Source organism: Ipomoea nil, unplaced genomic scaffold, assembly GCF_001879475.1.
Source record: "Ipomoea nil cultivar Tokyo-kokei standard unplaced genomic scaffold, Asagao_1.1 scaffold0480, whole genome shotgun sequence".
NCBI classification, from domain to species: Eukaryota; Viridiplantae; Streptophyta; class Magnoliopsida; order Solanales; family Convolvulaceae; genus Ipomoea; species Ipomoea nil.
In genome coordinates, this window is record NW_017616908.1 from 3,238,444 (window position 1) to 3,310,532 (window position 72,089).

Here is a 72,089-nt window from a genome sequence, read left to right on the forward strand (position 1 = left end):
CATAGCAAGCACATACAACCCACATAACACGTTGGGAAGGGGATAAACGTATAAATAAACCTATGCGTGAACCATCACCAACTAAGAACAGTCCTAAGGGGTTCATACTTCTTTCACCTAGGTCGACGGGATACCAATTCAACTAGCATGCAATATAAACGACTCATAAACCTATGAACGGTACCCGAGATACCAAACAAGACATAGGCATGACAAACGGGGTCCGTTGGGACACCACAGGGATCGGGGATCATCAAACGGGGAAGCCGGGGTCCCAAGTTGGGAAAATTCCAGCGGGTAGCCGGTGGGTGGGGGTCCACCCGCCGGCTGCCCGCCGGCCGTCACTGTTCCGGGCAGCGGGTGCCCGGCGGGCAGCTGCCCGCCCGCCGGCTGCCCGCTGCCAGGGCTGCCCGAATTGCCGCGGGTAGGTGGTGGGTCCCCTACCCCCCACCTACCCCCCCACTGACTATTTACACACAATTTCGCCCCGAGAACCATTGTGGAACCCGAAACCATGCTTAGACACTTTACAACGTAATTAGCGACAACACGCAGGCAATTAACGGATCAAATACGATAAACGAACGGCACATAACCTATCATGCTTTTCTAAACATAATCAACACCCAAACATGCGAATTCCCGCCCGATAATCTGAGAATAACAACATACGATAAAACCTAGGGTTCTAATCACTTTTATATCAACAAGAATACGATTCATCTTCTAATTGCAAGATTCGGTAGGAACAACACATTATCATCAAGAATACCAATTAATCATCAAGAACATCATAATCATCAAGAATACCAATTAATCATCAAGAACATCATAATCATCAAGAACAACACATAATCATCAAGAATACCAATTAATCATCAAGAACACCATAATTATCAAGAAACTCCCAACATCAAGGTTATCAAGATTCCCCATGGAATCATCAAATCAACATCAATAATAATTATCATAATTTCGCCATTCACAATAATATGGGGGAAACCCTAAGGGGAAATCATAGCTATGAAAATAGGTTTTGTTGAGACATGGGTTACCTCTTAGCCTTAATTAATTCCTTGGCTATGAAGGATCTTTCTAAGCTTTCTTGCTTTCTTGATTTCTTCTAAGGGAATTCTTGGAGCTCTCCTGGGGTGGTGGGGCGTTATTATTGTGGGAGGTTCTAGGTGCCTCCTAAGTCCCCTATTTATATATTTAGGAGTCCTAATTAGGAACTAATATTATGGGTTTGCTAATTCTATTCCTTTTGGGGTTAGTGGACCATATTAATTAATTAAAGAGAATCCTAATCATAATCTGAATAGTAAAAGACCTACTTCCTTTATTCCTAATAGATAACTAGGTCTAGGATTCCTAATCAGAATCTGAATAGTAAAAGGTTTACTTTCTTTATTCCTAACAGGCTTAAGGCTCTAATTTAGGCAAGGGCCCACGGTTCATGGTGGGCCTTAATAATTAATTAAAGGGAAACCTAACCGAATTAAATCATATTTAATTATTATTAACGGGATTAATTAAATAATTAATCTGGGATTGAAGGCCGTAACACGGGGTGTTACACTCTACCCCCCTTTACGAGAAGCTTCGTCCCCGAAGCTTGGAAATCATTGCTGGGTTAACGAGTCAAGAGAAGAACCGTGGTCCTATAGGGAAGGTATTCCACGGGGAAATTGTATACTTGCACGCCTATATGTGCTGGGTTTATGGGAACGATTAGGTTTACAGGGCTAAGAGAGTGGGTTTCAAACTTAAGGACACGGTGAATTCAGGAATTAGGATTGAGTTTTCGAGGTTGCAACTTAGGTTGTGAGGTTGCCACTTGTATGGAATCGTTAAAACGTGGGATTGAGAATGGGGTCTGAAGGGTAGAAAGGGTTTTGAAATAAGGAAGGGGCCGATTTTCCGAGGGAGGGAAAGGAATTCGGCTAGGATGGGTTAAGGTTTCTTGATCCCGAGTGAATAATCTGGTTAGATGCTTTGATCACGATGCGCCGACGAGCTGATGACCCTCCTTCCTTGGTGTTGGTGCTTGCTTGACTTTAAGATCCTTGTTAGACCTTGCTTCCCAGGCTAAGGTTTCAGCCTTCTCTTCTTTCTTTGAGGGAATTTCCCGTGGTGATTCATCACTTACTTCTTTAATGCGCCCAAGGTCTTGACCGAGTTGGGTCAACCAAGCCAATCTCTTAGGACGCACTTCCCAAATTCTTCCCAAAGTCTCTTGGGAGTCGATGGACTTTGGGTTGAATTTCTCTTCTTATTGAATTTCATCTCCTCTTTAGTGGATGAAATTCTTAGTAAGGCTTCATGTCTTACCCGAGGTTCGACATTGTTGTGCCCTGTTTGTGTTATTTTTAATGATGACGGTGTCCTTGCGTGCCCTTTTTCTTTTAAAGCGCAGACGGTTACCAAACCTCGTTGTGGGATGACTCGGCGACCTTACGAGTCACCTCATATCCTTGTGGGTCCTTAATGACCCTTGAAGTCTTGGCGCGAATGTGTTCTTCACCCTTTTGCTTAGCACCATGGGCTACGTAGTTCTTGATTCCATACAACTTGTAAGGAGTCCTCTGATTTGCTCGAACGATGTTCATGGTTTGGAGGAGTCCCAGTCCATCCTTAGCATTTTGACTTTTAAGGTTTTCGTGGGTTCTTTGTACGAGTTGCCTCCTTGGTTTGCACGATCCTTTACGCCAAACATCCCTAGTCGGTTGTATCGTAGGCTCCAACTTCAATTACTCGTGCAATGTAATTGATTGTGATTTCCCGATGGTGTCTCGTGCGTCAAGGTCTTTTACGTAAGACACTATGTTTGGGTGGTCCATGGTTCCTTACCCAAGACTCACATTCCTCAATCGAGGCACACAAGTACGCCATAAATCAATAAAATGAGGGGTTAAGAAATCAGCACATTGTACCAGTGGGCGCGAGGTGGGCGGTCGTCCGCCTGCCAAGCTCCTGCCAAGGACCCGCCAAGGTCCCGTCAAGGACCCGTTGGGGACCCGCGGGAAAGTGACTAGGAAGGGTCAATTCCTTCGGGAAGGACCCCAAAAATGCACAGATTCATGTCCTGACAAGTCCCACGCCCTTGTGTACAATAAAAGGGACTTGGATACATAGGATGACTCATCGTACAATGTTCATTGTTCCTTAAGCACGAGTTCTAGAGGTAGATATACATATATATATGTATCTATGTTTTCTTGGTCTGGGTTAAAGGGGTGTAAGAAGTGCAAGGGCTATGTTTCAAGGTCGAGGGGCGGATAGGGTCGGTGTCTCCAAGGTCGTAATACAGGAAGGGAGGTTGCTACCTTGTACGGGTTTGTTTGTAATGAGGGATCAAGAGCGAGGTTTGGAGTGATAGGATGGATTCTTTAACGAAATGGTACTTGATTGGCAAGGGGAGGGAAAGAGGCTACGGACTCTTGGTTTCGAGTGATTATGCCTGTTTGGGGCTTGGTTGTGGCGTACAGTCGAACTGGTGATCCCTTTTCCTTGGTTTCGTTTGATTCTAAGATTTTCGTTTGATCTTCTCTTCCCGTGTCGAAGTCCCCTTCGTCTCTATGGCTTCCAGGGGAATTCTCGTGATGGTTTCCGTACACGTTCCCTTCGGAGGTCCAGAAGTCTGGACCCAGTCGGTTAGTGGGTCAAATCCCTAGGTCTTGACTCCTAATCCTTGCCGAGGGTTCTTAAGGGTCAAGGGGGTTTCGGGTTAGTCTTTCTTGTTCTATTGGGTTTCATCCCTTCCTTGGAGGATGAAATTCTTAGCGAGGCTTTATGTCCTCCTGGAGGTTCGGCCCGTTGCACCTATTTGACGATGTTTTCTGTAGCGAGGGCCCCCGACATATTGAACGTATTGGTTTGCCCGCTCTTGTCAACGCATGGCGTTCTTTGGTGGCGTACATGGCGGCTATGGCTTCTCGTAAAGCCTTCACGGTTTTTCGTGCAAGGGTGGGATGATACGTATTCGTAACTTCCACCTGCTTCGCCAATTCCTATCTAACAACTTATTTCAATATTGAATCAATGAATGTCGGTTCTTCCCGCCCCTGGGCAGGGTAAGGGCCTTATGCTGCTCTACGGAGTGGAGATATGAACTTAGAGTAAGGGCGATGATTCCAATGCTTATAACAATTTAGGGTTTCCGAGGGTTTGGGTTAGGCGCAACAAAGGGTGAGCAAGATCATGACGGTTGTGCATTTGCTCTTAAGGTAATTAAGGATTCGGGGTGGGAGTTTTCAACAAATAGGGGTATCAAGATGCTGGGGTTTCAGGGCGGACGATATTTTAAACTGGGGTGGTGGGGTCGCAAGGCGTCGCAATATACTTACCTTGCACCCAAGGATTCGACTAATGGTGTCGTTCATTCGCTACTTTAATCGGTGTCCTAGTTATCCTTCCTGTTTGTTGTAGCCGCAACCCTGGTTTGCCGAGATAAAGCAACTTGTCGGAAGGTGCATGCCATTTGTCTTAATCGGGGGTTATCGTGGTTAACCCTGGGTTGGTGAGTATTGCAGTCCGTCCCTTTTAGCAGTCCTGACGTCTTGATGCAACGTCCTTGCACCGCCTCTTCTTAGTAGTTTTCCAAATCTACCTTTTCTTTGGTCACGGTCCTTGTCAAGTCTTTTGACGGGAGTTAGGACGGGGCGATTTATCGGGTAAGTGTACGTTACCCAGTTGTGGAAGTAAACTTGTCTATTCGCACCCTTACCTGGTGTGGTAAGCGTAGGGAGAGGTTCATTTAAGTTAGAGAGGGATGAAGTGAGGGGGGTCATGTGTAGGTTTCACGATCTCACTGCGCATCCTAAGATTCCTGAATCCTATGTTCCTAAGTACCTAGAGTTCAAGCCTAGTGTCCTAAAGTCCGGTCTTAAGGGTCTTATCTTAGGGTCAAACTTAGGCTCTGATACCAACTGTAACACCCCAGATTTTTTTAGACTTTTTAAAGCTTATAATAAAGGTAGAATCTTATTAAATCCCAGAATATAATACAAGTGTTCGGGGTGCTATGCCACACCTGGGCTAGAGAACCCAGATGCACAGGCTAACTAACTAATATCCTCAAAAGCATAAACGTATAAACATGGCACGCAGGCCGAAAGGGAAACTATCTATTTCTACACTCCGAGTTCTATCGCGCTTCAGTGACTTAATCTTCTGTGCCTGAAAGCCAAATATATCTGTTCAGCGAGAGATGCTGGTAACCCACTTCAACGCGTTGAAATACAATACATATAGAGATACATATAGATATACGAAAACCATTTTGAGCATGAAGATATATCCTACGAACTCTAGCTTTAAAACCGGGAAGGACTCGACAGATAAGGCCAGACACAAGCAACAGTTATAATGAGCATATGCAGTTCACAGCAGATAAGGCAGTTAAGGCAAGGCATAAGCAATAATCATGACCCAATATGAACAATCCCCAATATAAGCCCCATAGTCGCATTCCCAAGATACTCATAACAACAACTCATCCATATCTCATCACATAGCACACTTTGTTGGCGCCACAGGACCAATCGCATGCCCATACATGAGGGTCAGCGCATATAGCTCTGACACGGCCCCGCAGCACCCTGCCCCGTATCGCAACACGGAGGGGTCGATCGCAACCGACCGATGAACCGCAGCTCATCATAATGTTTAATCGCAACCAAACAGTGGACCGCAGCCCACGAGACTGTATTGTCTGACTGTAGCCAGGAATTCCCATCTGACTACAGCCAGCCTCTGAACCGCAGCTCAGGTAAGATGTCATCTGATTGTAGCCAGGAATTCCCATCTGACTACAACCAGCTTCCGGACCGCAGCCCAGGATACTGTCACCCGACTATAGCCAGGAATTCCCATCTGACTATAGCCGGCTTCTGAACCGCAGCTCAGGATAACCAATCCGATCGCAACCGAATTGGGACAACACGCACACATAACACATAGCAAGCACATACAACCCACATAACACGTTGGGAAGGGGATAAACGTATAAATAAACCTATGCGTGAACCATCACCAACTAAGAACAGTCCTAAGGGGTTCATACTTCTTTCACCTAGGTCGACGGGATACCAATTCAACTAGCATGCAATATAAACGACTCATAAACCTACGAACGGTACCCGAGATACCAAACTAGACATAGGCACGACAAACGGGGTCCGTTGGGACACCACAGGGATCGGGGATCATCAAACGGGGAAGCCGGGGTCCCAAGTTGGGAAAATTCCAGCGGGTAGCCGGTGGGTGGGGGTCCACCCGCCGGCTGCCCGCCGGCCGTCACTGTTCCGGGCAGCGGGTGCCCGGCGGGCAGCTGCCCGCCCGCCGGCTGCCCGCTGCCAGGGCTGCCCGAATTGCCGCGGGTAGGTGGTGGGTCCCCTACTCCCCACCTACCCCCCCACTGACTCTTTACACACAATTTCGCCCCGGGAACCATTGTGGAACCCGAAACCATGCTTAGACACTTTACAACGTAATTAGCGACAACACGCAGGCAATTAACGGATCAAATACGATAAACGAACGGCACATAACCTATCATGCTTTTCTAAACATAATCAACACCCAAACATGCGAATTCCCGCCCGATAATCTGAGAATAACAGCATACGATAAAACCTAGGGTTCTAATCACTTTTATATCAACAAGAATACGATTCATCTTCTAATTGCAAGATTCGGTAGGAACAACACATAATCATCAAGAATACCAATTAATCATCAAGAACATCATAATCATCAAGAATACCAATTAATCATCAAGAACATCATAATCATCAAGAACAACACATAATCATCAAGAATACCAATTAATCATCAAGAACACCATAATTATCAAGAAACTCCCAACATCAAGGTTATCAAGATTCCCCATGGAATCATCAAATCAACATCAATAATAATTATCATAATTTCGCCATTCACAATAATATGGGGGAAACCCTAAGGGGAAATCATAGCTATGAAAATAGGTTTTGTTGAGACATGGGTTACCTCTTAGCCTTAATTAATTCCTTGGCTATGAAGGATCTTTCTAAGCTTTCTTGCTTTCTTGATTTCTTCTAAGGGAATTCTTGGAGCTCTCCTGGGGTGGTGGGGCGTTATTATTGTGGGAGGTTCTAGGTGCCTCCTAAGTCCCCTATTTATATATTTAGGAGTCCTAATTAGGAACTAATATTATGGGTTTGCTAATTCTATTCCTTTTGGGGTTAGTGGACCATATTAATTAATTAAAGAGAATCCTAATCATAATCTGAATAGTAAAAGACCTACTTCCTTTATTCCTAATAGATAACTAGGTCTAGGATTCCTAATCAGAATCTGAATAGTAAAAGGTTTACTTTCTTTATTCCTAACAGGCTTAAGGCTCTAATTTAGGCAAGGGCCCACGGTTCATGGTGGGCCTTAATAATTAATTAAAGGGAAACCTAACCGAATTAAATCATATTTAATTATTATTAACGGGATTAATTAAATAATTAATCTGGGATTGAAGGCCGTAACACGGGGTGTTACACCTTCACTCAGCACGAGTTCCTTACCCCGAACTTTAGAGGTGATTTCCACCTTGTCCCCGCTTTTGGTGGGTACCATGTGGTGATAGAATTATTTCACGACCCCCGGGGTAAGTGTCGCATTTTATTTCAAGGTACACTCCTAGCAAGCCTTGGAACTTAAGCATATCGACCAATTCTTTAGAGAATTGATCGGGTTCAAGCGCTTTACCTTCTATTACCGTGTAGTCGGCGTCGTTCCATTCCGGGATTCGGGAGTTGGCGGGTCTCCTCGGTATTGTGAAAATTTTTGAAAGAGGGTTGGGTTTGATTTTCCGGTGGTGTTTCCGGCGAGGATTCCGGTGAGTTTTCTGGCGGAAGCTCCCGGCGAAGTGGACCGACGGTGGTTCGCGCGTGGCTTGGCGGTGATGCCGCGGCAGTCTCGGTGGTGGAGGGTAGTGGTGGCGGAGCTGGTGTCGCGTGGTTTCTTTGCGATGTAGTGTGGGCGGCGGTGTTGCGGTCGGGCGGCGTCTCCGCCGGCGGTTGGTGGTGGTCGGCTGGGCTGCGGGTCTTCCGGCGGGGGTTTGACGGTGGTTGGGTGGCGGAAGCTTTGGGGGGTGATGGGTGCTTGGCGGGAGTTCGGCCGAGTGGGTGTGGGGGTGAGAGAGAGAGAAAGAGTGGGAAAGAAGAAGAAGAGGGAAGGGTTTTTGATTTGGGGATTTTGGGATTTTAGGGATTGGATGAGGTTTAAGAAGGTTTTGCCCCCTTTGGTTTTCAAGAAACACTTGTGGTTTAGTGGTTAGATCTTTTTTTTTTTAGAAGTGGAAAGTCTAGGGTTTGAGTCTCACAGGTTACACTTAGCTTGTTATTGAGGTTTTTAGTTTAACTCCTTGCATTCCTCAGGATTTTTGCCATCGCTTGCCCTTGGGCGAGACTAAAACTCTGAGTCAAACCCTTTCTCTAGTCGTCGATTTAGATTTATCGCACACTACTTTCGCGGTCTCGTTGTTTGCGAGAGCGGAAATAGTTAATTAGTTAAATAACGAAGCAGGAAACCAACCCAAACGAATTCACCTACTAATTTTATTTGAAATAGGGAAAATCAAATGACTACACGAGTTTAAAGGTTTTATGACAAGGGCGGTGGGTTACAATAGCTTATCCTTTTAGCCTAAGCAATGTCCCTCTCTGAGGTCTTCTTCCAATTGATTCGTAGGGTGCTTGTCCCCGACGGCTATCACTTCGATGCCGTCTTGGCCCTCAGTTTCGATTCCGGGTCCTGTCTCGGCTTGAGTGCGACTCATGATGAACACCCTTCTTGGCGCTTCATAGCTCCCTCGGTTGTTCGTGTTGCTTTGCGGTCGTGCGGGCGGTGGCCCTGCACGTGCCGGTTGGTTACACTGGAGGGATTTATGTCCCTCTTTTCCACAGTTAAAGCAACGCAATGCGTTCCCTTGGCAATCTCTGCCTCGGTGTTCTTTACTACATCTCCTGCAAGGGGCTTGTCCTCATCCGGTCCTGGGGTTTCCTTAGGGGGCCCTTGGGTTTGTTGGGGAGCTGCCCTAGCTTTAGAGTCGGTCCTTGGTTTCTTTATGTTGGGTCCTCCGCCCCCATCGTTCTTTTTTTTCACCAACTCTCCTTGTTGCAGTAGTTGGATCCGATAGAGATCGGCTGCACTAGTGTAGGCTTCGTTGAGGGTTCTTGGTCTGTTGACTGTTAAGGCCTTCCTAGCCTCGAAATTGAGTCCGACCATGAATTTCTCCACTTTAGTGGCGCCCATAGGGACCAATACGTGAGCAAAATGCGCCAGTTCTAGGAATCTCTTGTGGTATTCCACCACTGTTGTGAATCCTTGTTTTAAGTGGAGGAATTCTTCGTACATAGTTGCTCTCATGTGCGAGGGGTAGAAGCTTTCCCGTAATTTAGTTTTAAGGGCTTCCCAGTCAAAGCCCGACTCTTACCTACAGGTTGGGCCTTCGTGAACCCACTATAGGTCGGCTTTGTGCCCAAAGTAGAAGTATGCCAACTCGATTTGGCGGTTTTCTAGGCAGCCCACCACCACGAAGATTTTATCAAATGTCCGGATCCATTCCTCGAGTATCGCGGGGTCCTCCACTCCGGCGAAGATAGGGGGCGATGATTTGACACTTGGCGAGCCACGTTGTGGTTTCCGTTGTGTGGTGGATGGTTATTGTTGTAACACCCCGAAAATTTTCAACTTTTAAGACTTATATAATAAAGGTAAATTCTCATTAAATCCCAAAGCATAATATAGTAGAGTACGGGGTGCTATGCCACACCTGAGCTAGAGAACTCAGGTGCACAGGCTAACTAACTAATATCCTCAATAATGTAAATACATAAGCATGGCACGCAGGCCGAAAGGGAAACTATCTACTCTACGCTCCAAATCTCTAGCGCGCTCCAGTGTCTACTCCTCTGTGCCTGAAAGCCAAATATATCTGTTCAGCGAGAGATGCTGGTAACCCACTCCAACGCGTTGAAATATAGTATAGATAGATATATATATATAGATATTCAAAAATCATTTCGAAGCAGGAAGATATATACTTAAGAGACACTAGTTTTAAAACCAGGAATAGACTCAGCAAATAGGGATAAGCACATCAGACAACAATAAATAGTTAAGTAGAAATAACATCATAAGGAATACGCATTTACGGTCTCAAGCCACTTCTCAATTCCAAACCACATCATCAACCAATCTTCATTCATATCACATAATCATTGATGGCGCCACGGGACCAATCGCATGCCCCGAACATGAGGGTTAATGCTTATAGCATTAACACGGCCCCGCAGCACCCTACCTCAGTACCGCGGTACGAGGGGAGTTGATCGCAACCAACCCTTTGAGAACCGCTGGCGAACTCAACGTCGGACCGCGATCCCACACATCGGTGACGCGCCCAGTCGGTGGACCGCGATCCCCTTTACAAGGGGGGACTTACGACCCTACACACCGTTGATGCGCACAATCGGTGGACCATAGCGGATCAAGCCCGACACACCGCTGAGCTAAACTCAGTCGGTGGGCAAAGATCCTCGGAGACTACGGTCTTACATACCGATGTCCCACCACTCGATGGATCGCAGCCAGCCGTAGCCCTACACACCGCCTGATTACTCAGGTCGGTGGACTACAGCCTTCCTCGGCTTGTTGGCCCTACACACCGCCTGGCGCGTCCAGGTCGATGGGTCATATCACCGAGGCCCATGTGGACCTTCAGTCCTATACATAATCTTTATATACCTGACCGGTCTCTACCAGCCTGGTTAACAGTTGGGATGGTTCTCATCCCATTCAACTGCCCGTATAGTAGACCTCAGTCCTATATCATAATAATATCCCTGGCCGATCTTAACCGGCCTGGTTAACAGTTGGGATGGTTCTCAGCCCATTCAACTGCCCGTATAGCCAAATTGATCTTAACCAAGTTGGGGTGATGCATCACGTAACACACAATAGCACATAATAACACATAATTCACATAGGGAAGGGGGAGACATAAAATTAAGCTTACATGTGATCATTCACATACTAAGAATAATTCCTAAGGGCTCATATAACTTCCACCTAGGTCCACGGGTTACCAATTCAACTAGCATGCAATTCGTAAGACTCGTTTAACTTACGAATGGTACCCGATATTCCAAACTAGACTCAGGCACGACAAACGTGGTCCGTTGGGACACCATGGGGAACGTGGAATATCAAACGGTGAAGCCGGGGACCCGGGGTGGGGTATGGACCAGCGGGTAGCCGGTGGGCGCGGGTCACCCGCCGGCTGCCCGCCGTTGGGCACTGTTCCGGGCAGCGGGTAGCCGGCGGGCAGCCGGCTGCCCACTGCCGGGCAGTGCCCTTTGGGCAGCGGGTAGGTGGTGGGTTCCCCCACCCCCACCTACCCCCCACTGACTCATTCATCACATATTCGTCCCGGGATCCTTTGTGGAACCCGAAACCATGCTTAGACACTTTTAAACGCAAATAACGACATCACATAAGCAATTAACAGATCAAAAGCAAGAATCATGTAGGACTTATCCTATTACGGCTTCTAAATATAAACAACACCCGAACACGCGAATTCCCACCCAAATATAAATCAAGAACATCCTCAATACAAATTCCCAATCCAACCTAGGGCTCTAATCCCACCCAAATCATCAAGAACATATTTTACTCTTAACATCAAGAAAATATCAAGATTCATCAAGAATCATCATATCATAATCAAGAACTTCTTTTTAACATCAAGGTCATCAAGATTCTCAAGAAAGCATATAAATCATCTTATCAATCATCAAGAACATAACATAATTATCATAGAAGAATTCAATCAAGACACAAGAGTATAGAGGGAGGCCAAGGAAAGAGATTATAGCGAAGAAAATAGGTTTTGTTGAGACATGGGTTACCTTTTAGCCTTAATTAATTTCCTTGGCTATGAAGGGTCTTTCTTTAAGATTTCTCCTTCTTGATTTCTCCTAGGGGGATTCTTGGAACTTTCTTGTGTGGTGAGGGATTATTTGTGGTGTGAATCCTAGGTGCCTCTTATGCCCCTATTTATATAATTAAGAGTCCTAATTAGGGTCTAGGTGGCATGGGTTTACTAATTCTATTTCTTATAGGACTAAAGGATTGGCTTTAGGGATAAAGGCCCACGGACCATGGTGGACCTCCTTTTAGCTAATTAGTGGATTTTAACTCCCTTTTTAGGCTGGCTAATTAATTAATTTAATTTGGGTTTAGGGGTCGTAACACGGGGTGTTACAATTGTGATTAAGAAGGTTGTCACTCAGGGCTTGGGCGATCTGAGTTAACTGATGCAAGTTCTGAGCCAACTGTTCGTTAGTCGGCGTCTCAGGGGTCCTTGCGCGGTTTCTTATTGGTGCCATCTTAAATTCTACATGGTTGACATCGGTTATAGATGTGGGTTAGGAGCAGGTACCCATACCTGGAGTCTCAGATACACGAATAAAAGCTAAACAGAGAGCAAGTACGGGAAAGTTTTAACAGAAAGAGATAAATAAACTCACAATCTCGCCGCGCGTCCTAAAAGTCTTTTTACCCTAAGTACTTAAACACCTAGAATTCAAACCTATCATCTTGAAGTCCCGTCCTAAAGGCATTATCCTAGGGTCGAACTTATGCTCTAATACCAACTGTAACACCCCCAATTTTCAGCGCAATTTAAAACCCTTAAAGCTTATGAAATAAGGCAAGACTAAAATTAATGTCCAAACCGAGCGGAAGCTAAACATTAGAGTTGGGGTGTTATGCCACATCTAAGCTAGAGAACTTAGATGCACAGGCTAGCTACCAAAGCTAAGTACAATCCATAATCAGTAACTGAATACAGGCAAGGCTCACAGGCCGACTAGACTAAAGTAATACTATCTAAGCCAGGAACCGTAGCTCCTTCTAGCACGCCCTCGATCGTCTAATCAGTACCTCAAAAACATGCGGGTATTACAACCGTTAGCGAATAATGTTAAGCAACCCACTCCCACTCGTTGAGTACAATAACTATAGATATAAGAAACCATTTTGGGACTTGGGAATACATAATATAGCCCTAACAACTCTAGCTTTAAAACTAGGAATCAAACTCAAGGCATAACAATAGACTCAACACGACACGAAGCATAAAGACACAGCTTGCAATACAAAATGAGGTAACAACAATAACAAGTCACAGCCAGGCCACACAACAAGACAAGCCCAGGTTTCAACCTTATGCCAAGTTCCAACCTTTACGCCTCTCCATCCTTATATCAGTTCCAACCTGTACCTCCAGGCCACCCTTATCCCTCTGGAGCAGCGCATGCTCCCCTCCAACAAACCTCCAACAATCCACCAACAAAACAGCACTCGTAGTGCCAAACATAGCTTAACCTATGCCTATAGCACAATGATCAAGTGGTCTGTGCCTATAGCACAATAACTGGTCATTCGCAATGCCAAACATAACATGATCCGACCTATAGCACGGTAATCATGCGATCTATGCCTATAACATAATGATCAAAGCACTCGCAGTGCGTAAAACCACCAACAAATCTTTTCAATACCATGGGTAATGCACAACAATCAAGACTCAACAACAATTACATCACGGGGTAGCCGGGAAAGGGCACAACATGCGATAAAAAAACACAGGATTTCCACTACAACATGCAACCTACGGGGAGTAACATAAACCACACGATACAAGTTTAGACCACATGCTTAGGCACGACTCACAAATCACGTTACGGTACATAAAACATCATGCGAGACTCATACACGCTAAACGAGACATAACGGGCCACGGGGTTCGACCCGCGGACTCGTATCGGTGGGGGGTATGACGGGAGAAGAACCTCCCGTCGACCTCCCGCTGGCGGAAACACGCCGCCCCCAGCGGGTGGACCGGCGGGTGGCCATCCACCCGCTGGAATCTTCCTCCCTTGACGGCGGGTGGTCAGGTCGGGGTTCGTCCCCCCACCAACCACCTGCTGGAACTTGCTTCTTAGCCAATTATCCCTATCCGGGAATTCATCCAATTCACCCAAAATCAAGTCCAAACACTTCCCAAATTACAACAACAACAATGGGGACTTGATCAACAAGAATAAGCCAAGAAACCACACAATTAAACCCCAAATACTATCACTAATCATGCCATGAATCAAGAATAAATACAGAATAGTTCAAGATCATCAAGAACCTCAAGAACTCAATCATACCAAGTTTAAACGACAATCCATAAACCTAGAATAACACCCGAGCATGCATAAACCCACCCAAGAACGCCAAAAACGTATTCAATAACAAGATCCACCGTACAAATCCTAAGGACAAGCTCTAGACGCAACTAAATAAAAGAAATGGCAATCAATTCCACAAGGCCATCAAGAATATTAAGAACACAAGAATTCATACCATAAATCCTAAAGACAAGCTCTAACAGGGCAAACATACCAAATCACACATTCATTCATCTAACGGAGCTAATCAATAACAATAACAAGGAAAACAGGTTTTGTAGGACATGGGTTACCTGGTAGTTTTAATTAAAACTCCTTACAACTTCTATGGTCTTTCCTCGAGGTTCTCTTCTTATCAATCTTTCCTAAGCTTGGTGACGGGGAGTCCTTTGGCTGATCTCAGGGAGGGGTTTTCGTATATAGGAGAGGGAATAAGAGGGAGTTCTAAAGCTTTCTAATTCCTTTTATATAGATCTAGGATTCCTAATTAGAATCTGATTAATACTGGGCCCAACCTCTTTATCCTAACAGGTTTTAAGGCTTTAATCTGGGCAAGGGTCCACGGTCCACTGTGGACCGCACTAATTTATTTAGGGAACCCTGACTTGTAACACCCCAGATTTTCAAGACATTTAAAACATACAAAATAAAGGTATTATCTCATTAAATCCCAAAACATAATACAAGTGTACGGGGTGCTATGCCACACCTGAGCTAGAGAACCCAGGTGCACAGGCTAACTAACTAATATCCTCAATAATGTAAATGCATAATATGGCACGCAGGCCGAAAAGGGGACTATCTACTTCTACGTTCCGAGTTCTAGCGCGCTCCAGTGACTTATTCTTCTGTGCCTTAAAGCCAAATATATCTGTCAGCGAGAGATGCTGGTAACCCACTCCAACGCGTTGAAATACAATACATATAGAGATATATATAGATATATGAAACCATTTTGAGCATGAAGATATATCCTACGAACTCTAGCTTTAAAACCGGGAATGACTTGACAGATAAGGCCAGACATAAGCAACAGTTATAACGAGCATATGCAGTTCACAATAGATAAGGCAGATAAGGCAAAGCATAAACAATAGTCATAACCCATCATAAACAATCCCCAATATGAGACCCACAGTCACATCCCAAGGCACTCATAGTCACAACTCATCCATATCACACACATAACGCACATTGTTGGCGCCACAGGACCGACCGCATGCCCATACATGAGGATCAGCGCATATAGCCCTGACACAGCCCCGCAGCACCATGCCCCGTATCGCAACACGGGGAGGTCGATCGCAACCGACCGATGAACCGCAGCTCATCATAATGTTTGATCGCAACGAAACAGTGGACCGCAGCCCAAGAGAGTGTCATCTGACCGCAGCCAGGATAATGGACGAACCGCAGCTCGTATAGAAACGTTTGAGCGCAACCAAACGGTGGACCGCAGCCCAAGAGAACGTCATCTGACCGCAGCCAGGAATACCAATCTGACCGCAGCCAGCTTCTGAACCGCAGCTCAGGATAACCAATCCGATCGCAACCGAATTGGGGTAGCACACACACGTAACACATAGCAAGCACATACAACCCACATTACACATCGGGAAGGGGGATAAAGCGTATAACAAACCTATGCGTGATCCATCACTTACTAAGAATAGTCCTAAGGGGTTCATACCTCCTTCACCTAGGTCAACGGGATACCAATTCATCTAGCATGCAATACAACAGACTCATAAACCTACGAACGGTACCCGAAACATCAAACTAGACATAGGCACGATAAACGGAGTCCGTTGGGACACCACGGGGAACGGGGAACATCAAACGGAGAAGCCGGGATCCCGGGCGGGATAAATTTCCAGCGGGTAGCCGGTGGGTGGGGGCCACCCGCCGGCTGCCTGCCGGTTTTACTGTTCCGGGCAGCGGGTCGCCGGCGGGCAGCTGCCCGCCCGCCGGCCACCCGCTGCCAGGCGGTGATTCTCGGCACCGGGTAGGTGGCGGGTCTCCTACCCCCCCACCTACCCCCCACTGACTCTTTTTCATCAATTGCGCCCCGGGAACCGTTGTGGAACCCGAAACCATGCTTAGACACTTTACAACGCAATTAACGACAATACGTAGATAACTAACGGATCAATTTCGAGAAACGAACGACACATAACCTATCATGCTTTTCTAAATATAATCAACACCCAAACATGCGATTTCCCCACCCGATAATCCAAGAATAAGATCATACGTTATAACCTAGGGTTCTAATCACTTTTATATCAACAAGAATACGGTGCGACTTCTAATTGCAAGATTCGGTAAGAATAACACATAAACACCAAGAGCATCACATAATTATCAAGAACAACGCATAACCATCAAGAACTCCATATAATTACCAAGAACACCATAATTATCAATAATCTCCCAATAACAAGATTATCAAGATTATCAAGATTCCCCATGGAATCATTAAATCAACATCAATAATAATCACCATAATTTCGCCATTCACATAATATGGGGGAAACCCTAAGGGGAATTCATAACTATGAAAATAGGTTTTGTTGAGACATGGGTTACCTCTTAGCCTTAATTAATTCCTTGGCTATGATGGATCTTTCTTTAAGCTTTCTTGATTTCTTGATTTCTCCTAGGGGAATTCTTGGAGCTCTCCTGGTGTGATGGGGCGTCTAGGCGTGTGGGAGGAGGTTCTAGGTGCTCCCGAAGTTCCCTATTTATAGATCTAAGGGTTTATCTAGAGTTTATTCCTATTGGGTTTAGGGGTTGGGTTTATATAATTGGGCCCATGGGCTATGGTGGACTTTTTCCCTGATTAACCATTATAATTTATTCTTTCTCCTGGGTTATTAATTAATTAATTAATTAATCAGTTGGTTTTAAGCAATGATAATTAAATTTTTTTAGCTATTCTTTTAGCACAATCAATTGAATAATTATTCTGAATTTGAAGGCGTAACACGGGGTGTTACATTATCATTGCTTTGATCCTGCTACTAACAGGTATTCATTTGCCACCATATGTGGTTTGATGGGACCATATATCCGTTTGCTTCTTTTGTGCCTTCTCAGGTTCCTAGCTCTAGTCCGGTTGCTCCGTGGGGTGTTGGTGCCATTCGGGTTGACTCTGGCTCTGGTGTGTGTGGTGTTGTGCCGGATCCTGGTACGGTGTTGGTGGCGGATTCGAGTGGTTCCATGACTGCCTCAAGCTCCCGGACCGTGACTGACATGGTCTCGGGTGCCGCTACCGGGATCAAGCGGGGCCGTCATTCGGTGAAGGTTGTTCCGCCCTGGTCTCGTGTTATGGCGACTCGTTCTCAAGGACCGACTCAGCATGTTGCTCTTATGGCAGTTCCTGAGCCGACATATTATTCTCAGGCGGTTCGGTATCCGGAATGGCGTGAGGCTTTGGACCTTGAGTTCAATGCCTTGCTCCAAAATAACACTTGGCGTTTGGTTAGTCGCACGCTAGGCATGAATGTTTTGGGGTGCAAATGGGTGTTCAGGATGAAGCGCAAGGCAGATGGAATGAGAGAATGACACAAAGCTTGGTTAGTCGCTAAATGCTTTAATCAGGTGGCTGGGCAGGACTTTTTTGAGACCTTTAGTCCTGTTGTTAAACCAACCACTATGCGGCTTCTCCTATCCTTAGCCATCTCTCATGGTTGGACTATTCGGCAGTTGGATGTCCACAATGCCTTCCTTAATGGTAATCTTGCAAAGACTGTTTACATGAGGCAGCCGCCCAGCTATGAAGACAAGTCACGGACGGACTATGTGTGTCTGTTGCAGTGGTCACTTTATGGCCTTAAGCAGGCTCCTCGGGCGTGGTTCAATAGGTTGCATGCTTTCTTGGTGTCGGTTGGTTTTTCTCCGCCCAAGACTGATGTTTCCCTATTCATTTATACTTGCGACTCTGTGTGTTTATATTTGCTTGTGTATGTTGATGATATCCTTGTTATGGGTTCTGATGCTTCTCATGTTACTCGTCTCTTTACTGACTTGGCCTCAAAATTTAAGATCCGTGACATGGGTGCTCCGTCTTTCTTTCTTGGCATTGAGACGGTCTCCCAGGATGACGGTTTGTTTCTTTCTCAGCAGTGATACATGCGGGATATTTTGAATCGTGTAGGGATGGTGGATTGTAAGTTGTTGGCTACTCTAGTTCCTGTGTCTCGGCCATCATCTGATTCCGTGGTTCCCTATGCGGATCCCACGCAGTATCGTAGTCTTGCCGGGGCTCTTCAGTACCTTACTGTTACACGACCAGGTCTATCATTTGCCGTGAATAGGATTTGTCAGCACATGCACTCTCCGACTACTGAGCATTGGGCTATGCTCAAACGCGTGCTGCGATACGTTAAAAGTACTCTCCATTTTGGTCTGTTTATTTGTCGTTCCTCCTCTGTTGCTATACATGCTTTTTCGGATTCGGACTGGGCTGGTGATCCGGATGACAAGAAATCAACAAGTGGTTTTGCGGTTTTTCTTGGTGGTAATCTGATTTCCTGGTCTTGTCGGAAGCAACGTACAGTTGCTCGTTCGTCTACTGAGGCAGAATACAAAGAACTAGCTGATGTGTCTGCAGAAGTCACCTGGCTTGTCTCTCTGTTGCGTGAACTTGACATCTCGTTGGCTGTGCTTCCTACTCTCTGGTGTGATAACCTGGGTGCAACCTATCTCTGTTTCAATCCAGTTTTTCATGCTCGCACCAAGCATGTGGAAATTGACTACCACTTTGTTCGTGACAAAGTGACTAAGAAGGAGTTGCAGGTTAGCTTTATTTCAACCAAGGATCAACTCGTTGATGTCTTCACTAAACCTATGCCTGGTCCGCGTTTTTCTACTCTGTGTTGAAAGCTCAATGTTGTTGCTGGCCAACCTTGCGCTTGAGGGGGAGTATTAGGAGTCTATTATTATTAGTATTTGTCTTGTAATAGGTTTACTATTCTCTGCTAGATATACTCTTGTACAGACTAGTTTATTCATTCACTCAGATATATCGTATCCTCATCAAGTAACTTCAATTTTTATAATAAAAATATAATTATAATTGTCTATTTTAGTATTTAATCAAATTTTAAATGTCTAACCATAATTGGCTCTAAACAAATCACATTTTTAGTTTAAATTAAACTCTACTAAAAGCATTATATTGATTTTGTCACTAATAATCTAATATTACTCACCATTAGTGATCGCTTCTCCACAAGTACCAATTAGTCAAATTGGTTAATTGTAACAACATTAAACGCCAAATAAATTTAACCAAATTGTTTTTTCAATTGTAAATTCCCTATTTCAGTATTCAGTTAAATCTTGTGTTTACTTCAAATTTAAGTTGACATGTGCAAAGATGAGAAGGTTTTTTTTTTTTTTTTTCTTGTCTTTTACCTATTATATATATAAGTACTTGCAAGACAAGACCTAAATTATTTAAAACATAATATAATTATTTAATTTATTCCATTGATATTTGAATAATGTTTTGGTTTTAATTTTTCTAATTTTTTTAAAAAATGATTTTTGAACATATAAAGTGGTTTTATCCAGATCAGGTTCACCATAAACTGAGTACGGTAGTACAGAACAATGGTAAGAAATTAGTGGCGATATGTCCAAAAGAGTGCGTATAATGCCTGGGATACCGGCCCAAACTGGTGGCCCAAATAATAATTACTTCGTAATACAAGAACATATGAAGTTGATGGTTTTGTGGTCCACCATAAATTGGGTATGAAAATAGTAGTGCACCCAATTTATATTGTTGAAGACTTCATTTTGTCTTCATTCTTGGCGGTGTCCCCCACTCATGCTAACAATCTTCATATGGCTAAGTACATCGGTGCTTGTTTGTTGCACATCAGTTGTTATACAGGACCATGGTTGTCAAATGAAACTGTAGTAAAATAAAAATGATGCTTTAGTGTTGCTAAAATGAAACTAGTGTGTGGAAAATGAAACTAAAAAACAGAGATCATTCAACAACGTATATTGTCAAATGAAACTGTAGTATTAATTTTTTATGCTAAACCTTTTCTCAAAGGTTACAGGTTACTATAATGAGTAATCACCAAATAAAAACTTGTCAATAATGTAATTTCCTTCTCAATTTCAGCTGGTCTGTATTATAGAAATTCTCAGTATTAGTGGAATTGTAACTACTAACTGTATTCCAATTGCCAATAAACCTTGTTCCTTTGTGATTTGAGTTTTGTGTTTTTAAGTACATCCTACTGATTTACATGTAATCAAGTGCATTGGGATTCTAAGATATTTTCATGCAGTTGCATATCCTTAGCTAAGTTTATTTCAATATTTATTATTAAATAGACTAATGTGACAATATAATCTTTTAATTATCTATGCAGACTGTGCTTCGAATACAATTTTTAATGCATACTGACTACCTCAATTTCAACTTCATCTAAGGTATGACTAACCACTTAGATTATAAATTAAATTCAGTTAACTGTTGATGTGTTTAAAATTTATGTTAACTTTCAGTTAAAGTGTCATTTAGTTAGAATTTCAAAATGAGGTTATAATGTTTTTTTAGTGAGTTTTTTAATGCTCTTGTTTAATTGTCAACTTTACACAACCATGAAATGTATATGCAAAATATCTTCCAACACATGAATAATTGGTTTGAATCTTTTTTTTTTTTTTCATTAATACAGATACCATACAGGATTTTAATTTAATGATTTTTTTGCATTTAATCGTGAAAAATATCTTAAAAATCTCAGAGAACACTAAAACTCATCTTATACATCAGTAAGACAGTAACTTAAAAAAGAAAATACATAAACTCTTAACAGATGTAGGTATTCTCAAAATTCAATTAACTTCTCTGGTCTGCATAAGCTTAGTCCACTACAAGAAAAATGCACATTGTGAGTATTATTATTATTATTATTATTATTATTATTATTATTATTATTATTATTATTATTATTGTTATTATTGTTATTATTGTTATTATTGTTATTATTGTTATTATTTTTATTATTGTTATTATTGTTATTATTGTTATTATTGTTGTTATTGTCGTTATTGTCGTTATTGTCGTTATTGTTATTATTGTTATTATTATTATTATTATTATTATTATTATTATTATTATTATTATTATTATTATTATTATTATTGTATAACCTATAGTTAGTAATATATGGTTAGAATAAGTCTACTCTTTGTATCGTGTTAGATAGGAGTAGTTAGAGGTATACTCAGATATACACTCCTGTAATCTTATCGTTGAATTATTATTGGATTTGAATTCTCATCCACATAGACAAATGTTTTTCACCGCTGTCGTAGGGGTAAAATTTATGTTGTTGAAGCCGGTGTTGTTGTAAGTCCCGAGCATAGACAACGGTTTTTAACCGTTGTCTTTTCTAGAAATGACAACGATTTTTTAACCGTTGTCTATTAAGTGTTGTTGAAACCGGTGTTGTTGTAAGTCCCGCGCATACACAACAGTTTTAAACCGTTGTCTTTTCTACAAACGACAACGGTTAAAATAATCGTTGTCTATTTAGTATTGTTGAAACCGGTGTTATTGTAAGTCCCGCGCATAGACAACGGTTTTAAACCGTTGTCTTTTCTAGAAAAAACAACGGTTTTTTAACCGTTGTCTATTAAGTGTTGTTGAAACCGGTGTTGTTGTAAGTCCCGCGCATAGACAACGGTTTTAAACCGTTGTCTCTCCTAGAAACGACAACGGTTTTTTAACCGTTGTCTATTAAGTGTTGTTGAAACCGGTGTTGTTAAAAGTCACGCACATAGACAACGATTTTAAACCATTGTCGTTTCTTTCAAAGACAACGGTTTTTGACCCATTGTCTATTCAGTGTTGTTGAAACCGGTGCGGTTAAAAGTCACGCACATAGACAACGGTTAAAAATCGTTGTCTTTTCTCTAAAACACAACATTTTTTGAACCGTTGTCTATTTACTGTTGTTGAAACTGGTGTTGTTAATAGTGATGCACATAGACAATGGTTTTTAACCGTTGTCTTTTCTTTAAAAGACAACGGTTATAAACTGTTGTCTATTGTGTGTTGTTGAAACCGCAGTTGTTAAAAGTCACGCCCATAAACTGTTGTCTTTTGTAGAAAAGACAACAGTTTTAAACTGTTGTTTACTGTAAAATAGACAACGGTTTTTAACCGTTGTCTCAACGATTTTAAATCATTTTTAACCTGCTTAAATTTTAATCTTATAAAAAATCAATTTATCCATTCGCCATCACCAAATGTAGTTACATAATTTTGCACAAGCTATGGTTCAAAATACAAAAGAACTAATTAACAAGTGTAAATACTTCCATGACCAATTCAAATCGAATCACCATTCAAGTCATAATACTACAAAAAACAATTCCACGAACCAAGTCTAAATGATCACAACGTTCTAATCATCAAATCATACCTACTCTATATAACTTGATACAATATCGGCCCATTTAGAACGCACCAGATCAATAACCGTTTTGTCATAATCAACTTGTTGGAACTACATGTAAAAAGTGTGTAAATAAATTAGTACTAAGTCAACATAAAATTATAAGAGATAGCTAGCTAGATAGATAGTGAGACTACTGAAATAAGCCAAAACTACTGTGTGACACCCCGTAATCCAAATTCAATTAAGGGATTAATTAAGTAATTAATCCTAAACCAATTGGTAAATTAATTCCTTAAAATCCTGAAAATTCAATAGTCGGGGAATAGTAATTGACTAGTCAACCCCAAAGTCAAGGTTGTACCTTAAGCTTTGTAAGGAGTTCCCTTGTTCCCTTACACCTCTTTATGTTAGTAAGGGTATTCATGACTTTTCACCTTGTGTTAGTAATGCAAGCTAACCTAGTAGACAATCCTCATTTCTCTCCTTACACTTTCCAAACTTTAGCTCTATCTTCTCTCTAAAAAGGTAGATAGCTTTTCTTCCAAGCCAAGTTGAAGCTTTGTCAAATCTTCAAGAGTTGTCTCCAAGATTCTACCTTTCATACATTTGGGCATCTAGGAGGGTAAGATCTATGTTCATCTTGTGTTTTTAGTGTTTTCTTAGGTGTCTTTTCTTAAAGATAGAATCTTTATGATCTTTTGGTGTGTTCTTGAAGTGGGTTTGGAAGGTGAGCCTTATTAGGAGCTTGGTGAAGTGTTAAGTGAAGGTTTTTGTCTACAAGAGGTAACCCATACTCTACAAAATCTATTTTGCTTACCTATATGATGATTTCTTGGATTTTACATGTGTTTTGCTATGAAATGTGATTGTTTATGCAGTGTCTTGTGAAAATGCATATCTAGAGCTTGTTATTAGGGTTCTTGTATACCATTTCTTGGCAATTCCTTTGATTCAATTCATTTCGTTGTATTTGGTGAGATTTTGCGTGTTTTGGACTTTAATTTGAGCTTGGTATTGAAAATCCCCGAAGGGATTATTTCGGTGTACTGGAGTGTACCCGCGGGCGGAACGGCGGGCAGTGGCCTACCCGCCGCCCCACCCGCGGGGTACATGGCCAGTGGGTGTTGTACCCGCGGGCAGAACCACGGGTGGGGGTCTACCCGTGGGTCAACCCGCGGGGAACATGATGGAGTTGTTTGGGGATTTGTTCCCCGTGATTCTTTTGACTCGGTATTTGGTCTTTTGACTTCCCGATGTTCTTTTGTGGAACTATTTGAGCGTCTTCTTGATGTTTCGTATGTCTAGAACTATATGGTAGGAATCCATGTTGGTTTTGGTGTCTTAAATCGTGCTAAGTGTTCAACATTGTGTTTCGTTGAACCGTGATGAGTCTTGTATGTTCTTCGGAACTACGTTTGGTTTACCCATTTGATAAGCATGCTAGTTCGGTGTAAATTCTAGCGTGTGTGTTGTTTGTACCTTCTTATCGTTGATGATAACTTGTGTTATTCATCGTTGTGGTTGGACTGTGAGCCATTCCTTGATTGAGTATGGTTTCATATCTTCGTTGTGATCCGTTGATTTATTCCTGTTGAGGTGTGATGTGTGTGTGGCTTTACCTGGATTGCACGATTAGTGGTATGGGACACTAGTCACCAAGGTATTGCAGTGGTCCTCGTGGTGGCCATGACGTGGTTATGGAGTTGTGACCTTTGTGTAAGGATCACGTATTTCTTGGGAGGCATGTGTTGCCAAGGCATGTGTTGCCATGTCTGTGATCGGTACCCTCGTGTACTATGAAATTGGTGGTTTTGTTGGCGGTCGTTGGCGGATGGGGACGACGGTCCTCGGACGGAAAAGGTTGGACTTGGTGTACAGGGGTCCTGGAGGTAATGGTTGGAACTAGACATAAGGTTGGGGGTAGCCATAAGGTTGGAACCGGGCATAAGGAAGGCATCTCAATTCGTGATGGGTGATGTCACGAAGGCTTGTGTAGCCGTTGTTGTGTATTTCTCTATTTTGTGACGTGTGTAGTCACAAAGGCATGTGTTGTCGTTGGTTGTGTCCTATCTCTTGTGTTATGCATGTCGGGTGTTAATATATTGTGTGATGATAGATTATACCTTGAGCCGTCCTTGTGAGTTGTTGATTGTTCTTCGTAGCCTTGGGATGTGTTCCCTTGTCTTGTTGTGAGTGCTTTGAGTCTTGTGTTGACCTTTGCTCTTGGTTTTGAACTTATATATATGTATTCCGTTTCGCAAAAGGCTTTACAAACGTATATATATTATCTATGTATGATATTTCACATGTATTGGTGGGTTACCAGCATTATTCGCTGACCGGGCGTCGTCCCATCTTTTATGTGTTTCTTTCAGGTGATGTTTTAGACGAGAGCGTGGTTTAGTGCCAGCTAGTGTAGCTCCTTTCATGTGTTTTGTGGCCTGTGAGCCCAGTATAGACTTAGTACTTGAACATGTATGGTTTTAGATGTTGATTTATGCAGATGTTAGCCTTTGCGTTCGTCTCGGGATGAGTGTGGCATAGCACCCCTTTTACTTCCAGTTTATGTATTCCTTTTTCGGTCTTCTGCTGTGTCTGATGTTTTGTTTAGATATCTGCATATTTAAGGCTTTAATTAGCTTGGAAAATTAGGGGGTGTTACAGTGGGTATCAGAGCCTTGGTTTGAGCCTAGGAGGGTAAAGTGTAGACTTCTAAGTGGCTAAGTGTGGTTTGAGACCTTAAAGCGACCTTAAGAATCTAAGTGTTAGGCTTAGGACTCTAGGTTGCGCGGTGAGCTGAGTGTTGCTTTCAGTTATGTGCTTGTTTGTTGTCTTTTTGGTAACCGTGTTGTTGTTGTAGAAGTTTGCGATGTCCCCTCGTTGGCGTATCGTGTCGTTTGAAGAAGTGTGTGATGCCGCCAAGAGACCCAGAACAACAGGAGTTCATGACGCTCCTAGTGTAGTCGAACAATTGATTCGAAGTGGCACGTCCTCTCGAATAAGCCCCAGCGCAGCTACCTTGCCATCGTTCCGTGATCTAAGAAGAAGTGGTGGGTTGGGGGCTCAGAGTTTGTCAGAAGAGTTAACCCAAGGGAGGACCCTCATCCTAAGCGAGGCTCGGGCGGGGGACAGTGATGTAGTGATCGGAACGTTTTTGGTGCATGCCGTTCCAGCAGTAATCTTGTTCGATTCTGGGGCGTCCAACTCGTTCGTATCCCCGGAACTCGTGAAGAAGTTGGGCCTAACCGAAGGAGTTGGGGTGAAACTAAATGTTAAAGTGGCATCAGGAGAAGTTAAGGCTTGTGATCGTCTCTTCAAAGACGTTAAGATAGCCATCGACGGAGAAGAGTTTTCCAGTAATTTAATACAGTTCGGCCTGGACGGGGTAGATGTGGTCCTGGGTATGGACTGGCTAGGACGGTTCAGAGCCCAGATCTTGTGTGGTGAACAGAAAGTGGTTTTGAGAGGACCAAGTGGGAAGAGGGTGTCGTACCGAGGATCAACAAAAGAACCAGGGATCAAGTTAGTGTCCATGATGAAGATGAAAAAGTACGTAGAGAAGGGCCACGAGATCTTCTTGTGCTTAGTTGAAAACCTGGAGGCCAAAAAAGATGTAGCTCAGACCATACCTGTTGTATGTGAATTCATTGATGTCTTCCCCGAGGAGATTCCGGGAATGCCTCCTTCAAGAGAAGTTGAATTCTCAGTGGATCTTATACCCGATACAGCGCTTATATCCAAAGTTCCCTATCGTTTAGCGCCTAAGGAGATGCAGGAGTTGAAGACTCAGTTGCAAGAGTTGTTAGACAAAGGCTACATCCGGCCGAGTACATCACCGTGGGGAGCGCCAATGTTGTTTGTGAAGAAGAAAGATTGAAGCATGAGGTTGTGCATCGACTACCGCGAGTTGAATCAAGTCACAATAAAAAACAAGTATCCCCTGTCGCGGATCGACGACTTGTTTGATCAACTCCGAGGTGCCGGGGTGTTCTCCAAGATTGATTTAAGATCAGGTTACCATCAGTTGAAAGTGGCAGATCAGGATATACCTAAGACGGCGTTCCGAACGCGCTACAGCCACTACGAGTTCACGGTAATGCCGTTCGGGTTAACCAACGCGCCAGCAGTGTTCATGGATCTAATGAATCGTGTATTCAAGCCTCATCTCGACGACTTCGTGATCGTGCTCATATACGACATCCTTTCGTATTCTCGGGATAAAGAAGAGCATGTGGGTCATCTTCGGACAGTACTGCAGATTCTGAGGGAAAAGCAGTTGTACGCCAAGCTTTCGAAATGTGAGTTTTGGAAAGATAGCGTAGCATTCTTGGGTCATGTGATAGATAGCAGAGGTATATCGGTGGATCCAGATAAGGTTCGGGCAGTGAAAGAGTGGATCATGCCGACAACTGTGGCAGAAGTAAGAAGCTTCTTGGGTTTATCGGGTTATTATCGAAGGTTTGTGTTGGACTTCGCTAAGGTGGCTCAACCGTTGACAAAGCTGTTGAAGAAGGATATGCCCTTCCAATGGAATCAAGCTTGCGAATTAGCGTTCCGGGAGTTGAAAGAGAGGCTCACGACCGCACCGATGTTAATCCTACCATCCGGGACAGAAGGGTTCGAGGTATATAGTGATGCATCTAAGAAGGGACTAGGTTGTGTGTTGATGCAAAATGGGAGAGTGATAGCTTATGCATCGCGACAGCTTAAAGTACATGAAGAGAACTACCCCACGCATGATTTGGAGTTGGCAGCTGTGGTTTTCGCTTTGAAGATTTGGAGGCATTATTTGTATGGCGTGCGTTGCAAGATCTTTATGGACCATAAGAGTTTCAAGTATATCTTCACCCAGAAGGATCTCAATATGCATCAGAGATGGTGGTTGGAACTCATTAAAGATTATGAGTTGGATATACAATATCACGAAGGAAAGGCAGTTGTTTTGGCGGACGCTCTGAGCAGGAAGACCAACATGCCGTTAGTTCCATTTGGGTAGTGGCTGACGAGCTTTGCAAGGAATTTCAAAGGTTGAACCTAGAAGTGGTGGAACAAGGTGAAGTTGAGTCGGAAACTCGTCTTTTCAACCTAAGAGTCATACCTACGCTTTTGGAGGAGATCAAAGCGGAACAATGGAAGGATGTTAGCTTGATGAAGGCAAGAGAGGACCTAGAAAAGGGAAAGGGGGGACCGTTTGAGTTGTCCACGGATGGAGAGTTGAGGTACGCAGGCCGTCTATGTGTACTAACATCTTGTGATCGGTTGAAGCGTCAGATTTTGGAAGAAGGCCATAATACACCCTATTCTGTACATCCTAGAGGCGACAAATTGTATAAAGACGTGAAGAAGCTTTTCTAGTGGCCTAACATGAAGAAGGAGGTGGCGGAGTTTGTAGGCAGATGCTTGACTTGTCAAAAGGTGAAAGCGGAGCGTTGCAGGGTCAAAGGCTTGGTACATCCATTGGAGGTTCCACAAGGAAAATGGAACTCCATATCTATGGACTTCATGGGAAGCTTGCCGGCAACCCGTTCTGGTAAGGATAAAATCTGGGCAATAGTTGATCGCTTGACCAAGACCGCTCGCCTTATCGCGATGAAAGAAACATGGACAATGACGCAGTTGGCCCAAGCCTATGTTAATCAGGTAGTGAAGTATCATGGAGTGCCAAAACATATAGTCTCCGATCAGGATCCAAGGTTCTAGCCACAGTTTCGGAGGTCCTTGCAAGCAGCTTTGGGGACCAAGCTGAATCTCAGTACCGCCTTCCATCCGACTACAGACGGACAAACAGAGAGGACTATTCAGACTATCGAGGATATGTTAAGGGCATGCATGCTGGATTTTCAAGGATCATGGGAGGATCGCCTAGACTTAATAGAGTTCTCCTATAACAACAGTTATCACTCGAGTATACGCATGGCTCCTTATGAAGCTCTTTACGGTCAAAAGTGTCGCAGTCCATTGTGTTGGGAGGATAAGGTCAATTCGGTAGTTTTAGGACCACAGTTCTTGCTTGACACCGCAGAAAAGGTTAAACAGATTCAGAGCAGGATGAAAGCGGCACAAGATCGTCAAAAGTCCTACGCCGACCGAGCAAGAAGGCAAGTAGAGTTCGCAGTTGGGGATAAAGTCTTGTTAAGAGTATCGCCCACCCGGGGAGTGATGAGGTTTGGAAGGAAGGGCAAGCTAAGCCCCCGTTTCATAGGACCTTATGAGATACTTGAGAGGGTTGGGAACCTAGCTTATCGGTTGGCACTACCTATGGAGATGGAGCGAGTCCATAATGTCTTCCACGTATCTCAGCTTAAGAAGTATGTCCACGACCCGACACATGTTCTTCCACCGGAAGTGATCCCTTTGGACGATGATATGTCTTATGAAGAAATGTCGCTCAAGATCTTGGATTTTAAGACCCGGGATACGCGTAGGAAATCGATGAAGATGGTGAAGGTTTGGTGGTCACATCACGGAGTAGAAGAAGCTACTTGGGAGTTGGAATCGACCATGAGGGAGCGTTACCCAGAGTTGTTCTCGACAGGTACCTTGTCCTATCGTTTGTTGGTTGCTTGTTGTTTGCTTTGTGTGCTTGTTCTTGCTTGTTTGTTTTGTTGAGTAGCTAGTTTTGTGGTTGGTGCTTTGAAGTAGTCGTTAGTTCGTAGTTGTTGTCTAGAAGTTGGTGGTTGTGTTTGGTTTAGAGTTTGATATGCTCAATATATCCGTTGGTTAAATTCCTCCAATTCTTGTTTTAGTATACATTCTTTCTTGCTTGCTTTGAATCCTTGTGAATCCTTTTGGGTTTTGACCAAAAGAGATTGTTCTTGGCATTCTTGTCACATAGTTGTTTCATCTCACCGTTTGTCTTAATTCGTCGTACCCAAGCTTCGGGGATGAAGCTTCTTTGAAGGGGGAGAGGATGTGACACCCCGTAATCCAAATTCAATTAAAGGATTAATTAAGTAATTAATCCTAAATCAATTGGTAAATTAATTCCTTAAATTCCTGAAAATTCAATAGTCGGGGACTAGTAATTGACAAGTCAACCCCAAAGTCAATATTGTACCTTAAGCTTTGTAAGGAGTTCCCTTGTTCCCTTACACCTCTTTATGTTAGTAAGGGTATTCATGACCTTTCACCTTGTGTTAGTAATGCAAGCTAACCTAGTAGACAATCCTCATTTCTCTCCTTACACTTTCCAAACTTTAGCTCTATCTTCTCGCTAAAAAGGTAGATAGCTTTTCTTCCAATCCAAGTTGAAGCTTTGTCAAATCTTCAAGAGTTGTCTCCAAGATTCTACCTTTCATACATTTGGGCATCTAGGAGGGTAAGATCTATGTTCATCTTGTGTTTTTTAGTGTTTTCTTAGGTGTCTTTTCTTAAAGATAGAATCTTTATGATCTTTTGGTGTGTTCTTGAAGTAGGTTTGGAAGGTGAGCCTTATTAGGAGCTTGGTGAAGTGTTATGTGAAGGTTTTTGTCTACAAGAGGTAACCCATGCTCTACAAAATCTATTTTGCTTACCTATATGATGATTTATTGGATTCTACATGTGTTTTGCTATGATATGTGACTGTTTATGCATTGTCTTGTGAAAATGCATATCTAGAGCTTGTTATTAGGTTTCTTGTATGCCATTTCTTGGCTATTCCTTTGATTCAAGTCATTTTGTTGTATTTGGTGAGATTTGGCGTGTTTTGGAATTGAATTTGAGCTTGGTGTTGAAAATCCCCGAAGGGATTATTTCAGTGTAACGGAGTGTACCCGCGGGCGGAATGGCGGCAGTGGCCTACCCGCCGCCCCACCCGCGGGGTACATGGCCAGTGGGTGTTGTACCCACGGGCGGAACCACGGGTGGGGGTCTACCCGTGGGTCAACCCGCGGGGAACATGATGGTGTTGTTTGGGGATTTGTTCCATGTGATTCTTTTGACTCGGTATTTAGTCTTTTGACTTTCCGATGTTCTTTTGTGGAACTATTTGAGCGTCTTCTTGATGTTTCGTATGTCTAGAACTATATGGTAGGGATCCATGTAGGTTTTGGTGTCTTGAATCGTGCTAAGTGTTCAACATTGTGTTTCGTTGAACCGTGATGAGTCTTGTATGTTCTTCGGAACTACGTTTGGTTTACCCGTTTGATAAGCATGCTAGTTCAGTGTTTAAATGCTAGCGTGTGTGTTGTTTGTACCTTCATATCGTTGATGATAACTTGTGTTATTCATCGTTGTGGTTGGACTGTGATCCATTCCTTGATTGAGTATGGTTTCATATCTTTGTTGTGATCCGTTGACTGATTCCTATTGAGGTGTGATGTGTGTGTGGCTTTACCTGGATTGCACGATTAGTGGTATGGGACACTAGTCACCAAGGTATTGTAGTGGTCCTCGTGGTGGCCATGACGTGATTATGGAGTTGTGACCTTTGTGTAAGGATCACGTATTTCTTGGGAGGCATGTGTTGCCATGTGTGTGATCGGTACCCTCGTGTACTATGAAATTGGTGGTTTTGTTAGCGGTCATTGGCGGATGGGGACGACGGTCATCGGAGGGAAAAGGTTGGACTTGGTGTACAGGGGTCCTGGAGGTAATGGTTGGAACTAGAAATAAGGTTGGGGGTAACCATAAGGTTGGAACCGGGCATAAGGAAGGCATCTCAATTCGTAATGGGTGATGTCACGAAGGCTTGTGTAGCCGTTGTTGTGTATTTCTCTATTTTGTGACGTGTGTAGTCACAAAGGCATGTGTTGCCGTTGGTTGTGTCCTATCTCTTGTGTTATGCATGTCGGGTGTTAATCTATTGTGTAATGATAGATTATACCTTGAGCCGCCGTCCTTGTGAGTTGTTGATTGTTCTTCGTAGCCTTGGGATGTGTTCCCTTGTCTTGTTGTGAGTGCTTTGAGTCTTGTGTTGACCTTTGCTCTTGGTTTTGAACTTATATATATGTATTCCGTTTCACAAAAGGCTTTACAAACGTATATATATTATCTATGTATGATATTTCACATGTATTGGTGGGTTACCAGCATTATTCGCTGACCGGGCGTCGTCCCATCTTTTATGTGTTTCTTTCAGGTGATGTTTTAGACGAGAGCGTGGTTTAGTGCCAGCTAGTGTAGCTCCTTTCATGTGTTTTGTGGCCTGTGAGCCAAGTATAGACTTAATACTTGAACATGTATGATTTTAGATGTTGATTTATGCAGATGTCAGCCTGTGCGTTCGTCTCTGGATGAGCGCGGCATAGCACCCCTTTTACTTCCAGTTTATATATTCCTCTTTCAGTCTTCCGCTGTGTCTGATGTTTTGTTTAGATATCTGCATATTTAAGGCTTTAATTATCTTGGAAAATTAGGTGATGTTACATACTGGCTATATATATGCAGTAGAATATGCACTAGTGATACAAAAGTATATGCACTGGCTATAGAAGTTCTTTTACTGCATATATATATATATATATATATATATATATATATATATATATATATATACACACACACACACACACACTGCTGCCTTTATCCAAATTTAACAGTATGATTACTTTCAAAGATATAAATTTAGTTTTTTTTTTTATGCATTTTCTAATGAAAATCTCATCATTTCCTGATCCTTGGTTTCATTTGATAAAAGGAAGAATGGCCATTCTTCCTTTTAAGGAACAAAACTCAAGAAAATCCCACTAACTAGAATATCCCCTCGAAGGAATTTTCTATAAACCAGAAAAACTGTCAACCAAAAAAACTCTAAACCAAATTTTCAGCCTGTCTGTTTCGATTAAACTAGCTATAAATAATGAAAGAATACAATTTATTTCGATGGAGGCATAATGATAAAAATTATCTTACCAATGCTTGAACAGAATCTTTATCATCAATGTCTGGCATATTCTCAATTAAAGTTTTCAAGTAAGCCATTACAAAGATACCGCATTGGTTACTATCCGGTTGACGAAGAAACTACAGATTTTAAATAATATTTGTATGTGCATTAACAATTTATCTAGATATAAATACATATACAAACACTTATATCTAATTAGTTAAAAATATTAAATTACCTTGACAATTTCTCAAACAATTTTACTTCTTCCTTTCTTTCCATTCTCAGAGGCCGCATGAAACATTTTAATAGCCGTTCATATATATATATATATATATATATATATATATATATATATATATATATATATATATATATATATATATATATATATATATATATGGTTGTATTCACATGCAAACATCCTTAAAATACAAACATGTGGACATATATCGTGCACACACCTAAATGCGGGTGTGCACACATCCGCGGACGACAATGCACACATTCAATACAGTATGCATGTGTGAATCCACAATATTTGGGCCGGCGTGCACACGTCCATGAATGACAGTGCACACAGGCGCAACACAAAAAATCATAAAAAGTATTCATACCATATGTACACAGTAATACATGTAATACATATCAAATTGACTATAAATACGAAATATATATCAAATCATACCATATGTACACAGTAATACAGGTGTACGATATTGGCATCAATTGTCAAAAAGGAGTCACATCTTCGTCGTGCATATAGAGAGTACAATCTTTCCCGAAGACATTATTATGATCTAGCAATATTTTTAAACTCTCTCCATTCCCAATCGCACGCTTGTAATAACAGTATAGTAGCCATAATGACTTAGGCATACATGAGGAGTTCAACTCAAGCTTTTTGATTTCCTTGGCAGCTTTCTTACATTGTTTCTAATTTGCAAAATATACACATATTAGCTAAATAAATAAATATACTAAGAAAGACATGTTTATTATATACATACACAAATTAGCATCATGATTATGTAAAATAGATTGTGTGCAAATATCTCTGTTGATGGAATGAACAAGTAAATAGGATATATGAAAACTGCAAATATGATATATGAAAACAAGCAAATATGACTCCATAGCACCATAAACAGCAGCAAGGACTAAAGAATTAGGCCACAGATTGATCATATACAATCCCACTACTAGCTTGAATCAGCATTCTCAACTATACAACTCTTGTTTTTGCACTTAGAATCCTCTAAATTAGTAAATTTCTCAGCCGAACAATCTAAATTTCTATCCAACGTAATAATCAATTTATATGGTGTGCTGAAATTGAGTTTTGGGCGTTAAAATTGTTAGTTTTCCAGTTCTGATTTTCTAATTTCTTGCATGAATTTGTACTAGAAAGATCACTAAAACCTGAATAAAGTGAATCAAATTATGTTTTCATTTCTACATATTGAAGTCTATAATAATAATATATGTCAACAATAATTGTAATACTTACCTTCAAGACATCTGATTTGTCAATAAATTTCAGCTCATCATCATCCTCATCAAAATCCAATTTTTCTTTAATATATCCAATTTCTTCTTCACTCAACTTGTTGGCACCCTTTGTATCCTTTGCAGTACAACTTCCTTTTTCTTCAATATGAATATTACTGCTAACATTTTGAAGTACCAAATTTTCTAACTTTGCTACTCTGTCTTCAACTTTTGCTTGTCGGCTATTTCTCATGAGTAGGCATCATCCCTCTACCCATTCTAAAATATGTTGAAGGATTGACATGTCCCCCTATAGCCCTCACCCGACCTCCATGCTCCTTAGATTCAAGAGCTTGTATTAGGATGTCCTCATTTGGTCCTTGAAGTTGCAACAAACCATCTTGCTTTTGCTGAATATATTCATCCTGTAATGCATGACAAATGACCATATATGATAACCACAATCTTCCGAAATACATAAAGATGATAATACCAGTAAAGGTTTTGCTTACAATCTTTGAAAATTGTCTTCAAAACATCTCCTTGTATTTCTCCTTGCTTACTAGTTCTCCCTTTCTTCCATAGTATAGCTCTATTTACTTCCTCGTCATCACACAATTCTGTTGACTACATGCAAGAAGATTTATCAATTTTTATGTCAACTTAGGGTGAAAATGAGTTTAAGTAATAATAGTGAAAGTGAAATAATAATTACTTACAAGTTCACTAACAAGACGCGCATATCCTTTACGAGCAATCCTATGTGGATAAAGGTTTTGCTTTCTTCGTAACTTTTGTTGCTGGCATAGTTTCTAAGACAAACATGATCAAAACATCACATTATATTTCTGCCATAACACCATACATTAAGATACATACAGTGAAATGTCCCATTTTCTTTTTTTAATAATTCAATTCATTAATTCCATGTAAGAAGGCAACACCTATATTAGTGATCATTAAGCTCTAGCAGTAAGTAATTATGATGTAAATTTCAGCAGTTTATAGCATTCCTATTCAGCAGTTTATAGTAGTCATTGCATGTAAATTTTAGCAGTTTCCTGTAGAAATGCATCACATGCAGAAGCTTATTGATTAATATTGTTCAATTTTTTACTCCTATTATTAAAAGAGGAATGAAGCCAATTGGTAATTTGGAATTGTAGATAAAATGGGGAAATTGGATTAGGTAGCTCAGGTAGTCAGATTCAGTACTAAAGAAAGAAGCTCATTAATCTCATCTTCAAAAGAGCAACAGTTGCACTATGGGATAGGACTTTGTAGATTGAAACCTAACTCTATTCCAATCCTTTCCCTACTCACTATGGGATAGGACTTTGTAGATTGAACCCTAAGTAATTATCCCTTTTTTATTTTTTTACTCAGACAGTGTGAAACAATATAATGTCCTAATCTGAAATTATTCAGGAAATGATAATAATTAGCATTAGGCTTCACAAACAAAATACAAATTTAATATGTAAACACTTCTAGTTTTGATTTTACCTTGAAGTCTTCGGAAATGCGGGTAATCACAAATTGACTCCATTCATCTTCCATAATACCAAATCCCGTGGGTGGTTTATGAAAGTTTTCTTCATCATTCAGTCTCTTCCAAATAAATTTATTTGTGAGTTGTGTTTTATATTGCCGCCATTTGTCATTTGCTAAGCTCAAGCAAGATTTCTTGAATTGTGCCACAACAATGAATGTCGACTACATAGAAAAAATATTGTGAGAATTAAAACTGCAATATGTTAAATATCACAATTAATACAAGTAAAAGAATGAGAATTTGCTTACATTAACAGCCTCCCATATCTTTTCTTTAATATCTTGTGGCACATGTTTCCTTGTCTTATAATTCAACTTGACCTTTTCTCTTGCAAGGACACTAATGTAACTTTGCAGTTCTGCAGCACTTTGTCCAATTGGTTGTCCCAAATCATTGAACTTTACCTCTTTCTTTATTCCTTGTGCCCTTTGCATAGCAAGCTTATGTATTTGGGAACAACCTCGAGTGCTCCTAGTTGATTGGGTATCTTGAGAACCTGACATTGTACTACTATCATCAACTTCTTTTCCCTTTTGTTCCTCATCATCATGTACCTCTTTTCCCTTTTGTTCTTCATCACCATGTACCTCTTTTCCCTTTTGTTCCTCATAATGATGTTCAGTTATTTTCTTTCTACGACCAGCCATAGAGTCCGCAAACCTAATAAGCACAAAAATTAAAAACAAAATTATTACAAGTCATAGAAAAGTAACAACGTGTAGAACACATACATAGTGAAATTTAAAATATAAGGTTTAAAAAGTAATTATACACTAACTAGCTAGGAGTTCTTATTCTCAGCCCAAGTCCCATCACAATCTTCTCGAATGCATGGCGGTTCACTCTCATCTTTATCGTCAACATTCATAGATGGCATCCCTTTCGTAAAGCATTAATGATGGATTATTGTTTCATCCATCTCATTCCCATCTTGATATTCAAAGTCATCTCGATTAGGAGTTGCAAGCACGACAGACCATATAGGATCTTGAGGGTCTTGAATATAAAATACTTGCTTGGCTTGACTCCCCAAGATAAAAGAATCATATTTGAATCCAATCATACTGAGGTTTACTAATTTGAAACCAAGATCATCTACTTTAATACCATTGTTATTCTCAACCCAATTGCACTTGAACACAGGAACTCGAAAGGTATGGTAATCAAGCTCCCATATTTCATCAATAACTCCATAAAATACCATATCTGACTCCACGGGGTTCTTATCCTTTGCACTAGAAACTTGCATTATATTTGCAACCAAGCTTACTCCTGAGTTTTGGACAGCTCTCAAATTGTCACGATCTTTGGTATGAAAAGTAACTCCTTCAATTAAATAACCAGAGTACTTTAACACTTGGTTCCGAAGACCATGTGCCAACCATTTTAGTCTTTCTAATATTTCATGGGTGGAACCATTTATTGCTCTTCCAACCTAAAAATGATAACACTTTAAAATTATTATATGATAATAAAACCGTTGACTTTTATTTTGTTGTACTAGTCAGTTATACAACTTACACGGTCACGTAACCAATTAATAAATGTGCGGTTATGCTCATCAAGTAGCCCTTTCTCTGTCCGTACTTTACCATGCAATGTAGCCTTCAAATGTGCCTTGTGTTCCCTAACAAACGATATTTGACCAAAGTCACTTAACCACTACAATATAAACAATATATTGGAAGTTTTAACAGAGTTGAAAAAATTACTTGGCGTATTGGTCTATTTCTACATCATTTGCCAAAATATAACGATGTGATTGCTCTCACTCCTCTTGGCTAATGGATTGCATTTGAGCACCTGATAAAGGCCGAGTATGCACTACTTCATGAAATGTTAATGGGATCCCAATTGTTTGTACATTAGACAAATACTCTGAGCAAAATTCTATAGCTTCTTCAGAAATATAACACTCGGCTATACAACCTTCAGGTCGATTGCGATTTCGCTCATAACCTTTCAAGATTTTCATATATCTTTCAAATGTGTACATCCATCTATACCACACAGGTCCACACAATTTGACCTCCCTCACAAGATGAACAGTTAAGTGAACCATTATATCAAAAAATGGAGGAAAGTACTTTTCCAGCAAACACAGCGTTGTCACAATCTCATCTTGTAGCGCATCTAACTTTGAGACATCTATCACTTTGCTACATATGACATTAAAGAAGAAGCACAATCGAGTGATAGCATACCTTACATGTTTGGGCAACACACCTCGAATAGCAACTGTTGCATGAAAGTGTGAAAATCGTCAGATTTAAGACCAACAAGTTTCAACTCCTTCACATTGACAAGGTTTCTCAGATTCTGGATCCGTCTCAAATTCCCCTGAATCAAGCAAAATCACATTTCTTTTGTTAGGACAATCTTTAGCTATGTGGCCTCTACCTTGGCATTTAAAACATTTGGTGTTGCTAGTCCGGTTGGCAGCAATATCAACTTTGTCCTTGCCCTTGTTAACAGACTTGCCCGCTTCTCCTTTGGGGTTGAAGTCTCTTTTCACTTCTTTGCTTGACCTCCAGTTCTGAGCCCTCAGTTTCTTTTTCTTAAGTTTTTTTTTCAACTTGGATGGCCTTTTGAACCATCTCTTCATAACCCAAGTAGTCACACATTTCAATTTCATCTTGGATGTCCCAATTCAACCCTTTTATAAACCTAGAAATAGTAGTTTCAGGCTCTTCTATAATTCCAAGTTTTGTCAAGAGTTTCTGTTCCTCATGGTCATACTCAGCTACAGACATTCTGCCTTGTACAAGTTCTTGTAATTGTTGATGTAATTCTCGTTAGTATGAAGCAGGGACCCATTTCCTTCTCATCAACACCTTCATTTCTCTCCAACTCCTTACCTCACTATCCCTACTCCTCCTCCTATCCAACACCTCTTTATCCCACCAAAGAGTTGCAAAATCACTAAATTCTAGTATTACCATCTTAAGTTTTTTTCTTTCAGGGTAGTTATGGCAATCAAAAATTCTGTCTACCTTCCACTCCCATTCTAAATAAACATCGGGATCTCTCTTACCCGTAAAATTAGGAATATGTAAATTAATGTTTCCAATGTCATCATCTTCCTCATTTCTATCCCTCCTATATCCTCTATTACCTCTTCTTCTCCTATCATATTCTCCTCCCTTACTTGTACTGCCTTCTTCCCTTCTCTCATTAGCTCTCTCTTTTTCCTCTCATTTTGACCTTCATTTTGCTGATTTGGTCTCCTATCTCCCTCCATCCTCTCTATTCGACCGTTCAACCCCTCAATCACATCGATCATTTTAGAAAATTGTCCCTTAATGGCTCTCATCATGAGATGCATGTCAAGACTTAATTCTTGCTCATCAATCTCACTAGGACTCGACATTTTCCTAACCCGCCCCAAGTATGATAATTGGACCTCACGTCACTCCCTCACTTGAACTCTTTAATGGGGTAATCACTCGTTATTTTACCACTCGTGTATAATAAGACGCTATAATGATCTCACAAATAAAATTCACTCAAGTAGTAAAACAAGTCTTGTCCTATGGAGTTCTTTTGAAGTTTAAGACTAAGTCAAGAAACTTAACCCAAAATGGCTAAACTCACAGAAAGGTTAATATTCGAAAAGAAAGAGAACAAATGATCCATATGAGACAAGGAAATTCAAATGCTGCTTCTCACCTCTTTTGTTTTTTTTTTTTTTTCAATCTTCTTTCCTTGACTCTTTTTTTTTTCACAATACTAGTAGCAAATCGAGGTGATATCAATCATAAGACAGTATAGAATACAGCAAACAATACACAGAAATTTTCATTCAGTAGGGTGGATTCACAGATTTTTCTGTATTTCTGAGAATAATATTTTGACAAAATTTTTTTTGGTCAGAAAAAACAATAGGTTGGCTATGTCCACAAAAATTTTCAAGGCATAAGGAAACCCGGAAGTATTTTTTTTTTGGAATTTTTTTCTCTAACTGGGCAGACTGAAAATTTTCTGCAGAATCTATGCTTATTTAGGGTAGTTACTAATTAATGCAAAAAAATTATGGATTAAACGAAGTAGAAAGATGGGAACAAGATCATATAGTAGAATATAGGAATGAAGTTCGTATATGACACTCAGAACAAGCTCAAAATTTCTGGGAATGATTGTAACCTGTTCAATAATTGAAAGTTAGAATATTTTAGAATTAGTTTTATTAATTAATTAGGATGATTATCTTAAAATTGTTATAGATTTAGTTTGTTAGAATTATATTATAATTTATGTTTATCTTAGTTTGTTGGTTAGGATTAGATTATCCTATTATTCATAATTATCTCAGTCATGTGGTTGTAATTTGCTTGTTAATGGCTATTTAAGGTCATTACATGCATAATGAATTAATGGCTCTTTAAGGTCATTACATGCATAATGAAAGATAGAGTTGAGTATTTTTGAGATAGGAAACTGAGTGTTTTCTAGAACTCGAGAGAGTTCAACCATGATCAAGTCATGGTGATCCTAACTTATCAAGTGTGAAACCTCACTTGTGGCGTCGTCTCAAATCCTATGTATCACCTTATAACCCGGTGTGACCCCACTTATCAAAACCCAAAAATTAGCCATTTTCCCAACCTAAATTAAACCTTTTAATCAGATTTCACCTAGCCTAATAAATTGTTCTAAAATATTATTTTAGTCAGATTGTGAAGAGAAGATAGGGCCAACCAAGATCACATCATTTGGTATCAGAACACGGTTATCTCTTCGCCGAAGACTCATGAAACATTCAACAGTGCCTGTAACGTGGATTCGAGGACGAATCCCTCTAAAGAGGGAGAGAATGTTGTGGGCACGAGAATCAATAATTGAAAGTTAGAATATTTTAGAATTAGTTTTATTAATTAATTTGGATGATTATCTTAAAATTGTTTTAGATTTAGTTTGTTAGAATTATATTATAATTTATGTTTATCCTAGTTTGATGGTTAGGATTAGATTATCTTATTATTAATAATTATCTCAGTCATGTGGTTGTAATTTGCTTGTTAATGGCTATTTAAGGTCATTACATGCATAATGAATTAATGGCTATTTAAGGTCATTACATGCATAATGAAAGATAGAGTTGAGTATTTTTGAGATAGGAAACTGAGTGTTTTCTAGAACTCGAGAGAGTTCAACCATGATCAAGTCATGGTGATCCTGACTTATCAAGTGTGAAACCTCACTTGTGACGTCATCTCAAATCCTACGTATCACCTTATTATAACCCGGTGTGACCGAGGACTTATCAAAACCCAAAAATTAGCCATTTTCCCAACCTAAATTAAACCTTTTAATCAGATTTCACCTAGCCTAATAAATTGTTCTAAAATATTATTTTAGTCAGATTGTGAAGAGAAGATAGGGCCAACCAGGATCGCATCATTTGGTATCAGAACACGGTTGTCTCTTCGCGAAGACTCATGAAACATTCAACAGTGCCTGTAACGTGGATTCGAGGACAAATCCCTCTAAAGAGGGAGGGAATGTTGTGGGCACGAGAATCAATAATTGAAAGTTAGAATATTTTAGAATTAGTTTTATTAATTAATTAGGATGATTATCTTAAAATTGTTTTAGATTTAGTTTGTTAGAATTATATTATAATTTATGTTTATCTTAGTTTGTTGGTTATGATTAGATTATCCTATTATTAATAATTATCTCAGTCATGTGGTTGTAATTTGCTTGTTAATGGCTATTTAAGGTCATTACATGCATAATGAATTAATGGCTATTTAAGGTCATTACATGCATAATGAAAGATAGAGTTGAGTATTTTTGAGATAGGAAACTGAGTGTTTTCTAGAACTCGAGAGAGTTCAACCATGATCAAGTCATGGTGATCCTGACTTATCAAGTGTGAAACCTCACTTGTGGCGTCGTCTCAAATCCTACGTATCACCTTATAACCCGGTGTGGCCGAGGACTTATCAAAACCCAAAAATGTTCCCTTTTCCCAACCTAAATTAAACCTTTTAATCAGATTTCACCTAGCCTAATAAATTGTTCTAAAATATTATTTTAGTCAGAGTGTGAAGAGAAGATTGGGCCAACCAGGATCGCATCACCACCTTTGGTTTTTCCTGGGATGTCAAGTAATATGCCAATAATACTTTCGCACACATTTTTCTCAATGTGCATGACATCAAGAACATACCAAACATGCAAATGCTTCCAATACTCAAGCTCAAAGAAAATTGATTTCTTTTTCCAACATGATTCACTATTTTTTCTTTTAGCATTTAGCTTGCCACTATTTTTTTCCCAACAACAATTGATCCCCTCAACTGTTTTGAGAACATCATAGCCACTCAATGGTTTTGGTGCTAAGTCGAATTCTTTCTTACCATCAAATGCCTTCTTTTGTCTTCGATAAGGATGCGTTTTACATAAAAATCTTCTATGTCTTGTGAATGTCATTTTCTTACTATGCTTCAACCTCTTGGCATATGTATTCTCACCACAGATAGGACATGCATGATATCCTTTGACAGTGCAACTTGATAAGTTCCCATATGTTGGGAAATCATTGATCGTCCATAGTAAAACAGCTTTAAGGATGAATCTTTCTTGTCGGTATGCATAGTATGCTTCTATACCTTCTTCCCACAAGGCTTTCAAATCGTCAATCAAAGGTGCCAAATAAACGTCAATGTCATTCCCGGGTTGTTTAGGACCAGAAATCAACAAAGTGAGCATCATGAATTTTCGCTTCATACACATCCAAGGAGGAAGATTGTATGTAATCATGATAACTGGCCAACAACTATATGTAGAATTCATTACACTATGGGGATTTATCCCGTCTGTAGATAAAGCCAATCAAAGATTTCTTGGCTCATCAGCAAACTCTGGCCACATATGATCTACTGTTCTCCAACAAGGTGCATCAGCTGGATGACGCAAGTAACCATCACAAACTTTATTATCAATAGGCTAAGTTAACTCCTTAGATATATCCTTGTTCCGAAAAATTCTTTGAAATCTTAGTATAGGTGGAAAGTACCATAATACCTTTGCAGGAACTCCTATGGATATCTTAGAATTCTTGCCTATCTTCCACCTTGAAGTTCCACAAGTAGGGCAATTAGTACAATTTGCATTCTCCTTCCAATATAAGATACAGTCATTGGGACACACATGTATTTTCTCATAGTCCATTCCCAATGCAACCAAGCTTCTCTTTGCCTCATATAAAGAAGAAGGCAATACGTTGTCAGTTGGAAGCATTTTTGCAAACAAATCTAGAAGGTCCGTAAAACTTGCGTCGCTCCAACTGTATTTTACCTTCAAGTTATATAACTTCACTACCGCTGATAGTTTTGTAAACGTAGTACATCCAGCGTATAGCGGTTTCTCTGCATCTTCAAGTAATTTACTAAATTTGTTGGGATCCTTAACGTATTCATCATAAGCATCATTTACCATATCTATAGGGTTTTCATCAACAAGCTTATGTTCCTCTCCCTTAAGATGATCAGTATCATCTATTGAGTTGTTTAATGTAGCCTTCTCCCCGTGCCATATCCATGACACATACGTTCCATCCACTCCATTACGGTACAAGTGTGCCCTTATTGTATCAAGAGGTTGCTTCCTTAGGTTGCCACATATTGCACATGGGAATGATATTGAATTAGGATCAACGATATTTTTTTTTAGCAAATTGTAAAAAAGATTCTACTCCAACCTCATATTCATAACATAATCTATCTTTTGATATCATTCTTTGTCCATTGCTTATTTATACACCAATGCTACAAAACAGTCAAGTAACAAGAAAAAAAAAATCATATCGCTTAAAAATATTCAAGTAACAAGACAAATAATTGTTGGAAAAAAATAGCATAAAATGGCATTTTAAGTAGCTATTTTGTGGTACAATTACCAGTGGGGACCACTTCCGATTTGGATCGGGTCAAAGTGGATTCGGATTCTTCGTAGTGAGACGAAGAGATTGGTATATTGTATGCTCAAAATGGATAATGGGTGAATAAGATATTGATACTCAAATTAGACCCATTTGAGTTGCAAAAGTGAAGGGAAATGTGAAGCTTTTGTCTCACATTGGTTTTGGAAGTGCATGTGCCCCACTATTTATACAAGAACTCTTTTTAAGCTTCTTGAATTGTATAGCATAGAGGCTCTCTCTTGCGCGCAGGAGGGGGAGTGTGCAAATTAAATCCCAAAATGAGACCGAAAAGGCATGATTCAAGCCTAAGTTCGTGTGCGCCGGCACCTGCGGGCAGGAATGTTGTTCGGAAATTGGCAGTTATTTTTCCAACGAGCTATTGATTTGGTCTACCGCAGTACATACGGCTCGGTGCGTTGCAGTATGTACCGCCCTGGTCTACCGGTAGATTTCCACTGCGGTTCACGTCTATCGGTCTACACAACGTGGTGTGTTCTACTGCGGTTCACGTCGACTCGGTTTACCGGTACGGTTCACAGCGCGGTGCGTTGTGGTATGTACTGCCCTGGTCTACCAGTACGTTTCGCGCTGTGGTTCACGTCTAACAGTCTACACAACGAGGTGCGTTCTGCTGCGGTTCACGTCCAATGATTCCGGAACGGTACAGTACGTGACTATACAGTACAGTTCAACTGACTGTTGGAAGGATTAATTCAACTGTTACGGAATTAATTCTAGATTAATTCCAATTTTTAAATTTTGAATTAAATCCCAGTTAGTGGCTGTTGTTTCAGGTGGCAACAAAAGATGTTGTTCTACCTGGCAACTCTCGGCTTGGCAAGGTTCTTGACCGAGAAGGTTCCGGAGTTGAAGGAACAAGATGCCCAATCCGTGATGTCGGTTGGCTATTGGAAGGATTCGGACTTCCTTTGCTGAAATGACATCCTAAACAGATTATGTGATGCGTTATACGATGTATATCGCAAGATTAGCACAGCGAAAGCGCTATGGGAAGCCTTGGATCATAAATACCGAAGCGAGGATGCCGGCACAAAGAAATTTGTAGTTGGCCGATTTCTTGATTTCAAAATGGTTGATTCCAATACCGTGCTAAGTCAGGTAGAAGTTTTGCAACTAATCTTCGATGAGATCGATGACGAGGGTATGGTGCTGAGTGAAGCCTTCCAAGTGGGATCTGTAATCCACTTATTGCCTCCAGGGTGGAACGACTTCAAGAACTACCTTAAGCATAAGCGAAAGGAGATGAACCTAGAGGACCTGATCCAGCGACTCAGAATTGAGGAGGGGAACAAGAAGAATGACGGGTGATGTACTGTCATTGATGGCGCTAAGGCCGATGTTGTGGAGCACGGTAAAAGCTCCAAGAAGAACAAGAAGGACAAGCAAAAGCTAGGTCCGAATGGAGACATTACCAAGAAAAAGTTTCATGGTAAATGCTTTAATTGTGGCAAGTCTGGCCACAAGTTATCTGAATGCAAGGCTCCAAGGAAGAAGAACAAGAGTTCTGAAGCCAACGTTGTTGGAGAAAGCAATCAGAAGGAGGTCGAGATTAGCCTTTCGGCTATGGTGACCGAGGTGAACCTCGTAGACTCTAACCCACGAGAGTGGTTTATCGATACTGGTGAAACCAGGCATCTAGGTTGCAACCAAGAGATGTTCAACACCTTTGAGGCCGTTGAACAACGTGTTGTATGTTCCAGAGCTGAGGAAGAATCTTGTGTCTGGCTCGCTACTGAAAAAGCATGGGTTCCGCATGGTGTCTGAGTCAGACAAGGTTGTTTTGTCTAAGTTAGGAATGTTTGTAGGCAAAGGTTATGTAACTGATGGGCTTTTTAAGCTCAATGTAATGCCTATTGTCGTGAATAAAAGCAAAGTTAATTCTGTTTACTTGCTTGAGTCTTCCAGTCTGTGGCATGGTAGACTAGGTCATGTTAATTTTAATTCTATATGTAGATTAATTAACATGCACCATATTCCTAATTTCCAAATTAACACAAATAACAAATGTGAAATTTGTGTTGAGGCAAAACTAACCAAAGTACCTTTCGAATCGGTTGAAAGGGAAACTGAACCACTAGAATTAATCCATGGTGATTTGTGCGATTTTAGATCGATACAAACGAGAGGTGGTAATAAATATTTTATTACATTTATCAACGATAGCACACGTTATTGCTCTGTGTATTTGCTAAAGAGCAAAGACGAAGCCTTGGAAAAATTCATTCTTTATAAGAATGAAGTTGAAAACCAACTTAATCGTAAGATTAAGAAGGTTAGAAGCGATAGAGGTGGTGAGTACGAAGAACCTATTGGTGACTTTTGTGCAAGTATAGGTATCATACACGAGCGTACGGAACCTTACCCACCTCAATCGAACGGTGTTGTCAAACGAAAGAATCGTACATTCAAAGATATGATGAATGTGATGCTTATAAGTTCGGGCCTACCTCAAAGTATGTGATGTGAGCCTAATTGTGCACATTTATAGTATTGATTTATCTATATTTGTTAGGCTTAGGGTCATGATTTTGGTGATTTAATTGCATAATCCTTTATTTTATTATTTTGTCATGGTTCACACGTGTTTTGAATGTTTTGCGGTGTTTGTTAGTGTTTTGGAACCATTGTAGATCAATTGCAAAAGCAAGGGAAGTTCTAGGACAAGTTTGGAGCCAAAATAAAGTTAATATGAGGCTAAGGAGGTGGCTTAAATACTTCAAAAGGGAGCCAAAGAATGGTGCTTTCAATGGATTTGATCACAAGAATCAAACAAAGGAAAAGTGGAGCAAAAGAGCAAAGAGTTGTAATTCCCGCTGAATTCGGCGACAGCTTAGTATTTTGATCATATCTCATGCTAGGAATGTCCGATTGAGATGATTCTTACGCCATTAGAAATAAGACTCGAAGGGCTACAATCTGGTATGCAGCGCCAAATTCGACGCATCGAGATCCAGACTCGACGCGTCGAAAATTTTCAGTGAAGTTTCATCCATAAAAGTTCTCGCACAGATTGGCGACAGTTCGACTTTTGGACTATATCTCATCCTAGGAATGTCTGATTGAGGTGATTCTTGCGCCATTGGAAAGAAGACTCGAAGGGCTACAACTCTTATCAAGACATCAAAGTCCAAATCAGACGGGAAAATAGTCAAAATAAGCTTGAAAGTCGAACCTATGTCCTGGGCGAGAATTTAAGTTGTGGAAACTTCCTATTTTATCCCTATTGGGCTCCCACTATTAAAAGTTCATCTTCCCTCAACCCTAGGGGGATTCCTACTCTCTCCGGGTTTGGTTCCAACTATAAAATCCCACCTTCCTCAACCCTAATATTCATTCAGAGATTTTTGGAGACAAGAAGAAGAGAAATCAAGAGCCACAAGTTATCTTGGGAAGCAAGAAGAAGACTAGGGAGATTTGAGAGAATCGTCTGGTTCATTCTTGTACTCTTTCAATAATTTGTATTTATTATTATCTTCTATGTATAATTTAGCCATGCTTGGCTAAATTCCATTAGAGATTCTTGGGTAAAAGTGTTTATGAACCTATGTGCCTGAGCTCTCAAATTCTTTAATATATTATTATTTGGGTTTAATACTTGTGTTGCAATTGTGATTTTATTGTTTGATGCTTGTAATTAGTGGTCATAGTTTCTTGCTTCGTTTGCTTTCTTTGTGTCACAACGAGAGTTGGGGGGCACACATAATTGCACATAATTGTTGCACCTTGAGAAAGGGTAATTTATTTAGGCAGTTTAATTCTCGATTATTGCACATCGAGAGATGGTAGTAGTTAAGAATTTATGATGCTTGATCTTGTTTTATTGGGTGTTTAAGCCACGAGAGTGGAAATTCACCAGTGTTAGTGACTACGAGAGTAGCTCTATACCACCTTGCATTCTCACACCCGTATGAACCCAGATTTAATATTACATTAGGCTAGGCACTAGGGGATTAAACACATGAATCCCAGGGATCTCAGTCTCTCTCTATTGTTTTCATTACCCTGAATCATTGTTTTATTTTATTTATTTATTTTATGCAACCATCCCAGCCAATCGTTAGGATTAGCTTCAAAGAATAATTTAGTAACTAGTGCTTAATACAACCACTTCCATGTGGATTGATTACCCGATACTCTGGGTATTATTTGTTTGCAAATATACTACAATCAGTACGTGGGGTGAGGCAATTCTGACAAGTAATTACCTTTTAAATAAGGTACCCCGCAAGAAGCTCGATAAGACTCCTTATGAGCTGTGGAATGGTAAGAAACCTTCCTACTAGTACCTGAAAGTGTAGAGGTGTCTTGCCAAAGTGTTGGTGCCAACACCTAAGAAACTAAAGATAGGTCCTAAGATGGTGGACTGTATCAGTAGTGCTTATCGGTTCTTAGTACACGAGTCCCACAATCCGGGCATACATAAGAACACAATAATAGAATCAAGGAATGCATCTTTCTTCGAAAATGTATTTCCTTGTAGGTCCAGCGAGGGACAGAGTACGTCAAAACGAACATTTGACGAAACTATGGATAATTTGGATAGTGGGGAATCTGAGAAAGAACCCGAGCTCCAGCCAAGGCGCAGTAAGCGGGCGAGAGTTGAAAAATCATTTGGTCCTGATTTTCTAACTTACTTGTTGGAGTACGATTAGGGTACTCTAACTTGTCTATTAGAAAATGAACCTGATGTTCTATCTTGTTTGATAGAAAACGAGCCTTGAACATACGTAGAAGCCGTGACTTCTACGGAAGGACCAATGTGGAAAGAGGCTATTAAAACTGAAGTGGATTCTATTCTACAAAATCACACTTGGGAACTTGTTGATCTTCCTCCAGGTAGTAAACCCTTAGGATCCAAGTGGGTCTTTAAAAGAAAGATGAAACCAGACGGTTCCATTGAGAAGTATAAAGCTAGGCTTGTAATCAAGGGTTACAGGCAACGCGAGTGTAACACCCCGTGTTACGGCCTCCGAATCCGGACTAATCATGGAATTAATTCCGTTAACATATAATTAAAAAGGATTTAATTGGACTAGAATTCCCATTAATTAACTAGTGTGGTCACAATAGATCATGGACCCTTATCCTTAATCAAGTCTTTAATTCTGTTAGAAATAGGGAAAGTAGGCATTTACTATTTAGATTCTATTAGGACTCCTGAATCTATATATAGGGAATTAGAAAGCATCCAGAAACCCTATCACAATTAATTCTACCACGCAAGACATTCCCCGAGGAAACCTAGCAAAGGAATTCCCCACCGCCGAACCTAGGAAGATTAATTAGAGGAGAATGTTAGAGAAGAACCTTAGTAGCCAAGGATATTGATTAGGGCTAAGAGGTAACCCATGTCTTACAAAACCTATTTTCCTTTATATATCTTGATTATTGGCTCATTTGATAATTGTATGTGTGATTCTGTGATTGAGTCGTGATAGAGCTTTGACTAGGGTTTATGTTGTGTTTAATTGATAATATTGATGATCCTGATGTTGTGATTGATTATATGTGTAATCTTGTATTTGATTATGTCTAGAGCTTGTCCCTAGGGTTTATATCGTGAATCTCATTGTTGTGATGTTCTTGGTATTCTTGGGAGGGTTTATGCATGATCGGGTGTTAAGTCTAGCCTATGACTTGTCTTTAGGGCTTTGCATATAGATTTCTTGATATTCTTGAGGTTCCAGATGCTCCTGAACCGTTATGTGGTTGATGTCAAGTCTTGGCATGTTTAGGAATCATGTTAGAACGTAATTGGAATGATTCTTGGTTTGATCTTCGTTAATTAAATCCGTGATGTTGTTGTTACGTGTTAGAATGTGTTTGGACATGGTTTTGGGTTCCACGAACGAACCAACCTTGAACCGGACAATTACCTTCGTACCAATAGGGAGTAGGTGGGGGGATGAACACCCACCACCTACCCGCGGTGAACTGCCCGTGATTCCAGCGGGCAGACGCCTGCCCGCCGGGCACTCGCTGGAATAAGGACGCCCACCGAAAAAAGCTCACCTTCCAAACCCACTTCAAGAACACACCAAAAGATCATAAAGATCCTATCTTTAAGAAAAGACACCTTAGAAAATACTAAAAGCACAAGATGAACTTAGATCTTACCCTCCTAGATGCCCAAATGTATGAAAGGTTGAATCTTGGAGGCAACTCTTGAAGTTTTGGCAAGGCTTCAACTTGGCTTGGAAGAAAAGCTATCTACCTTTTTAGAGAGAAGGTGGAGCTAGAATTTAGAAAGTGTAAGGAAAGAAATGAGGGTGGTCTACTAGGTTAGCTTACAATACTAACACCAAGTGAAAGGTCAAGAATACCTCTTACTAACATAAGGAAGTGTAAGGAAACAAGGGAACCCCTTTTAAAGCTCAAGGTACAACTTTGACTTTGGGGTTGACTAGTCAATTACTAGTCCCCGACTATTGAATTTTCAGGATTTTAAAGAATTAGATTACAAATTGAAATAGGGTTAATTAATTAATCAATCCCTTAATCGAATTTGGATTTCGGGGTGTCACACCACGCATTGGAAGGCAATAGTGAAGGTTATGAGATACTTGAGGTATACTCGAGACCTTGGACTGCACTATGGGAGATATCCTCCTTTAGAATGGCTTGTTGTTTGTGGTGCTTTACCCTTATCAATCTGCATCATTGGCTCGTGTAGCTGGGTTGGACCTTTAACGAACATAGATTTTAAACCTCCACTATTAGAAGGATCCGTGGGTTTGGTCAACAGAATATGTGAAGGAGAGCTTGGGTCATAGCCAAGTCCGACTCTTTCCCCTGGTGGTCTTTGATCATTCACCATTTGATCTATTATTTAAGATGAATTAGTAAACAATGCGATGACCGCACACAGATTTTGCTCCCTTATCTCCCTTGATGTACACTACTCTTTAAGGACACGAACTTGTTTTTCGAACTGGTCAATGGTGATTGCTAGCTCAATAGTCTTGAGTTTAACGTTTCTAAGCTCTTCACATTTGACCATGAGTCGAGAGTTCTCTTCCTTTATTTTAGACTATGTGTTTTTCACAAACTTGAAGTCCCCCATCAGTTTCATATCCGTATCAACGCAAGTTTCCTCACTTTCTGAACAAGATTCAACTTGGGTAGATGAAGAGGATTGAAAAACTACCTCGTCATCTTTCGCCATCAGACATAAGTTGTCGTCACTTTCTTCCTGGATGAATAGACATAGAAGTCCTTTTTCGTCTTCAGAATTATCGCTTTCTGAGCTTGAGCTTGACGTACTCAGTTCTGGTTCAACCACTTCATTGGTTTCATTGACAACCATTTCTTTACGTCTTCTATCATTTCTTGACTTATTGGTTTCGTGTTTCACATTCCTTCTGCTTGATTCGCCGAGGTCTTTTCTATCGTTGGGAGAACTTGTGCTAGGTTTTTGGTCCTAATGTTTGCGGACCATTGGATGAGGATAGTTTGCCTTGAAATGTCCCGCCTTTCTACAATTATAACACAGCACTTGAGCCTCCTCTGGTTCTTGTTTCTTTACGTGAGATGATCTCTCGGTGTACTTTCAGTTCGAGGAATTTGGCGATGCATGGAACTCTTGGAAGTTGTTCTTTCTCATAAACCTTTTAAATTTTCTCACAAACAAAGCAAATAGTTCATCAGTTAAAAATTCAGAAGGGTTAGAATATTCCTTGTTTCTGGCTCATCAGTACTTTTGGGTTCGTGTTCAAACTTGTATGCTCTTAAGTCACTCAAAATTTTTGTAGTCTGAACAGTCTTCAAATCTCGATGGTCTCTCATAGTTGTTACCTTCATTTCCCATGATTTTGGAAGTCCACGAAGGATCTTTAGGTTGATCGCTTTTCGGGTTGGCTCCTTCCCTAGATCTGAAATTTCACCCAGTAGTTTCATAAACCGAAACTCCATCTTACTTATTTCATTTGGATTCATCTTTAAGTCTCCAAATCGCTTCATGGCCATAATGAGCTTATTTTTCTTTTCCTGTTCATCGCCTTCACCCAGATTCATGAGCGTATCCCAAATTTCCTTGGCAGTCGTGCATTTCCTTACTCTCGGAAACAACGATTCATCCAGAGACTTAAACAAAATGTCTCATGCAATGTTGTCAAGATTTGCTCGCGTTTTCTCTTCTGAGTTGAGTTGAGCTTTTGGTTTCAGGATCATCTGATCAGCATCAGCACCCTAAGCTGCTGCATGTGGGTTGACCAACATAACAACGACATAGTTATGGTACCTCCTCCGCCTCTATCAACTTCTACAGAGTTGAGTGTTGGAAATGATTAATGGTATCTCCAACTTGAAATCTTGTCTTGATGATGCTTGATCTTCGTATAAACAGTGCAAGATTTATTGATGTTGTGAAGACTTTGAAAGCTAGATGATCTTTAAAAGAGTCTTAACAAACACACTGGTTTTGATAATAGCTTGTAGCTTGAGAGAGTTTAAAAGCTTTTTGATAGCAATAGAGTGATGAAAACTAGCACCTTCTTTAAGTGATGAACCGAGGTATTTATAGGTGTGAGAAATCCATCCGTTGGAAGGAGATGAAATTTCAAAACCTATTAACCAATGTGTATTGTCCGCTGGGTAGGGAGACTTAAATGCGGCTGTACTGTGTAACCGTTGGCTTCAAAAAGCAACCAACCTTTTTGTCCTGTAGTGCAGACAAAAGGTACCAATCATTAAATGCTTCTTGAAATTTGAAATATCATTCCTAGGACATCATTTGTGTAGGATGATTTTCCTAGCTTTGAGACACCCGCTCCTAGTTGGAGTCGCGAAAAATTGTACCATTTTGTTTCCACAACACCTTCACTATAAAGGTGACACGTAAAGTGGTGCTTCTATTCTCAATTTTGTACTAGTGGTAAGTCTTTATTGTATCTTGTATATATATCATTTTACAATGAAAAATGATGAATAAGAGATTATTCTACTTTTCTCCCTTATCTCTCTAGTTTAGATATTCTATCAACAAAATTAAGGCAATTGATCATAATATAATGAAATTCAAACTTAAAAAATCAGATTACCAATAACATGAAATGATACCCGTTTTTAATTAGGGAATGAAATTTTGAATAAAAGGTGTAATCAAATTTCATAGTTATATTTTAACAAGTTATCAATCAAACAGTAACTATGATTTTGATTATCATTCTTGGTGTGTAAACACATATATGAACCAAAGACACCCTAAGATATTTTGGTTATATTATGCTCCTTATTACGGAGTATTAAATTTCATTTAAAATGGATATTTTTGGGTTCTTTAAGCAGAAAAGAAAAGGAATATAATTGTACTGCAAGCAGAATATTCTTGTACTTCAATTCTATTATTATTATTATTATTATTATTATTATTATTATTATTATTAAATAAAACATATAATATGAATATTTGATGTTAGGTACAAGGGTCTGCATACAATGTCACTTTCATAATTTACCATTTTATTAGCTTAATATAATTTCGAACGATCTTGATGAAGATATTTTTTTGGATGACGAGGAAAATCCAAGTGTACACTATAGGATGTGTTTGGTTGATGGGTTTTGTCCATAAGAATGGGTATGAAAGTGATTGTTATTGTTTGGTTAATAGGTTTTTAGATATTACTATGGGTTTCGAATACCCCATCAATTGAAAAACTCATACCCAAATAGAATAAGGACTTCATTCCCTTATTCATTCTCAAGCACTACTATTAGTAACAATTCTCATTCCACCCTATTACCAAACATGTTAAATATTTTCATCAAAACCCATTATCATTACGAAGTATTTGATACTCATTCCGATTCCGATTCTCATGTGCGAACCAAACACACTCTACATTAGAAAGATCTCGTGCAACAGGCTCGATCAAGAATCAAACTCATAACCTTCAAGTATAAGAATCATGTTACATACACTTGGTCACTCCTTTCATAACTTTTTATAACAAATTATTAACTCATAATATATTCTTATGTTAGTAATGTTTAAATTTCATTACCATTATTTTAAATTACTTTTGCAATATTGATACCAATGTTTTACTCCTCTCTCTCTCTCTCTCTCTCTCTCTCTCTATATATATATATATATATATATATATATATATAAATCGCTATAGCTATTATATACAAATATGTCAAACTAATATTAATATGATTTAACATATTGGAGAATAAATAAAATGAACTGCATATTCAACTATTTACAGAACGTTTGGTTCACTGTAATTTAGTTGTAGTTGAATTGCAATTCAGTGGATGTCTCAATTACATTGTTTGGTTGGATGGAATTGCAATTCAATGAATTTGAGAAAGGAAAAACATATGAAATGACATTACTATCCTTGGTTGTTATTACTATTATTATTACACAAGAGTATTTTAGTCTTTATACTACTTATTTCCTTCTTAGTTCCAATAATTCTATTTCTCCCTACCAAACAACGTAATTTGAATTCCTACTTTATTACAACCTTATTCTTTTCCTACTGAATTACAATTATTTTCCCCCCTAATTCCTTCCTTCCAACCAAACACCCCGTAAAATTTAATAACATATATTAAGCAACCCTTTTTTTTTGTGTATAACATATATTGTGCCAAGTAATAAAAACATTATAACTTAGAGAACCTAACTCTAAAAGTTAGATTTATCATGATATGCAATATTTGTGGACTGTGACTGCATCTATATATATCCCTATAGAGTAATTGGATAATTAATATACAAATTACTGTTTGCTTAAAAATATCAATGATGTACTGTCTCACATTAACTTTGTATTTAAATCTAATTAAAAAAAATGTCAATTGATGTACAACATGAAATTAACTTTGCATTTAAAAAAAATGCATTTGGTTGCAAAACTACCTTCTAATGCCTAAACCGTTGACATCCAATTGCAATTACACTGTTGGTACCTCAATCTGATTAAAAAACATCTAAAAAATTTTAAGTGTCTAGTAATTTTTTTTTTTAAATGAAAAAATTGAAGTATAAGGCTTGTAATTGACATACTATACAATATGTTTTAATGCTGTGAATGTATTCCTAGTAATATGAATATGCTTAACTGTGAAAATATGTACTCCATGTACTCATGTTTTTTTTCTTTTTGGAAAATATATGTTCATTGACTCTTTATATATTGTAAATTCCATTTGTGGACTGTGAATTTAATTTTTCTCAATATGCATTGCAGAGCTCAACTGCAAGGATTTTCAAGTTCGAGCTGAATGGCTATCCCAACACCAATGAAGACCAATCAACTTCTGTATATCTACCTCATCTAAGACTTGCTTCCTGTCACTCATTATTAAAGGAAATGTTTGATCCAGACATTACCAAAATGTTAATTCAAAAAGAAACCCATTAGAGGCCAGAAGACTGCATCCTTACCCCTGATTCTCCAAACACCACCAATAGCTCTGGCTACTTCCTAACTTCCCCATAATATCCACCGGTATAGTTGAACCCATCTCTGCAGCACAATGACTAATTTATGGTGTTCTGATATGATGACTTATTTATAGTGTTGAAGTAGATGTAGAGGTTTGTGTAATATATTGATTTTGAATTTGAAATTGATCTCTAATAAATTAATGTTGGTTTTGGAAACTGTAAAAGTCATTTGTAATTCAATGTTATTGAAACTTGTAATTATGCTTTATTTTTTTTAGTAAATGTGAACACAATTAAATGCATTGATGCCTACCATTATGCAATAAAATGTGAAAACAATTCTGATTTACAATTATAATTAAATGTTAGTACAAATTCATCAAAACTACGTAATTTTATTTGACGGAAAATTGTAAATTATTTTTATTTACCAAAAGTTGTGGCTAGGGATGGCAATGGGTCTAGGAGGGCTACATCCCTCACTCGACCCACCTTATATTTTCTCCATCCATCCCCATATTCAATCCGTATTGGGTGGACTTTTTCAAAACCCACCACCACCGGATGCGGGTGCCCACTACGAGTACCCACCACTTATCATCTTAGGGCATCCTCAATAGATAATGATAGTGTTAATTGTCACGTAATATGGTAATTAAATAAATATGAGACCAATTAAAGCAATTTAATAACTCTTATTGATCACAATGAAGGCCCAAAGTACAATCTACTTGGTTGCTCTGAGTACCGACTGACTGCGGTCGGGATTCTCTAACAACAACCTATCGATCGTCCAAAAGTCCCTCACACTGTAGCTGCTATGGGTATTTATAGCCGCTGGGCTGGAGACACGAGTCCGGCCGTCCGGCATGCATCCCACGTAGCAACCATGTGTCACCTTCCCGGGTGCCCTGCCTGTCAACGTGTAGAGTCGCCACGTGTTTCTCACCAGCTCTCTCGCTAAAGGGCTACCGCTCGGTGATCAGCAACGCCTTCCCGACCGGGTTCTTCACCAGAAAACCGAACTGTAACCTGCAAAAACAAGAAGAAAAGAACAAAGGCACAGGGGTCGGGATAACATTATGTCGGTCGGGGTATTCCCTACCAAGAGCCCCCCAGCCCGGGCCTTTTTGATCGTTCGGGAAAAAACGGGACGGGATGAAGAAGCCCAACCGTCCGCCGCCAAACCGACCGGCCAGCTGTCATTCCCTCCCCTGCCACGTGTCGACTACTGCCGACCTCTGCGACTGCAACGGTCGCCTCGGAATCAGCAGCGGTCGCGTCACACAAGTGGACTGGTTTCCCGCCCAAACGCTCTCCTATAAATAGGTCATTGAGGCCTTCATTTGAACTTTCCTCAACCTTCTGAATCGATCAGTACACTCAGAGAGTCCCGAGCGAAACACCTCAATAGATCAACCGAGCAAAAGATTTTCAAGCTTTTCAAAGTTTCTTCGATCGGTAAATTCTCTACTCCTCTACTTTTTATACTTACTTTATATTTTCATATAGCGGCTAGTAGCAAGACTAACCTCGACCCAAACGTCCCGAGCCCCAAACTAACCCCTACCGACCTTTAGGTAGAAAGAATGTCGGATTCGGACAGCCAAAACATATCAGTTGCGGATTACGACGATGAGGTCGAGCAAGTTAGCGAGGAGGTGGACATCATGTCCTACTCACCAGAGGTCGTTCAACGACAACAACAAACCCCTGAACGAGCCCCCGAGCAACAACAATCGTCCAGTTCATCCGATACGTCGGGATCGAGCTCTAGCGGCTCGGGGAGCTCGAGCGGTGAAAGCGGGGAAACGTCCACGAGCGGACGAACTTCCCCGGCCAAAGGCGCTCGGGAAACGCCTACGAGGGTAATTGGGGATTACCCTCAGGCCGAGCCTCAAGGAGACGATCGAGGAAATGAGGCGGAGCCGGTTGAGGAAGTCCCGGTTGAGCAGGCAGCGCCGGCCGGGGACGGATTCGAGTTCCTCAACAGTGAGAGCATCGAAAACCAGATGAGCCTCCTAACAAAGGGAGAAGCAGCTAGGATTGCTGCAACACTTGCTGGTCGAGTCGAATTCGACACCAGCCGCTAGCTCGGGAATATAATCGATCAGCACCGGGGAAAGTGGATCGGGATGCACTATGACTCCCTGATGGCCCCGATCACTTTCCCATTCTCGAGCCTTCTCACCGCGTTTCTAGGTTACTACCAGGTCATGTCCGGACAGATCTGCCCGAACGCGCACCGGATGATCGCGTGCTTCCCCCAGATTTGCGCTCGGCACAACTTGGCCTGCACCATGGAGCTGTTCAACTTTGTCTACCAGGTAAAGGTGTTGGCGGCCACATATGGGGGCAGGTTTCTTATGACCCAATCCCGAGCAGACATGTGCTCGATCGAGGGCCTGCCCGGGAATAACCGAGGATGGAAAAAACCGGATTTTTTCGGTTAAATACGACCCGTGGATCCTCCCGGTCGAAAGGGTCTGGAGCCAGCGCTTCCGGAAGCAAGTCATTCCGGTCGAGACACAGGCCCTTAAGGACGCGGTCACAAAAATCTCGGGCAAGATCTACGAGTACCGGATCTTCAAGACGCCCGAGAGCTACGAAGCGACGCAACTGCCCGAGCCGGTCTACGATCTGACCGAGAAATACAAACCCGAGCCGGCAGGTGTAATGATCGCAAAGGCACCCGCTCGGGGCAAACAGAAATGAAAAGTTCTAACACTAACCATTCCTCCCCGACCTTAATACCCCGACGCCTTTCAAACCCGATCTAACCCACTTCTTCTTGTTTTTGCAGAAATGGAAGGCTTCGGAAACGATGACGCCCCTCTACCCCCGGTGGTCAAGATCTCTCTTGGCAAGAAGAAACCAAAGACCACGCCGACCGGGGAGAAGAAGAACACAGTTGCCCGACCAGTGGGCACCTCGACCGTCACCATGCCCAAAGGCTACGTGGTGGACGCATCTGATGTCCTCGTTGCCCGAGTGGCAGTGGCGAAGGGCAAGGAGAAGGTGCTTGAGAAAAAGGCAACTGACGGTGGCGCACTGAAGCGTCGGCAAGAACAGCGCAACCCGAGCCCCTCGACCGGGGGAAGCGAGGACGGCTCGTCCATTCTCGCCCAGATCAGCAATGCCGGGCCGGCCAAGGACGATTTGGGGAAGCTGATCCCGACCCAAGTGGCCGAGAAGATCGGCTACGATTTGGCCGAGGTAAAATTTTCTTCTTTAATCTTTTATGTGCTTGAAGATTTCCTGGGCGACCCAGGGCTAATCTCGATCGTATGTGCTTGCAGATTTCCCGGGCGACCCAGCTGCTGCAACGACGGGCCCTGCAAGCCAACGAGGCTGCTGCTCTGAAAAAGGTCGCCGACCGGCGACTTCAAGAAGTCAAGGACCTCCAGGCGGAATTGACAAAAGCCAAGGAGGATCTGAAGAAGAGCCGGGAGGACCGGGAGTTGTCCGAAATGGTCGCGCAGTAGGCGATCGGGGAGGTCGCCGAATTAAAAACGGCCGTCAAAAAGGCGACTGGGGAAGCAGCGGAACTAAAAGCCCGGTTGAACAACCCGGGTGAACTAGCCCTGTTTGTTTTCCAAGAGCGCGAATTGGGCACAAAGTTCCTCAAGGCAGCTCGGGATACAACGATCGGTGAAGAGCTGATCTGGTCGTTTGGGCGGTGGGCTTTTAAAGCCGGTCAGAGGAAGATGCGCGAGAAGACGCAAATGATGATGGAACGGGCACTTGAAGGAGAAGACCTTCAGTTGGTCCTGACCACACTTCCTCCAGACCTTCCCGACCCCGGTCCAGCTCCATTCGACCCCATAGATGAGACACCCGAGCCGAGCGGGACTGTAGCGGCCACCCCGAGCAAAGCAGAGCCCTCGAAGAATTAATAGACTTAGCTTCTTCGTTTTGTAATGAACCTGATCGGGAGCTCGGTCCCGAGTTGTACCGGGCACATTTTTTGATATTAATAAAATATGTTTTTGCTCAAACTTGTACCACTCGTCTTTATTGCATTTTCACTTTTAATTAACCACATGCCGAACATACGATGCTCAACATTGCGGCCTTATGACCTGGTCGTACCTCATTCGACTCATCCAACACCGACCTTATGGCCTTATGGCCTGGTCGTATATCTTTTAATCGGTCTAATGCCCGACCTCGCGGCCTTATGGCCTGGTCGTGCATTTCTTGACCGGAATTTCGACGTAATGCTGGCCTGCCCGATCAAGTTTACCCGATCTCCTGCCCTTGTCGACTTTTTGAAAATTATCAAGCCTCTTCGATCGGGGCATTCCCAAGCGACGGACCTGTAGCACTTCCTTCATCGTAGCCCCCACACTATTGTGCGCTCGAGGCACGAGTGGGTGCAATAGTGGAAAGAAGTTGGACAGATCGGGGAATTATGCTGAAGCTCTGGCTTTCCCGACCAGTGGCGTGACCCAAATGTCCGCCGAAGAGAAGCACGTTTGACCGATCGACGAACTCGCCCGGTCGAAGTAACGTGGTGATGAACCAACCTATATTTAACGAAGATAAGGAACAAATCGATCGTGCCACCGTGTGCAAACGGTCGAACAATCAACGATCGTATATACATTGAATTTTCCCGCTCGCAGGCGGTTAAGATAATATTCGTAATTTACAAATAAATGACGAACGAGGCCGACTCGCAGGCCGAGCCTCCACTTCGTCTAAAATAACATAAAATAGGCTAATGCCTAAACATAACGAGGTGCTCGGAATTCCAAGTCCCCTCGACCACCCGACCGGTCGTTCTCTCCAGTCGGTATGTTCCTGGCCATACTACTGCGCTGATGATGTATAGCCCTTCCCAATTCTGAGCTAGTTTTCCGCATTCCAAAGGTTGACTGGCCTCCCGTCGACGTAGAACGTAATCTCCCACCTGGAAATATCGAGGGTTGACCCGAACGTCCTTTGAACTCTTTACTCTTTTCTGATACTCGGCCATACGCCGAGCGGCTAGCTCTCTTTTCTCCTCGAGCCCATCGAGATCCACGACCATCGAGTGTTCATTCTCCTCTGCATTGTAAGTTCGCTCTCGGTCGGTCGGGATCCATGCCTCGATCGGGAGTCGGGCTTCTGCTCCGTAGACAAGTGCGAATGGAGTTTCCAAAGTAACCTCCCTCGGGGTCATCCGATAAGTCCACAAAACGTAGGGAAACTCATCGGCCCAACTACGACCAGCCGAGTGTAGCTTCTTCTTTAGACCCACTAGAATTGTTCGATTGGCATTCTCCACTTGTCCATTTCCCTGCGGGTAAGCCACCGACGACCGGACGTGGGTCGTCCCGATCGTGGCCAAGAAATTCTGGAAATATTGGCTTACGAATTGGCGGCCGTTGTCGGTGATGAGATGCACGGGCACACCAAAACGGGAAATCACATTGCGCCATAAAAACCGCGCACACTGCTGAGAGGTGATCGTGGCTAACGGCTCGGCTTCAATCCACTAGGAGAAATAATCAATGGCGACAATAACAAACTTTCTCCGACCAGAGAGTTGTGGGAAGGGGCCCAAGATATCCACCCCCCATCTTGCGAAGGGAATTGCGGTCGTGACCGGTTGATAGAAGGTGGCCGGTCGTCCAGGCATCCGGGCAAATAATTGGCACGTCTCACATTCCCGAGCTAGCTTCTCACAGTCTAGCTGGAGGGACGGCCAATAATACCCGATCAGCATGATTCGACGAGCTAAGGATCGGCCTCCTTGATGTGATGAACAGATTCCTGAATGCAATTCCTTCATGACCAGATCGGCCTCAAATGCGGTCAAGCAGCGCATAAGAGGGCCTCCATACGACCGCCTATAAAGACGACCGTCCAAGACTTGGAACCTTGGGGCTCTAAGCTTGGCCTTTCGAGCACGCTGAAGGTAGTCTGGGAGTCGACCGTGCTCGAGGTATTCTTTTAGATCAGTGATCCAATTGTCTTCTGCCGGTTGGATAGGATTAACCGGCAATCGGTGGATACTGTGCCTCGGGATCACCAAGATCCGAGCGATTTTTGACATGTGTTCCGGGGCGTCTTGAGCCAATTTGGACAAGATGTCCGCATCAGCGTTATCCAATCGGGGTACGTGTCGAACGATGTATCCCCGGAACAGAGCAAGCTTCTCCACGGCCAGGTCTCGGTATAACTGCAGTCGTTCCCCATTCACTCCATAATCCCCGAGAACCTGCCCGACCACGAGTGCGGAATCCGTCTGCGCGCGAATGTATTCAGCCCCCAAGTCTCAAGCACATTGTAAGCCATTGATAAAGGCTTCATACTCGGCTTCATGGTTAGTCGGATGGAACTGATACATAAGGGCAAAATAGACCTTAAACCCCTCCAGGCTCGTGACCACCACTCCTCCTCCTGCCCCTTTCTTGCTGCTCGAACCATCAGTAGCTAATGACCACCACTCAGCCTCGGGATCCGCGACCTCGGGGGGTCGGGTATCCCGGGCGGTGCACTCGACCAAGAAATCCGCAAGGGCTTGACCTTTGATAGTTGGTCTTGGTCGGTATTCTATCGCGTACTGGGTCAGCATTAACGCCCACTTGACTAGGCGACGGATGATGAAGCAGTTCGGAGGACTGGCCCGATCGGCTGATCGGTCAAAACGCGAATTGCTCGTCCTTGGAAATAGGGAGCCAACTTCTTCGCGGCAATGTACAAGGCATAGACGAACTTCACTAACCGGGAGTACCGGAGCTCGGGACCATGTAACGTGTGGCTTACATAGTACACCGGTCGCTGGACCCCTTCCTGATCGGTTCGGCACAATACTGTGCTTACTGCTCGATCGGATACGGCGAGGTACACATCTAGCTCTTCCCCGAGCTCTGGCTTCGACAGCACGATTGGTGACATGAGATATTCCTTTAGCTCGTCGAAAGCCGCTTGACACTCGTCATCCCAGACGAACCCATTTACTTTACGCAATACCTTGAAGAAAGGTAAAGCGCGCTCGGCTAATTTGGAGAGAAACCGGCTGAGAGCTGCCAACCGACCGGTTAATTGCTGGACTTCCCGAACGGTAGAAGGTGGTTGCATGTCCAGAATCGCCTTGACCTTGGGCTGGGTTGGGCTCAATTCCCCTCTTGGTCATCATGTAGCCGAGGAATTTCCCAGTCTGAACCGCAAATGTGCACTTGGTTGGCTTCAGCCTCAACTGGTACTTCCTCATGATTTGGAAGCACTCCCGGAGATCTCGAGTGTGGTCGGATCGGTCCCGACTCTTGACCAGCATATCATCTATGTATGCTTCCATCGTTCGGCCTAGCAGATCGGCGAAGAGCATGTTGACCATCCTCTGATAGGTCGCTCCCGTGTTGCGGAGGCTGAACGGCATCACTCGGTAGCAATACAGCCCATCCGGGGTCACAAAGGCTGTTTTGCTCTCATCTTCATGGTGCATCATTATTTGATGATATCCCTTGAAGGCATCCATGAAGCTCATCAACTCGGCCCCGACCGTCTCGTCGACCATCTGATGGATACTCGGTAGTGGATACGGGTCGAGCGGACAGGCCTTATTGAGGTCGGTGAAATCAATGCACATCCTCCAAGCTGGGGGCTTAGGAACAAGGACTATATTGGCCACCCACTCGGGATAAACAACTGGTTGGATGTGCTCGATCGCCGCCATTTTCTTGACCTCCTCTCTGACGAACTCACGGCGATCGGATGAAAGATGCCGGGTCTTCTGCACGACCGGCTTTGCTGCAGGATCGACGGCTAGCTTATGGCAAATCACCGTCCGGTCGATCCCGGGCATGTCTTCGGGTCCCCAGGCGAAAATTTCAGCAAACTCCCGGAGGGTCGCTAAAATTTCTGCTCGGAGCTCGGGGTTGAGGGTCTGGCCAATCTTTATTTTCCTGTCCGGTCGGTCCTCGGACAGGGGAACTTCCTCTATCACCTCGGAGGGCTCGGGTTGCTCCTTCCGATCGTGGGAAGCCTCCTTAACAATCGTGTTCACCCGGGAAGACGTACCAGAATCACGCCTATTAACCGCTCGGGTGTAACACTTCCGGGCGGATTGAACGTCGCCACGGACAACACCGACCCCGTTAGGAGTGGGGAATTTCATGCACAGGTGGGGCATTGAAATAATCCCACCAATCTTCATGATCGCGGGTCGGCCCAAGATGATGTTGTGGACGCAATGCAGGTTGACCACAACAAACTCCATCTCAGTCTTGATCGACTTTGGTGGGGTGCCGATCTCCACTGGGAGCGTAATCTTTCCTTCGGGGTGAATAAGAGCCCCGGTAAATTCCGAAAATGGTACACCAACCGGAGTCAGCTCCCTCTTGTCGAGCCCAAGCTTCTCAAACACGTCCAAATAAAGGACGTTGACACTGCTCCCAGTGTCCACCATAACCATCTGGACGTCCGTCCCGTTTACATCGATGGTGACCACGAGTGCTTCCATGCCATGATCACCACTGCTAGGTTGATCCTCGAGAGTGAAGGTTATGGGCTCCATTTTCTGCCTCTTCCCGGTGTCCCGGGAATCCACTATGGCGACCGGGCAGTTGTTTCTCGGTCGGGAAGCATCATCCAACCCACCAAAAATTACGTGGATGGTCAGCTTTCCTGCCGATCGGCTGCTTGACGGGGGGTCAGAACCTCGTCGATCGCTTCGACGATCATCTCCACGATCATCCCTTCGGTCTTGACTCGACCGATCAGCACGTCCTTCCCGATCAGAGCGATCAGAGCGGTGATGAGAACGCCGATGATCTCTCCGATCGATATTCTTCTTGGTGTCTTCTCTCTTCCCCACACATTTGTCCAACTTCCCACGGCTGAGAAGATCTTCTAAGAGTTGGCGCAAGTGGGTACACTCCTCAGTATCATGCCCAGCACATCGGTGATAAGCACAGTGCTTACTCTTGTCTGGGCCATCTTGATCGGGATGAGGGAGTTTGATGAGATTGCAGGACTGGGCGTACTGCATGGCCTCCGCTGCGGATCGGTTCAAGGCCGTAAACTCACCAGGCCTGGTGCGGGATCGGGGATGGTCGTCACCCGATCAATGTTCCGCCCGGCCGGCCGGTTTACGGGACGAAGACCCGACCTCCTGCGAGCGCTTCATGGCGTTCGCCTTGCCGGCGTTGGCATAGTCTGTGACCCTTCGAAGGGCCTCTTCATACGTGACCGGGGGGTGTAAAATGAAATCCTGGTATAAGTAACCCGCCCGGAGGGAAATGTGGAGCATGTGGGTGGCGGTGGCGTCGTCCATTGGCTCGACTTCCCCGACCGCTGCCTTCCACTTGACAAGGAAATCGGTCAAGCTCTCCCCTTCGAGCTGTTTGGCCTTCTCCAAGTACATATAGGGCTTCCTCACCACCTTAGAGGTGATGAACTTCCTCACGAACTTGATTGCCAGGGTGTTAAAATCAGCAATTGAGCCCGGCTGCAAAGTTCGGAACCATTCCGCCGCCCGACCGGTGAGCGTGGAATAAAAAGCCTTGCACATTACGGCGTCTGATACGCCCTTCATCATCATGTTGCCGTAAAAATCGTTGACGTGGACCTCAGGGTCCGTACGACCATCATAACTTCTCTCCCCGGAGACCTTTAAATCGAGCGGGTACGGCTGAGCCATTACCTCCGCCGTAAAGGGTGTCCTCAACAAGGACGATTGGTCAACCGGGGGTGCCACTGGGTGCTCGTTCCGGAACCGAGCGAACTCCGCCTGGAGGTTGTAGAGCAAACCTCGGGTCTCGTTGAGCTCGGCCGTCTGGGCGGCTTGGGCTGATTCCCGAGCGCGTCGTCGATGATGAGATCTCGACCCGCTATGCCCGGATGAAGCGTCCTGGCTGGCCTCCTGCATCTGTACATCTTCCGGCTGCCGACTCGGGTCTTGGGGTCCTAAGCGTTGTCGCATCGCCGGAAGGCCGCTGCCCGGTTGATGTCCTCGGGGTCCTCCGCTTGGACCGGAACCTCCAGCTGTGCTTCAGGGACCTGCTGTGGTACCTCCATCGCGACAGCACCCCCCGACCCCAACCGCGAACGAGCCGAGCGTCGAGCCCGGGAAGTGGGCTGATGCTCCGGCTCGGCCTGAGCAGTCGGGTATATAGGAGGGGCGGCGGCTGGAGCCGTGTACGCAGGCGTGTATGGTGGATATCCAACCGGTGGTGTGTAGTACATCGGTTGGCCGGGCCAATACCCGTATGGAGGAGGCGGGGCCGGGTATGGATACTGCCCGGGATACTGCATCTGCTGCTGCTGGTATTGCTGACCGGATGGAGGATATCCCGGTTGAATGTAGTTTACCGGTTGTTAGGCGACCGGGTATGTAGTAGATGGGTGAGGTGGTGAGAGATTGAGATTAAGGTACATTGTCTGACCTTGTTGCTGGGTTGGCTGGTGGTCGGATGAACTAGCCGCATCCGCCTGATCGTCGGCGAAGTTGTTGTACGCCCATGGATACATGGTAGATAAAAGACTGGGTGCTCGTCAAGACGTTAGCTTTCTTGCACGGTTCCCCACAGACGGCGCCAAAATGATAGTGTTAATTGCCACGTAATATGGTAATTAAATAAATATGAGACCAATTAAAGAAATTAAATAACTCTTATTGATCACAATGAAGGCCCTAAGTTCAATCTACTTGGTTGCTCTGAGTACCGACTGACTGCGGTCAGGATTCTCTAACAACAACCTATCGATCGTCCAAAAGTCCCTCACACTGTAGCTGCTGTGGGTATTTATAGCCGCTGGGCCGGAGACACGAGTCCGGCCGTCCGGCATGCATCCCACGTAACAACCACGTGTCACCTTCCCGGGTGCCCTGCCTGTCAACGTGTAGAGTCGCCACGTGTTTCTCACCAGCTCTCTCGCTAAAGGGCTACCGCTCGGTGATCAGCAACGCCATTCGGGCAGACCGGGTTCTTCACCAGAAAACCGACCTGTAACCTGCAAAAACAAGAAGACAAGAACAAAGGCACGGGGGTCGGGATAACATTATGCCGGTCGGGGTATTCCCTACCAGATAAGTTTTTAGCACAAATTTTTAAGTGTCAAATAAGAGAGAGGAGAGAGAAAAATGTGTGAAAAAAGAAAAGAAAAAAAAATAAAAAACAAAGCTGAAAAAACTCTACCCACAAACTTCATTATCTCTCTTGGTGGGACCCACATTTATGACAAAATCCCTATTCTTGCCCTCTCTCCTCCCTCCTCCACATACCCATTTTTTTCTTAATTATTGTGCAAAATCCCCTTATTGGGGATGCTCTTATTATTTTTTTTCACCAAATAATATTTAAATTACTTACACATAATAAATAATAAAATAATAAAATTCATTAACGATACTAAAATATAAAATAATAGAAATATTTAAATATAATAACTAAAGTGTTATTTTTTAAAAATAAACATAGCAGTTTAGATATAAAAATAGTAAAAAGATACACGAAGTTATATAAACTTTTATAAATAACTACATACTAGTACTTATTTTACTATTATATATATACACACACACACATGGTGGGTCGGGTGAGGTTCTAGGCATGGTTACTTTGTGCATAGAACCCGAATCCAACCCGACCCACCGTGACTTTACTTTTTTAAGCCCACCCCTGACCCACCACCCACCATCACCCAAAAAAAACCCAATCCATGCGGGTGGATTCAAATGGATATCTGTAGGACGAATTGAAATTGTCCTCCTTATATTGAAATTGTGGCTTTATTATATATATATATATATATATATATATATATATATATATATATATATATATATATATATATACTATACTATACTAATAAGAGCCCAAGAGAGTTAGGCCTATAATGGATAGAAAAAATGGCGGTCACAGATTTTAATCAAATGAATGGCTCAGATTGATTAAAAGATTGATCAGATTTAAATTTTACACTAAAATTTCCTAAAATACCCACACACTGTTACTAATTCCGTTAAAATTTTAAGAATTGCCGTTAGTTCACCGTTAACTTACTCATTGATTTCAATAAATAAATAAAAAAATAAAAAAAAAAGGTCATAGGTTCGAACCTCATCCCAATCAAAGTTGGCATAATTAGTACTCTATTTTACTCTTATTAAATTATATAAATAATAATTTAGTAGTTACAACAAAAAATAATACATATGCATTTCTTTAATTTAGAATTATGTGTTCACAATGTCTTTATTCAAAAAAAAAAAGAATTTATTCATTATCAATAAATTAAATAAGATAAATAATTTTATTAGTTATATTGTCTTTATTTTTCTTCAATATAAAAATTCTTTATATTCAAATTTATTAATTGATTATATTCGCTACATTGTCCTTACAATGTCTTTATTCAGTGAAAAAACAAATTATTAATTATCAATAAATTAATTAAAAGAAATATTTTCATTAGTTATATTGTCTTTATTTTTCTCAAATGTAAAAATTTTTACATTCAAATTCATCAATTGATTATATTCACTACATTATCTATTATCTTTTTTGTGCACTATTTTTCTAATTAAATATCAAAGTCATAACATAAAATAATGCTATATATTTATTTACCAAGTATTTTATTAATACCATGAAAAAATTAAAAAAATATAATTAATAAAGCCAACCATATTAACTACTTGAGAGATTTTGTGACAAAGAGAGTATTCAAATCACACAACAAGTGAGAACTACCTCGCAATGTCCTTGTTTGACAATCAGCAGTTAGCGGATTATACAAGCGGATTTGACCAGCGAATTTATTTAATTATTAACATTGGGTAGAAAAAATGACCGCCAAATTATTAAATGAAATGAATGGTTCATATTGTTCAGGTTTTAATTTTTTTCTTTTAAGATTTTCTAATTTATCTTTGATTATATGATTATCCATTTAACTTTTCTATTAATTCACCGTTAGTCTAATTCTAATATTAAAGTCTAATATTAAATTATAACTACACCATTAATCTAATTCTAATATTAAAGTCTTAATAGAACTTAACCACAAATCCTAATGTCGGAATCTCCTCAAACAATATTAGTATATATTTCATGTTTTATGCCCTAATTTTTATTTGTTCTCCCTTATGTCTCGTATTTGGTTTCAACCATACCTATACAATTATTTTATTGACAATTATAATCAATATTGACTATATTATCTTGCATTTGTAAACTTAGAATTACCTATTTAACCTGCACGGGCTTAGCTCAATGGTTTAGTGGTTAGTATTTGGGAGAAGAGACCAAGGTTTGAACCTCGGCGGCGGCAATGCGTGAATTATGTCCAAAGTTGGCAGATTCCTTGTGCGTACCAGCATTTGGCCCTGGGTCGGAGTTTGGGGTCCCTTGGGGTTGGGGACTCAACCTTTGAGAGAAGAATTACTTATTTAAATATGCAAATTCAACCTTCAATTATCTATGCATGAACAATTTCAATATAATCTTGCCTTAATATACTTTAAAGTACTTATTAAAAATAAATAAAAAAAACATTGGGCATTATCCCAATCGCGCAATGCGCGTAAAAAACTAGTATATATATATATATATATATATATATATATATATATATGAGAAAAAAAAATACAATTTCATCCTATGGCGTGTGTAAAGTATACCTATAAATTTATCATATACAATATTGTATTATTTTTTTAAAATAATCGATGGGTTAGTGACTTAGTATATAGTAATTAGTAAATCAACAAAAATATTAATGAAAAATGAACAAATCTTGTTTGTTGCTTTATTGAGATAAAATAATTTTTTGTTAGGTGACGAGAGAAACTCATAGTCATTAATTAAAGGTGTACATTCTGTAAATTTCGCGCACGTGTAATAGCTCATAAATCACACAGAAGAGATGTGCACTAGGAATACCATGTACATGCGATGAGCTCGAAAAAAAATGTGTTGACAATAATCTAATACGTGTGATCTTTTAAGTACAAAAGTCATACCACCAACTTGGTCACTCTTTTCAGAGCTCTTTATGACGAATTATCAAGCCATAATATATTCTTATATTAATGAATTGCTTGAAGGTCGCACATTAGATTCTTGCCAACATTATTAGACTATGGAATTAGAATTCGTCAACTTTGATGAATTGCAAATCTCACTCCCTTCATAGGAATTGCAATTTCATAATACATGAAAAGAAAGTTTAGAGTTTGAGGATTAAATTGCCCTCCCTAATAATCTTACATATTTCCTATGAGTTGCAATTACACGAACATTTTGATTTTTATACTACTTATTCCATTTTAATTTCTATATACAACAAATACTATAATTGAAATTTTCAATAATTTGATTATTCCATACCAAACAATGGAATTTAAATTTTTATTTTATTTCTACATTATTCATTTCTCACGAAATTACATGCAATTTCTTCGTCTCTAATCCTCTTATTGCAACCAAACAGCATGTCAGAGTTTCAATAGTGGAGCTCAAAAACTTACCTAGCCCTTTCTACAATGTCAATCATACTGAATACCATCATATGTAAAACATATGATAACATCATGTACAAACGATACTTTATAACTTTTCATGCAACAGAAAACATATACAATAAACAGAAAATTTACATGTATTTGAAGTTTTGATCATTACACTTTATACGTACAGTAAAAACAATCAATTCTTTTGGCAATTAAGTGGATATTTATCTTGCTAATTAATTGAATATTCTTAATGTTGAGGACTGAAACCTTGATCATGAATTTAAAACAATTATTATTATTATTTATTTTATAAATAATTTTGCTAAAGTTACAAGCTCTCAGTTTGGGATTATATTGACATGCCTTTCTACTCTCATTTTTTTTGGTACTTTTCGTTTCTGGCTTCTCTTGCGTTTGGCTTTAATAATATTTCTCAGTTTTCAAAGAAAAAATAATAATTCTTTAATGTTTGCATTTACTATATAAAGTGAATTAATTGAATATTCTCAATGTTGAGGACTCAAACCATCATCACAAAGTAAAAACCAATATTAATTTGTTTAATTTTATAAATAATACTAGTTTTTTTATGCGCTTTGCGCGAATGGGATAATGCCCAATGATTATTTTTAAATAAGTATTTCAAAGTATATCAACGCAATATTATATCGGAGATGTTCATGCATATGTAAATAAATATTGAATTTGTTTATTTAAATCGGTAATTCAAAATATATAAATGCAAGATAATATTTATTGAATTTTCTAATCGATATTTAGTAGTGGAAGTTTTCCCCTACATGTTTCATGCATTGTGAGATGTGTGTCGTAGGTTATCATGTGAAAGTATTGAACAAAATATTAATATTTATTATATTTGTATAAAATACTTGGTAAATAAATATATATAATGTATTTTGTATTATAACATTGATATTTAATTACAAGATAATGTAAAAAGAAGACAATGGACAATGCAATGAATGTAATAAATTAATAAATTTGAAGGTAATGAATCTTTGAATTGTAGAAAATAAATATAATATAACTAATGAAATTATATCTATTTATAAATTTTTTATAATGAATAATTTTTTTTTAAATAAAGACATTATAGACATCTAATTCTAAATTAATTAAACGCATATGTATTATTTTTTGTTGTAGCTACTACTTTATTTAGTTTAAGAGCAATAAAGTGGGCAAATTATGTTATGGAACCGTGTCCACCTTGCAAGGTGGACATGCATATCGGAGATGTTCATGCATATGTAAATAAATATTGAATTTCTTTATTTAAATCGGTAATTCAAAATATATAAATGCAAGATAATATTTATTGAATTTTCTAATCGATATTTGGTAGTGGTAGTTTTTCCCTACATGTTTCATGCATTGTTTGATGTGTGTCGTAGGTTATCATGTGAAAGTATTGAACAAAATATTAATATTTATTATATTTGTATAAAATACTTGGTAAATAAATATATATAATGTATTTTGTATTATAACTTGATATTTAATTACAAGATAATGTAAAAAGAAGACAATGGACAATGCAGTGAATATAATAAATTGATAAATTTGAAGGTAATGAATCTTTGAATTGTAGAAAATAAAGATAATATAACTAATGAAATTATGTCTATTTTTAAATTTTTTATAATGAATATTTTTTTTAAAATAAAGGCATTATAGACATCTAATTCAAAATTAATTAAATGGATATGTATTATTTTTTGTTGTAGCTACTACTTTATTTAGTTTAATAAGAGTAATAAAGTGGCTATATACTTTTCATCAACAATAGTGCAATCATTGATTTTTTTTTAAAAAAAATACATACAAAAAATCAAAAGAATATTAAGTATAATTGAAATATTAAGTTTTTTTCTGATCTAAATAATCAAAAGAATATTAAGTTTTTTTCTGATCAAATGATTTTTAAAGTTCTTGATTTATAATCTTTGATGCTTAACTTTGAATGTTATGTATTTAGTCAGACTAATTATTTGAACAAAGTTTCTGTTAAATTTTATATTATATATATTTTAAATATATTTTAACATATTCGTAGTATATGTTTAACAATTATGCCAACTCTAATTATGATGTGGTTCGAAACTAAGACTTTTCTTATAGAAATTAATGTGTAAGTTAAAATAATAAATACTTAACGGAATATTCCGTTACTAAAGTTTATGCTAACTGAATTTAAGTTATTTAAGGGAAGAAAATAATATAATAGAGGGTAAATAAGGAAAATCAATAAAAAAAATACTAAAATAAAAATAATATGAACCATTCATTTTAAGAAACAATAGTATAATTTGAACCATTCATTTTAAGAAACAATAGGACTGACATTTTTTTGTTCCAGTTAAGGGCCTAACATTATTGGCTCTTATTAGAATTGTAGAAGTAGCAAATGCATATCCTAAAATAATGTAAATAAATAGTAAAAATACACCATAAATTATTAATAAGAGGAGTCTAGGAGGTTTTTGGAATTCAATGTGAATATTTTGAGGGGTCTGACTATCAAAATCTTGACAATAGAAATAAGTCAATAAAGAATGATGTCTTTGATTACTTAATTAATTTATTTTTATTTGGTGAATTTGGATTTAATGTTTTGGAGTCATATAATATATCCATTTTAAACTTTACAAACAAAAAATGGGGGTCTAAAGAGTATTCTTATT

The 72,089-nt window shown here is 40.8% G+C and overlaps 2 protein-coding genes and 1 pseudogene across 2 annotated transcripts; 1 reads left to right on the forward strand and 2 right to left on the reverse strand.

Annotated features, from left to right (window-relative positions):
• The first annotated feature begins 28,636 nt into the window (after window positions 1-28,636).
• LOC109173399 lies at window positions 28,637-29,365 on the forward strand. The gene is made up of 2 exons (XM_019322628.1): window positions 28,637-29,258; window positions 29,337-29,365. The coding sequence occupies exons 1-2, from the start codon at window positions 28,637-28,639 to the stop codon at window positions 29,363-29,365; spliced, it is 651 nt and encodes a 216-aa protein (XP_019178173.1).
• A 3,823-nt stretch (window positions 29,366-33,188) lies between these two features.
• On the reverse strand, window positions 33,189-36,224 carry LOC109173400 (annotated as a pseudogene).
• Window positions 36,225-41,616: 5,392 nt separating this feature from the next.
• Window positions 41,617-50,834, reverse strand: LOC109173401. The gene is made up of 3 exons (XM_019322629.1): window positions 50,578-50,834; window positions 42,610-43,192; window positions 41,617-42,306 (listed from the first exon to the last, which is right to left on the reverse strand). The coding sequence occupies exons 1-3, from the start codon at window positions 50,832-50,834 to the stop codon at window positions 41,617-41,619; spliced, it is 1,530 nt and encodes a 509-aa protein (XP_019178174.1).
• Window positions 50,835-72,089: the final 21,255 nt, after the last annotated feature.

Excerpts from the sequence above, each read along its gene's own strand:
- LOC109173401 (XM_019322629.1), bottom strand. The coding sequence starts at position 50,834 with ATGGTTGTCAATGAAACCAATGAAGTGGTTGAACCAGAACTGAGTACG. Across the intron at positions 43,193-50,577 it reads AAACTGATGGGGGACTTCAA|GAAGCAACCTCTTGATACAA; the intron begins GTTTGTGAAAAA and ends TGGCAACCTAAG. Across the intron at positions 42,307-42,609 it reads CCATAGGAGTTCCTGCAAAG|CGAAAATTCATGATGCTCAC; the intron begins GTATTATGGTAC and ends ATGTGTATGAAG.
- LOC109173399 (XM_019322628.1), top strand. The coding sequence starts at position 28,637 with ATGGCTCCTTATGAAGCTCTTTACGGTCAAAAGTGTCGCAGTCCATTG. Across the intron at positions 29,259-29,336 it reads CCCAGAGTTGTTCTCGACAG|CTAGTTTTGTGGTTGGTGCT; the intron begins GTACCTTGTCCT and ends TTTGTTGAGTAG.